General features: G+C 40.2%; 1 protein-coding gene across 1 annotated transcript; it reads right to left on the reverse strand.

Annotated features, from left to right (window-relative positions):
- Nucleotides 1-4,076: 4,076 nt before the first annotated feature.
- LOC134205774 (RNA-binding protein MEX3B) lies at nt 4,077-45,642 on the reverse strand. Its single transcript, XM_062681356.1, has 2 exons — nt 44,691-45,642; nt 4,077-19,799 (listed from the first exon to the last, which is right to left on the reverse strand). The coding sequence occupies exon 2, from the start codon at nt 19,564-19,566 to the stop codon at nt 18,091-18,093; it is 1,476 nt and encodes a 491-aa protein (XP_062537340.1). The 5' UTR covers nt 19,567-19,799; nt 44,691-45,642; the 3' UTR covers nt 4,077-18,090.
- Nucleotides 45,643-72,089: the final 26,447 nt, after the last annotated feature.

Here is a 72,089-nt window from a genome sequence, read left to right on the forward strand (position 1 = left end):
AGTCGTACCTTCGCATCATCTGCAAGTTGGGCTGCATCCTTCTCAAATAAATATGCATGCCGTGAGGACCAGGCATCAAACGAACAACCTTTTTCAAGGTCATATGCGAGTTCACTGATATTTGTTGCTAAGGAATCCAATATCAACTTATTCCGATTTGCATTCTGAACGTTTCCTTGGATGGCAGAAACTTGCTGCGACAGCTGTGTCATCAGCGCTTGCTGATTGCTGAGGATTTTCAATATCTTCTCTTTGAATGGCTGCTCTCCATTACTAGACTGCGATGATTGTAATAGCGACATATTCACACGAGGTGCCGCACTACAAGTGTTTAGCTGCTCTGGTCGAAGGGTACTAAAAGGCACGTGCAACGACACTTGAGGACAACAGATTTGGCGTAATCCAAGCTACGAAGACGGCGAAGGAAGCGTGGTCAGCGTTAGTAAAGTACTGTAGAAAGGTGTGGTCACCGTTGACCAAATACCGTAAAAAGACAAGACGCGGTGTACTAAGGTTTCAGTTGCTGGACGAAACCCGGTATTCAGTAGATGAGGATATGGACGACTATCACAAGAAAATGGAGGTTCTGTACACGAAGCTGTGTAACCTCGGGGATTGCAAACATCTTTCAATGCATTGGTACCGGCTCTGCAAACACGCGCTGACCACAAACTCACGTTAAGGTCGCTCCTGACAGAATCCCAGCTTCAAAGTGCTCGCGTTTTCGGGGGCACACCACTCGATTCGGAAGTAACGCACAACTGTTATTTTCATTTTTTTTCACGCATGCTGCGACGCACCAAAGTTGAATCAACAAAAATGACAGTTGTCCGCCGCCTCCGTATCGAGTGGTGTGCCCCCGAAAACGCGAGCTTTTTGAAACTTGGATTCTGTCAGGAGTGACCTTAAACATGGGGCCTCATTGCGCATCTCGAATCGAGATGCGTAATGCAGGGGCATTGCAAGCAGCTTAGGGTCTGTCTCATTTGGAGAATTAAACTTAAAAGTGACAGTTCGAAAATTAAAAAATCACCCCGTTATAAGAATGGCTGGTGCTACCCAGCAATTCCAATAGGACATCGATGGAAAGTGATTCGATATCTGTCAAAAGTAATCTTGCTCTGCGAGCAGGGTTATTCGATAATTATGGAAATGTCACTTCTAAGTTTAATTTCAGTTTAATTATCCAATTGAGACAGACCCTTAGAGAACCAAGAGGAGGATGGAAGAAATAGAATGCAAATGTTGTTGTACGTTCACGCACTGGTTATCAGAAACGGTAACACGATCGAGAATCGATAATTGAATCATCGATTCCGATACGAAAGAGCACAAGACATCAGACAAACATTCCTTCAGTCTGGCATCCAGGGTTGAAATATGCCAAAGCCAATGCAGTGAAAAACATGGATCTCAGTATATTGTACGGTCAATCGATTGAGATCTCATCGCCGCCGCCGTGAGTGGGACTGTGGCGTCAAGAAAAAATCATTGGCGGCACCAAATTTCAATTTACAATTCATCCACACAGTTTGGTTGGTGGTTTGTTCTGCAACAAGAGCCGTCAACAAGAGTCGTCAACAGATGTAGCGAACAGCATATCCTTTCCCTTACTAGGAAACAAAGTGAGCACTTCTGAATCCCGATGCTGTCGATTGGACTGAAGCAAACGCACGACGTGTTATCTGCTGGCAACACGTATTTTGCGATTAAGTCTGGACGACAAATCTGTGAATTTTCAAGCGGATTTGGTTGGTGATCATCGATTCCGAAAATCCAGCAGTGGCTTTCTCTTCACTCCTCTTCGTATTGTCGTCAACAGAACCCGAATTTATTACTACAGTAGAGGTCAAGAACTTTTATGAGCCTGGAAACTAATGATTTATTTATCAGACTAAGGCCTGAGTGGCCTGTACATGGCTGCACGTCGCTTCGCGCTTCAACCACGCAGTCTAGGGAAGGTCCGCAAATTGCCGGAAACTAATGATGGACGTGTGTGAATCAACGAGTGGAATCTTGCTCTACGCAGATAACCAGAATACGATCCGACAACTGAAGTCAGAGCGAATGGAACGACAAACTAAATACGTTTACACCAAGTTCCACACACTCAGTTTGTATTTCTGTAGCTCGGAAAAATCCGCACAGCCGTGTGCCCAGCAACATAAAAAACTGATATACCGTCAAAAATGAGGTTTGTTAGCTGGGTTTCGGCGAATTATTTGCTGATTTTAAGCAACTTTGACAGATATCTCGGCGAAAACATGTCTGCTGGGGCTCGGCTGTGCGAAACTCGGTAAAAGTTGAACAAATTGCTGAGATCCCGGTAAAAAAAAAGTGTGCAGGTCTTAAAGATCTCGTTCAACCGTAGTCTACTGCATCCGTCTGGACATAATCCTTGGGCGTTTCTAGGAGGAGCGATGAGATATCAAAACATATTGAAGAAATCAGCAAAGCATTCAAAGCAACGCCTAACAATATACGCTTTGTCATCAACAAGCTTGTTGTTTTATCAGAATCCGAGTAAAATATGACAAAAATCATTCAACGCGCATGCTCTGATATTTCCCCGAATACAATGTTATTTTGGTAATCAGAGTTAGATTCTCGAATATTTCCATGAAAGCAGAAATTACGATAGCATTAACCGTAATTTTCTGTAGAGATAATGCAAAATTACGGAATGAAAAGTTAACTAAAAAATTGTCTTCTATTTTGTTGCTGGCAAAATTTTTCGAAATTATTTGTTATTATTAATGCTGTCCAATGAGCAGCTCGAAATAGCTCAAAGTTGTTCCCGTCCTGCTCGTTCTTTTTTGTCAACAAATGGGCATGAGCAGGACAGGGCGAAACTTCGAGCTACTTCAAGCTCTCATTGGACAGCACTATTATCTCCGACAAAAACAAAGTTTTGTCGTTGGTTCACTTTTGTCGCTTGTGTTGCATGCACGTTGAAGAAAAATTGATTTCCTGGTTAAACCCCGTTGCACAAGTTGTTTGACTGTTCTCTCTGTTAAAAATGCTTTTATAGAAGGGAGATCTCATTAGCACAGATCACAGTTTTACAAGTATTCCATTCTTTGGGAATTAGTGATGCGGGTTTCATAACATTGTCGTTTGCGATTTTTTTTTTCTCTGAACATTAAAATAGACAAGAGTTAAAGATTCCGTAATGGCGCCCAACTTGTTCACACCACAAATCTTACTAAAGGGTTTTTTTAATGTTTGAAACATCCGATTGCTACACTGGTACCCAAAGTTTTACAGGTCCAATCGATTATGTTTTATATGATTCACGCACTACATTGGCGCCCAACGTATTCAAAAATTGTAGTTGAATTATTTGATTGATGCGAATCACACTTCTTAGAAGTTCTACCTTCGATTACTACTTTGGCGCCCAATGTTTCTTTTTCAATGCGTTCGTGCGTCATTAGATCGAGTTTTTTTTTTTGCTATCTGGTGTGCGAAAAACGCGACGATTTTTCTTTCTGATCGCCAGCGTTTTACATTGGCGCGCAATGCACATATGTCCACATTGGCGCCCCAATGTTTCTTCTCCGATGCATAGGAGCGCCATTAAACCGCGATTGATATTTGTCGGCTATCTATAGTAAGCACCTAACGCAGTTTTTTTTTCTTCTGATCGCCAGCGTTTAACCATCCTGAAAAATCGAAAAACAAGGCCAAACAAATCGAAAAGGAAAACTAAGCAAACGAAATCAGGTTTGTGCATGCATGCCGCATGCCAACCTTCACCGTCACGACTAGAGATGTCGCAAATCAATCGATTAATCGATTCAATAATCGACAAGAATCAAGAGTAATCGATTGGTTACTAATCGATTTATCGGGATTTTACGACATCTCTATTCACGACTCCGAACGGAACCAAATCGAACCAAAGATAAACGATAACAGAGTAGGAAATCAGCGGACAACTAACCGGCAGTGACCGGATAAGGGAACAAAAATGCCATTGTTGCGATTGTGTGATAATTGTTTTCGCTCTGACTTTGCCCTCTTTTGTTCTTTCTCTGGGTTGGTTTTTCGTGTGAATGTAATATAAAAATAAATAATTTTCATTTCAGTTTATTTCTCTTTGTATTTTCCATGTTTGTTCTTTTTAACTGTGAGTTGAGTTTCGTTTTCCTGTCATGGGATTTCCTCTTCACCTGCACACGTCTATCTTTTTCTGTCTTCTCGTCTCTTCAGTATTTTTAGAGCTTTCTGGGTTTTTTGTTTACCTTCTATTAAATATTTTTTGTTTAATGTAACATAATATCATAAAGTTTTGTTTACTGCCTACGTTTACTATATAATATTTTCACTCTTTTCTTTTCAATATTCATTATTTATTGGGCTTGTTGTCTAGGTTTTTTTTCTTTCATTTTTTTGTTTAAGTTTATATTTACTTTATGCTTAGTTTTGAGTCACTCACTGCAGCAGCGATTCGGGCTGCCTTGTTCGGTTTATTTCTTGTTTTTTTTTCTTACTCGCAAGCAAACAAATTTCCATTTCGCTATTTTATTGCTCGCTTGCGTTTTCGCTACTCTCCAATATAAATATTTAGATAAAAATAAACTATATAAAAATAAATTAAACTTTTAAACGGTAAAAATAAAAGCACTAACAAAAATATAATCAATCAGTTTGTTCAGTTTGTTTGAAGGGTCTTTTGTTTTGTTTGTTTACAATTATAATAGTTTACACTCAACGTAGGATTTATTCGTCTCTTACTCTCTTTCTCAGTGTTGATTTTTGCTTCCTTAAGTTAGAGTACCATTCAATAAGTATAATAGGTTAAATTTGCTCTTTCGCTTCACGCCATTTCGTTTGCTAATAATATGATATATTTAGGTAAAAAGGTAATAATAGTTAGCGTAATAATCGATCAATCAATCAATGGGGAAGCGATAATGCTATAGAAAAAACGTTTTAAATAGGTGTCGAATTGTCACGTTATAATTTGAAAAAAGAACTACTATATCTTTTGGCGGACTTTTGGGTGCCCGTTTAAAACACAACTAAATCGGGATCGGCTGCAGCCGGCCGCTAATCTCTGTAATGGGATATTTCCTTGCTTTAGCATTTCATTTTCTTTCTTTTTTTTTGTTAAATATATATAATATAATATATCTACTAATCGATTACAATATAATAGTGTGATAATAAAATCAATCTCATACAGTTTTAATAATGAACTTACACTTTCGCTTAAGTCAAAGTACCTCTTTATTTTGCTTATCGTTTTTTCCATGTTTTTTATTCCTCACTCCGTCTCTGTGTTTCTTTTACTTGTGATGGATGTGTGAGTGTGGTGTGTTTCACATATTTTTCTTTAGTCTCTTGCAGTTTTGTTCTTTTCTTTTGTTTATAATTTTCTTGTCACAGATTTACTCCATCGATAATAATTAAATATAATCATATAAATATATATACTTCCATATAAATAATTTTATATTCATATTAATAGTTCTGTTTTTTTTTACTGCATCTAATTCTTCCTCATTATTACTTTCTGTTCCATTTCTTGCCACCTGTTTTGCCTGTTCACCTCGATGCCAGTTTCGTTTCCGTTTATATAATCTGTTTCTTTAGTTTCCATCTTTGCAAAATCACTATTCATATTCGGTTACTTCAGCCATTCGTGGTTTCTTACTCTGTATTATACTTGTTTCTTCTTCTTCATCATCTTTGGGTGCTTCGGCGACACCCGGAAATGCGCTCGCACACATACACGCGCACATTGAGTATTCGTTTCGGGGTATCAATCTTCGATAGGTGTAAGAGAGACAGTCACCTTTTCAAATATGAGGGGGAATGTGAGAATGTGCCCCTGTTCCAAGGGGGGGCTACAAAGTGGGCGGGAGTGGTTTTGCTACACCAAAAAAATTGCTTCTGACGTTTCCGCACTTGATTATCGATATTTTATGTGTCATATATAAATAGGAATCTACTTCTTTTTTTCTCTTCTCTCCTTTCAGAATTGTCATAAACAAAAACACATAAATGTAACTACTACACGCTGTAACAAAATTTTCCGAGGAGGGAAATAAACTCGTGATCCGTTCTCTCTTTTAGGATATCTTTAAAATTTTCAGGGTCGATATTATATTTTTTTCCATTCCAATATAATCATAGTTAAGATAGAGTTGTGCCCCCCGAAAGGGGCACAGTTTAATAAATCTGTTTGATTTGTATTATAAATGTATCTGCTTCTATTTTTGGATATATTTATTATGCATTACTAAGTGGACAGTCAATGGGTTCTCTTAGAATATCGTATGAATAGGAAGTTAAGCATGGTTTTTACTGTTTTGGTTTTTTATTGTTGCGAAGCAGTCAGGGGAGTCATGTTTCAAGTCACGAATAAAAAGTTGCCATGCTGCTTGTAATCAATTGATGAACAATTTAAAAGGAATGCTTGAAATATGTTTCCGATGCTACAATAATGGCGCCTAACTGTTGTTAATTTAGTCTTAGCCGCCTTAGTAAAAAGCTTGGCCTAGTGAACGTCCTTGAAATCCTTCATCGCTCCTCATATGTGCATCTTATGAGCACTTATGGACATTCAAATAGCGTTGGTACGGGACTGATTTCGTGTTTCTTATTATCAAATGCAAGAGTCTACTATTTCAACAGAATAAATGTCAATCGGAAGCAATGACTGGTTTCTTAGGGTCTGTTTCATTTCCTGACTTAATCTCAAATTAATTTAAAAGTGACATTTATTACGAAAATTATCAAATAACCCTGCTCGCAGGACGACATAAAATATATTCAACCTTTCCCAAAGAACCCAGCATTTGTGGAACTATTCCACGGGTCTGAATGAAGCAAAATATTCTAGATCGTAAACCATTTTCTTTTGGTCTTCCGTACGTCCGTACGTTCCGTCTTCCAGACGCGTCTTGTGATTTTGCAAACCAGAAACCATTTTCCGACGGTCTTCCAGACGCGTATTGTGATTTTGTGAACCATTCTCCGCAATTTAGCCGCTTGAATTCAACTCACTAAAATGTGTGACCCTGAACGGCCGGAACGAAATGATATGACAGCGGCTCTCCGTGGCGTGTACACGCCACGGAGATCTGTCAAGAGGATGGAAGAGTCATGGCTTGCTACTCGCCGATGGACACGCTGAGGTATAATGAGTCTATGAACACACGCTGAAGGTATTTTATTCAAACTCTACAGTTTTGCTAACCACATGAAGATCTATGGACTATCTGGTCAAAAAGGAGGCTCGTTGGAATTGGTCGGAGGAGTGCCAAAAATCTTTCAACCGGTTCAAATTTATCCTTCTTTCAGATTTGCTGCTGACCCACTACGACCCTTCAAAGAGCATCATTGTTGTCGGCGTCGATTCCAAGTACGGAGTCAGAACCATGATAATGCATTGTTTTCCATCTTGAGAGGTCAAGGCATTTGCATCCCGCTCGTTGACGCCCGTAAAAGTGAATTACGGCAGCTGAAGCACAGAAGGAGGCCACGCTCAAGAAGATGACCGAGTTTCCTTGTCAATAATTTACCACCGAACGAAAAAAAAAATCTACGCTCGCCGTAATGGAATCCAGCTCAGATATAACTTTGTGATGTTGGGCGATCGAATTGTCGTTCCCCAAAGATACCGCAAGCAAATTCTCAGACAGCTACTCCGCGTCCATCCTGATATAGACCGTAAAAATCCTTTTCCTCAAAGTTACGTCTGCTGGTCGATGTAGGTACGACAGTGGAGTGCCTGTTCTGCTGCACCAAGAAAGACCACTCTCGAAACCTGGAACCGAATCCACATTTATTCTGCTGGACGGATTCGACTACCTGGCCATGGTGGTCATAAATTTCGATGTGGCGGACACGACCGATAATGCCACAATTAAATTACTTCGAGAGACATTCGTTCGTTACGGAAATCCTGCAACACTGGTGTTGGACAACAGCACCCAATTCTCCAGAGAGAATTTGCAGCAGTTCTGCTGAAGCCACGGAGGTACACAATCCTTTGATTTCGCCCACATCATACACAATCTAATTGGCAATCTGAGCTATTTGTCGATTCCTCGAAGCGCGGACTGAACAAGATGAAGCATTTCATTCCATGCACCGATCAACGCCCGATGCACAACATAAACTCATCCCCATAATGTCTACAGCAGAAACATTTTTTGTAGGCCAGCGAGTGACGTTAGATCTAGTGAAGAAACCAGATTGAGCTCCTATCGTTCCAAATAAAAAAACAAATCCAGAGGTTCAATCATCAACACGGCGCAATTCGTCGTGATTTCCAGTCTGATGATCTGATGTACGTCGACTATCAACACGGAAACCAGAAGTCATGGGAACCGGGCATGATCATCGAACGCAAAAGATCCATGAACTACAACGTGCCTTTGGACCTTGGCGGACGCAAAAGATTGATCCGTGCGCACAACATTTGCCAATTTCGTTCTGGTACAGTTGCAGGTGAACCGGTGACAGAAGTTCCTGATGCCCAATTGCCATGAGAGATCGTTATTGAAGAATTCGGAACGATAAAGATACTCCAGCCCGCAGGAAGCATTCCGAAGCTTCAGGGAATTCCTCCGTCAGTTATGAGCCTGTTGTACCATAATAATGAACGAAGAAGTCGAAGAAATTTTTCATCACCGTGAGCAAAAGATGAAAAAAAAATACTTTAAAAAATCATGATCAAGCAATTCCGGCCCGGATAACAGGAGCGGGAGGCCAGGTTGCAGATTTGAATGGAGGAGCACCGGTGGCGACCAATTCAAGAATCCTACCAGTAGGAGGAAGCGTATCGCTGCTTTTGGCGGAGTGAATACGAGGTCGAGAAAACTACAGTTCCTGGACCTCTGTAAGAAGGAGGGTGATTAATTGAGAAGAAACGTGGACGGCCATCAAGATGCAAAACCCAACGGATGAGCTTTTGGAGCGTCGCGCGTGCAACCATTTGTTTGAGCAACTTTCTGGCGATTTACTAAACAGTCTAATAAACAGCGTAATAAAAAAAACGCTCCAGTGTAAAGGGAGTTTGGCCTACTTCCATAGCTGACCGGAATGGAGTTAGAGAATTGTGCTACGGTGGAGGACTATGTCAACCAGCTGAGGCACAAACTAGCGTGAATTGGCTTCGAGCTGATCGATTGACGGACATCAAACATTCTGCTGATGGGCTTGCCGAACCAATGCGAGTCCATGATCATGGACCTGGAAGCAGCCGGGATCAAGACGTAAGCGGATCCGATCCGAGGGAAAATTCTGCCGGATTCGAAGTGGCCACGCAACTCCAGAACGAAAGTTCTGTTGCCAACCTGGAGTAAAGTCGAAGTTGTTTAAAGAGACTTCGCATAGGCAGTTAACAGAAACCAAAGAAGCATCGTCCTAACTGTACGGATGAGTGGATTTCCGATTCCGTTACATCTCCTCAAAAAGCAGTATCCATAACAAATCCCTGGATTTTGATAAAACATAGTTGAAAAAGTGAAAAGAAAAAGTGACTTTAGTGACTTGAGCTCGAAAAAAAGAGTCTTTTTAGTGACTGATTCAAAAAGTGACCCTGCAGTTGTTTCTAAGGGTAACGTGACAACCAGAACCGACTTGAGGGATGCAACCGAATTGTTTGATGTGCTATGCATTCCGGAACTAGCGAAAAATGAGGATAAAATCTGCAATCGCGTGGCATTTTAGAAAGATGTGTGTGAAGTGTTTGACCAAATATAGTTCGAGTTGTGGCTGTTGCAGATCAACAAGGCTGAAACGGCTTGTGCATGTCGAAGCACACTGTATCATGGGATCGTCGAATGGGACTCCTGAATGCCCCCTTTTTGAAGCAACTTCGCAGTATGGTTCGTGGTGTGAAATTCGGAAAATACGATCTTCCGACGTACATTCCGCGTTTCGAAGAGAAACACAGTCATTGATGCGAGCATATGAAAAACAACATCCTTATAGAAGGCAGTGAATACTGCCTTAGCTTTGGGCCTTTGGCGACGACTGCAGCAAGAAGTGTTTCATTTGACTGAAGCTACTGCAGGGCTGGCAGCGATCAATGCCGCTCAAAATAGTGACTCTAGTGACCAACACTGGCGAAAAAAGACCATATCTCGGGTACTTATTCAAAAGGACGTATGTGATTTTGTAAACAAAGATTCAAACGTCGTTTTGTCCCATCGGATGGCACTCCCACGCAAACCAACACCACCAATAGGTAGCCGAAGGCTTCCCCTACCTGTCTGTGGTGATGGTTTGCGTAGGAGTACCATCAGATTGGACAAATCGACGTTTGAATCTTTGTTTACAAAACTCATATACGTCCTTTTGAATAAGTACCCGAGATATAGCGACTTTGAATTGCAGAAAAAATGACTTCAAGTTCACGAGACAAAAGTTATATGGAAGCTTATCCCTGTTTATAAACATGTTTCCAAATTCGTGTTTTCCAAAATTCAGAGTCGTTTATTTACGCAGATTAAATTCTACATTAATTAGCGATTTGTTTATACGAGGCACACCAATTACAGCATTTCATCATCACATCATTTAATTCAAGTTATAGATCGTAACCTTAACAGGCTATAAGAATTCCATAACAACCGTAATATTTGCATCGGAATTGGATTTATACAAAATAAACCAAAGCATGATTCTTTCTTGCCTTCTTGAGATTTCAGATCAATAATTATTGAAAAACCTAAAGATTCGTTTTGGGTTCCAACATACCTTAATCGAAAGTTTCTTTGAAATAGTAATACCAAAAGTATTGGTGAGTCAAATCAGCAAAATATTTTAAAAACGATTCTTCTTATTGGGATCTCCAAAGTTTATAGAATTTTTAATGTACAAATTATCATCAGAAAATGTTTTGAAAAATTCTCAAGTATTGATCGGAGTGGATGTCGCTAAGTAAGTTGGGTCCATCTTTCATGTCTCACAATATACAAAATCATGAACAATGACACACAACCCCTCCAATTAATCACTGTTTAAAAGCTTAAAAGAAAATCGAATCTGAAAGCTGGCCAAGTTTCAGTTGAACTTTGAAGCCACGAAGACGTTAAGAGCAACTTTAAGGCTAACAAGTTCCAAGTTTTCATTTCCCCGAATTCGCTATTTGATTCGAGCAAAATAGGTATCATTCGATTGGTATGCATATTAAAGTTTCATATTTTTTGAAAATGTATTTTCCATTCTACGACGATATCCATAACAAATCCCTGGATTTTGATAAAACATAGTTCAAAATAGTGACTTTTTACGAGAAAAAGTGACTTTAGTGACTTGAGCTCGAAAAAAGAGACTTTTTAGTGACTGACTCAAAAAAGTGACCCTACTGAGATACGGGACAAATCGCAAATCGTGACATGAAGCAATACTTGAGGCATTTCGGAATTCAGCACAAAACCAGTGTTCCGCACAATACAGAACAAAATGGTTTGGCCGAACGGAACGTGGACGAGGTAGAAGTTACCGCTGCAGGACCGCTTCCACCAAATGAAACCGACAGCGACGACTTGCCAGAACCATTAAAAATTGCATTCCATTCACTACAAAAGGAGTCACGTTGTGTGGTAAGAATTAGTGCCAGGGAGCGAAAGTGCAATGATTTTCAGTTACACACTTAGAATAAATCGCCGAATTTGGTAAAATTTTACCGAAATCCCAACAGCAGAACTGTTCGGTAAATAATTTTACTGATTTTCGGTGATTTTGACAGTTGAACAATGGAAAAAATTACAAAAAAATCTGTTAAATAATTACCGAACAGATCTGCTGTTGAGATTTCGGTAAAATTTACCGAATACTGTAAAATGAGTTAAGTGTGTAAGCTTCAGTGTCGACCATCAAACCCTAAAATGGTGATAACGAGACATGGGAGCTGTGCAATCTGCCGACTGGGCGGCGGGTTTTAAAATCACGGAAAAACCTATTCGCCAGTAGCGTATGGAGCAAGAAACTCAACAAAATGCTGAGAGGAATCTGTCTACAGCAGTCAAGAAATGGACTCGTGTCACGTGTGTGTACTTCTTGATCGACGGTGGCCGTATATGCGGATGATTTGGACGAAGAAATGGTCAACGCGTTGAATAAACAGCTAATGACAAGGTTCCAGATTAGGAATGTGGGTTACACAGAACAGTTTCTCGGAAAGCGTGTCATACAAAGTGATTAAAGATGCAATCCCGAATCTACGCCGTTCGATGCATGCCATAAATCGAGCAACGAAGCTGGATGGACATTCCGCTTGGTGAGACCGTGGGCGGACGGTTGGTTGAATTGCGAGTATACATTGGGCGACAAAAAGATTTACTTAGATTTGTGTTAGGCCTTCTTTGAAAAACGCTCCGGATTTCGAAGGAAATTCGTCCGGGTTCCGAAGATAATCCGTTATGTGTTCTGAAGAAAATTCAGTAGGGATTCTGCAATGAATTCCCAAAGGAAATCCACCTCGGATTACGAAAGATATTCGCTCAGGATTCCGAAGAAAATTCACTCCGGATTCCGAAAAAAAATCACTCTGGATTCCAAAAGAAGATAGCTCCTGATTCCGAAGAAAATTCACTCTGGATTCCAAAGGAAGTTAGCTCCGGATTCCAAATGAAATTCACCCACGATACTGACGGAAATTCTGTATAGAAACCGAAGGAATTTCCAGATTCTGGAGGAAATCCGTGACGGACCGAAAAGGAATTTCGCTCCGGTCTACAAAGGAAAAGCGCTCCGAATCCCGAATCAGGTTCGCTCCGGATTCCGAAAGAAATTGAATGCGGTTTCCAGAGATAAGTAAATTCGCTCTGAACTTCTAGCTTCAGATTCGGAAGAAAATTGACTCCCGACTCCGAAGAAAATGCGCTTCGGATTCCAAACTCGCTCCGAAAGCCAAATAAAATACGCTCCGGAATCCGGAACAAATTCGCTTCAGATTCCGGAACAAATTCGCTTCGGTCTCCGAAAGAAGTTTGCTCCGATTTAAAAAAAAATCATTTCAAAATTCAAAAGGTTATCCTCCCCGAACTTCAGGTTGCGAGGGAAATTTTCTCCGGATTTTAAAGAAAGTTCGCTATGTATCCCAAAGGAAATCCACTTCGGATTAGGAAATAAATTTGCTCTGGGTTCCAAAGGAAGATAGCACCGGATTCCGAAGAAAATTCGCTCTCAATACCGAAGGAAATCCGATCCAGAATCCGCAGAAAATTCGCTTCGGATTTCGAAGAAAATTCTCCGGATTCCGAAAGAAATCCTGCCCGAATTCCGAAGGAATTCCGCTGCGTATTCCGGAGGAAATCAACTCCGGATTCCGAAGAAAATTCGCTCCGGATTCCAAAGGAAATTCTCTCCCGGCTCCGAAGGAAATCGACTCCGAGTTCCGAAGAAAATGTGCCTCTGACTCCAAACTCGCTCCGGAAGCCATACAAAATACGCTCCAGATTACGAAACAGCTTTGCTTCAGATTCCGAAACAAAGTCGCTTCGGTTTTCGAAAGAAGTTTGCTCCGGATTTCACAAGAAATCCTTCCCAAATTCAGAAGGAAATCCGCTCCGAACTTCGAAGGAAGTCCACCCCGGATTCCGAACGAAATCGATTCCGGATTGCGAGGGACATTTGCTCCGGATTTTTAAGGAAATCCGCTTCAAATTCCAAAGGATATTAGCTTCGAATTCCGAAAGAAATTCGCTCCGGATTCCGAAGAAAGTTCGCTTCAGATTCCAAATGAAATCCGCTCTGCATTGCGAAAAAAGCTCACTCCGGATTCTGAAGAAAATGCGCTCTGGATTCCGAAGAAAATTCTCTCCGGACTTCGAAGAAAATCAGTGTTTGCTTCCGAAGAAGAAAGATTTCTGAGTTCCAAAGGACATCGACTACGAATTCCAAAGAAAATCTGCTCTGGATTCCGAAAGGAAATTCGTTCCGGATTTCGAAGAAAATTTGCCCCGGATTAAAAAAATTGTTGTGAGATTCCGAAGGAAGTTTGCTCGTCTGCTTTCGAAGGGAATACTTTCCGAATTTAAAAAGAAATCCACTTCGAAATTGCGAATTTTGGACGAAATCTAATCCGGATGCACTTTGGGTTAAAGAAAAAAGATTCCAATGAAAATTTGCTTCCGATACCGAGGAAAATTCGATCCAGAATCCGCAGAAAATTCGCTTCAAATTTCGAAGAAAATCCTCCGGATTCCGAAAGAAATCCTGCCCGGATTCCGAAGGAATTCCGCTCTGTATTTCGGAGGAAATCAACCGGGATTCCGAAGAACTTCGCTCCGGGCTCTGAAGGAAATCGACTCACGATTTCGAAGAAAATGCGCTTCGGATTCCAAACTCGGAAGCCAAACAAAATACGCCCCGGATTCCGGAACAGATTTGCTTCAGATTCCGGAACAAATTCGCTTCGATTTCCGTAAGATATGCTGAAGATAGCTCCGGATTCCGAAGAAAATTCGATCCAGAATCCACAGAAAGTTCGCCTCGAATTTCGAAGAAAATCCTCTCCGGATTCCGAAGAAAATTCGCTCCGGATTGCAAAGAAAATCCGCTCCGAAGGCAATCAATTCCGGATTCTGAAGGAAAACCGCTCCGAATCCCAAAGCCAAACAAAATCCGCTCCGGATTCCGAAACAAATTTGCTTCAGATGCCGGACAAAATTCGCTTCGGATTCCGAAAGAAGTTTGCTCCAGATTTCAAAAAAACATTCTTTCAAAATTCAAAAGGAAATCCGCTCCGAGCTTCTAAGGAAGTCCGCTCCGGATTCCAAAGAAAAGCCGTTCCGGATTCCGAGATGATCCGCTTCAAATTCCAGAATAAATTCGGATTCCGAAGAAAGTTCGCTCCAGATTCCAAATGAAATTTGTTCTGCGTTCCGAAAAAAAAGCCTACTCCGGATTTCGAAGGAAATCCTTTCCGGGTTTCGCTTCGGATTCTGAAGAAAATGCGCTCCGGATTCCGAAGAAAGTTCTTTCCAGATTTCGAAGGAAATCAGCTTTTGATTCCGAAGAAGACCGACTCTGAATTCCAAAGGACATCGACTATGAATTCCGAAGGGAATCCCCTCTGGATTGCGAAGAATATAGTTCAGATTTCCGAAGGAAATTTGTTCCGGATTCCGAAGGAAGTTTGCTCCTGGTTTAGAAGGGAATACTTTCCGGATTTAAAAAGAAATCTGCTTCGAACTTCGAAGGAATTATACATTTTGGAGGAAATCAACTCCGGATTACAAAAATAATCAGCTCCGGATTCCGAAGGCAATCTACTCCGGATTCCAAAGAAAATCCGCTCCGCATTCTGGAGGAAATTCGCTCCAAATTTCAAAGAAAATCCGCTCCGGACTCCGAGGAAATCCGATCCAAATTCCGGAATGAATTCGTTACGAATTCCTAAGAAAATCCGCTTCAGATTCTGAAGGAAATTAGCTCCAGATGCCGAAGGTAATCGATTCCGGATTTCAAAGGTAATCCGCTCCGAATTCCGAAGGATATCCATTCCAGATTCCGAAAAAAGTTTGCTCCAGATTCCATAGAAAATCCGGTCTGCATTCCGAAAAAAAGCTCACTTCGGATTTCGAAGGAAATCTTCTCCGCATTTCGCTTTGGATTCTGAAGAAAATGCGCTCCGGATCTATCCGGACTTTGAAGGAAATCAGCTTTTGATTCCGAAGAAGACCGACTCTGAATTTCAAAGGACATCGAATACTAATTCCGAAGGAAATTCGTTCGGGATTTTGAAAGAAATTTCATTCCGAAGGAAGATTGCTCCTGGTTTCGAAGGAAATACTTCCCAGCCTACACTTAAAAGGAAATCCGCTTCGAACTTCGGAGGAATTGAGAATTTTAGAAGAAATCATCTTCGGATTACGGAGGAAATTCGCTCCAGATTGCGAAGGAAATTCGCCCCGAATTCCAAAGAAAATCAGTTCCAGGAATTTGAAGGAAATTCAAATGAAGTTCGCTCCAGATTCCAAAGGTAATCCGCTCCGGATTTCAGAAATAATCCGCTCCGAATTCCAAAAGAAATTCGTCCCGGATTCCGAAGAAAGTTCGCTCTAGATTCTAAATGAAATTCGCTCTGAATTCTGAAAAAAAGCTCACTCCGGATTTCGAACGAAATCCTCTCCGGATCAGCTTTGGATTCTGAAGAAAATGCACTCCGGATTCCGAAGAAAATTCTCTCCGGACCTCGAAGAAAACCAGTTTTTGCTTCTGAAGAAAACCGACTCTGAATTCCAAAGACTACGAATTCCGAAGGGAATCCGTTCTGGATTCCGAAGGTAAGTCGTTTGGGGTTTCGAATAAAATTTGCTCTTGGTTCTGTATTTAAAAAGAAATCCGCTCCGTACTTTGAAGGAATTGCGAATTTCGGAGGAAATCAACTCGTTCCGGATTCCGGATTTCAAAAGAGATCCGCTAAGGATTCCGAAGAAAATCCACTTTGCATTCCGAAGGAAATCAACTCTCGATTCCAATGGAAATCTGCTTCGGATTCCGAAGAAAACTCGTTCCGAATTCCAAAGAAATTGCGCTCCGAATTCCGGAATAAATTCGCTCCGAATCCTCCTATCCACATTCTGAAGGAAATCCACTCAGATTTCCAAATGAAGTTCGCTCAAGATTCCAAAAGTAATTCGCTTCGAATTCCGAAGGGCATCCTATTCCGGATTCCAAATTCCGGAATAAATTCGCTCCGGATTTTGAAGGTAATCCGCTTCGAATTCCGAAGGAAATCGACTCTGGATGCTCCAGTTCGCTCCAGTTTCCAAAGGTAATTCCGAAGGAAATCCGCTCTGAAGTTCAAACAAAATTCCGAAGGAAATCAACTCTGGATGCTCCAGTTCGCTCCAGTTTCCAAAGGTAATTCCGAATGAAATCCGCCCTGAAGTTCAAACAAAATTCACTCCAAATTTCTCAGGATGTTCGCTCCAATCGAAATCCATTCCGGATTTCTGAGGAACACTTCTCCGGATTCTGAAGGAAATCCGTTTCGAAGTTCGAAGGAATTCCGCTCTGGATTTCTAAAAAATCCGCCCCGGATTCCGAAGAAAATGCGCTTTTGAGGAAATCAACTCTGGATTCCGAAAGAAATCTTGTGGAACATGATGAAATGATGACGACTTGCCATGCTATTTAAGTAAACAAAACGCATGGTTCATTCAATTGATGGAAAAATTCCAATAAGCTGATCACAATACTATGCTCTCTGTTTGACCCTTCACAGCGCTTGCTGATAAGGAATTATTCTGTGACAAAGCTTCTGTCAATCATCAAAACAGATCTAAAAAGATTGTAACGTGCCATACAGAATGACTTCCAACTGTGACAATTCTTATTATTTGTAAAATGTTGGAATTTGTATTAAATTATTAATTAATTTCAAAAGATATCGCGTTTTAAAGTCAGGGGTCGCTATACGTTAAGTGGAGTCAATTGTCAAAACGTTCATCGGATTCAGCATGGAAACATTTCTTGTCATTGGTCAATTCTATGCATTCAACTTTTCCCTTGAACTAATTTCATAATTGAAACTGTTTCCAGTACTTTCCATTTGTCAAACAATTTCCAGTCATTTCCGCCAATTGTGCGTTATGGAGTCACAAAATATTTCTGTTCCTTAAATTCTTCGCAACAAAATAAAAAAAAATGCATTCACTTATTAAACTGTATCAGTTTTTCTTTTCCTTCCAAACATACGTACGTACATAGATGCATCTTTTGTTATGATTGTTAATAATATCTGTACATTATCTTCGACATTTCCTACCTTTTTCTTCCATTTTCGTGTTATTTTTCAATTCTTCTTCATTTTCGCGCTTACCTCAGAATCATCCGAGTAATGTTCCCCATCTTGCGTCTCACTTTGCATTCACATTACCTTAATCGAACCACGAAGAGATATATCGTATAAAAGTAGATAATAAATCGCCAAAAAATAACTAAATAATCAAAAATAAAAACACTTGCGTGTGTGTGAAGTTCACTACCGCGAATAGCCTATAAAAATAAATCCGATCAGTGTATCAGAGTAATAGCTTTTACGAATCAATAATAATAATAATAAAAATAATAAGATGCTCCCGGTGCCGCCCCGCCTTCGCCTCCGGTCTCTTATCGCTGAAAGATGAAATCGTCCGGCGAGTAGGACACGGAGTTGCGCGACGACGACGGCAGGGTCCAGATGAGCGACGAGTTGTCCGTGTCGGTGCCGGCACCGGAGCCCTGGCTTTCGCTCAGGTTCTCCCAGATGTTGCGGAAGTCCGGTACGGTTTCGATGCCGCCACCGTTACCGCCGAGACTGCCGCCAATGCCGTTCCCATTGCTGCTGCCGTTCGTTCCTCCCATACCGAGGCCACCGACGCCGCCGAGATCCGCACCGCCTCCGTTGGAGAGCCGGCCGCCGTCGCCACCCGTCAGATGGTGATGATGATTGACCAGCCCGTTCAGGGTGGGCGCTCCGCCGTTCGTTGGAGAGTTGTACGCCGTGCTCATGTTGTTGAAGTACTCCAACAGGTTGTCGATGATGAACTGGTTGGTGTCGAAGTCCTGGTGGCCTTGTAGTCCGTGCAGACCATGCAAACCGTTTACACCATTTCCGACGCCATGATGCAGCAGATCGTGGTGGCCGTTGGTCAGTGAGCTCTGTGGGGAGTTGTTGGCAGTGCTGCCCCCACTGCTGGAACTGCTACTGCTGGAACTACTTGAGCTGGAACTGCTCGAGCTGCTCGAACTGGCACTGGAGCTGGTGGCCGACGTTCCAGCCCGCGTAGCGATGTGTTCCTCGATCAGCTGTCGCGCCGTGTGTACGTTCGTTGGCAGTCCCGTGATTTCGAATACCGATTCCTGATTCCGTTTGGGCGTGATGATGTACGTGTTGGTCTTGAGCTGAATGTTTTTGATGGTCGCACCCTTGGGTCCCACTACCAATCCGACAACCTTCTGTGGTACCCGAATCTGGATTGTGATCTCGTCCGGTGTGCTGTAGCCGAGCATGTTTCTACTTTCGGCCAACAGAGCCATCGCCTGTTTCTTCGACGATCGGAGCGTACTGAAGTGATCTGCCGCTGACAAGATTTCCTGTTTGGCTCTCGTTACATCCTCCTTCGTGCCGGTAATTACGAAAATCGGTTCCTCGCCCCGTATCGGAGTCTTGATGAATGTGTTAGTTTTCGCTCTCAGTGCTTTGATCTTGCAACCCTGTCTGCCGACGATCTCCGCCACATGCTCCGACGACGGCACCGGCACACACTCCGTGTGAGACTTGTACTTGACTGGCCGTTCCTCGACCTTGGGCGCCAAACCGTTGATCATCGCTACGAACGTGTCGAATACCTTGGAATTTTGCTGAATCAGTTCATCGACGGCGTTACCACCGGAATGATTGTCACCGGCGGTTACGCTGGTCAGATTGAGCGGACCACCGCCGCCTCCTCCGCTGCCGGGACTGTTGAGCTGAAGATCCTCGAAGTGGGACGATAGCTGGGCCAGGGTTGTGGTACCCGGGGGGAGCAGTGTGGCCGCCGTCGTCGCACTCTGTCGGTTATCGTCGAACGTTAGTGAGAACTCATCCATACTGGCTGAGGACATGGGGTTTTCTAGTATGAGTGGAATTTTGAATGGATTTTGATTCTTCCTGTGCCCTGAGAAATGTAGTCTCTCGCTTTCTCTCTCCCAGTTCGTGCCGGGTAGTACGTGTTTTCGTTTTGGGTCAGTGGGGATGTTGTAACGAATTTTGATTATCCGATCGGGTTCCGATTAGTAGAATAACTTTTGTTTTGCTTGCGTACAGCAATTATAACGATATTTCACTAGAATTTACACTGAATAGAGAAAAAAGAGAAAAAGAAAGAGAAAAGGAAATTAAAATCGGTGCAGTTTGGTTCGGTATTGCGAATAGAAATTTTGAGGTCAATCTTGGGGGACAATCAATGCATGTGTGGTAAATCATAGGTGGTGCTACAATAAATATTAAATGTATATGTTGAGAATGTGAATTGGGGTCATTGGCATTCACGTAAATAGCTGTAAAAATGTGATAAAATGGAAAATATAGAAGACAATTGCGGCTTTTCAAAATCAATGTATGTGACGACAATTAATAATATAACACAGTGTAATCAGCAAAATTCGACGTCTCATTCCGTTTTTCCTTTTAAATGACGAGAATAGAATTAGGCACTCTTTTTTTTCTAATTGGGATAGGGCCTCTTTATTGTACTTACCATTTCACCATTACCATTTGAGACCCTTTGTCTTGTTCCGCCTCCGTTCACTATTACATGTCAATGATCCATTTTTTTTAAGTCTGCCGGTACGAACCATGTTCTTTGAATAAAGTTATCCAGTAGGAATGTGGCAGAGTTGGGGCCGGAAAAAGGGTGCTGTTCGAACAAATCTTCTCCCTGTGATGCGTTTGAGTGATCAGAGATTTTTATGGTCTTTTGTTGGACTATAGTTTAATGTGGTTTAACAGTGTGCAGTGTGCAGGGTTATTTTGAGAGAAAAAGGCACAATAGCGTTAAAATTAGCTCATTTTGCCCCGTCCTTGCCTACAACAGCTGTCAAATTTTGAAAAAATTGAAATTGTAAAAAATGGACAAGGAAACAATAATGCTTCTCAAGTAAGCACACACCGAGTTGCATGTTGAAAGCATCACACGGTAGATACTTTCACTATAATATGTGAGGTATAGTTTTGAATTTCTTCGGACAACAGTTGAGAATTTCATGGTCATACAGTTTTACGGTGTCATTCTCATGCAGATGCCTTGAATTGTGATTCTGTTGTCCTTCTGACACAGAGCCGAGGTCTACTACGAAAGGCCGAATCACAAAAGGCCGAATCACGAATGGCCGAATTACAAAAGGCCGAAAGCAAAAAAGGCCGAATGCACAAAAGGCCGAAACCACAAAAGGCCGAAATCACATAAGGCCGAATCACAAAAGGCCGAAACCACAAAAGGCCGAATCACAAAAGGCCGAATAAAATCGGCAGACCAACAAAGTGGACCGGAGCGCGCGCGCTCGCTCCGGTCCACTTTGTTGGTCTGCCGATTTTATTCAGACTTTTTTTTATTCAAATACTTAATATAATTTAGAATATGCAGATTATTTTGTGATTTCTCAGTGAAGTCTTGTGAAGTCAGTTTCTTTTAAATTGGGAGAAAATGATATGCATTGAGGAACACCGCGTTACTGCAAGTTATACAGCTTTTGGTCAAAAGCATAATAATTGAAAAAGTCTATTTTGTTTAGCTTCTGATGTCGCAATTAGATCATGAGTAGTGCGCATCATTAGCACAATGCTCAACTATGCATCATGAAGCGCACAACTCCTACATTGATGCAAATCGGTAATTCGATTCTGTGAGCCATGAATCCGGTGGAATTTAACTCGGGCTCTTGCATTAGATTTGGGAATTTAACTTTTCCCAATACTACTGATAATGATTACTACGTCAGCAAAGGAAGAAAAAAGAGAGCTTTTGGATTACTCCGTTACTTTAAAGTGATAATATTTATCCGTATGTTCATGCTTTCATTACTTCAATGAAGATTGATATATTATGCAATATATAAGGAATCAAATTGACTCTGTAAACACCGTCATACAACTTCTTTCAATTGAAAGATTGAGCTTCGACGTTGAACTGACGTTAAATACCTCAACTGAATAAGATTGATTAAGATCGCTGCTAGTAGTTGCAAAACACGTGGACAAGTTTTTCTTAATAGGGCAGCATAATATAAGTAAACGTAAATTTGTCAATATTCCAAGTTCTCTTAATTGAAAGATTGAAACTTTTGTAATGATTCGGCCTTTTGTGTTATTCGGCCTTTTGAGATTCGGCCTTTTGTATCATTCGGCCTTTCGTGGTTCGGCCTTCTGGGTTTTCGGCCTTTTGTGGTATGCTAGAACATTTTCGGCCTTTTGTGATTCGGCCTTCTGTGGTTCGGCCTTTTGTGATTCGGCCTTTTGTACTGATCCCGGCTAGAGTGAGAGGGTGCGTCCTGTAGGGTCTGCCTAGGATGTGGTGGGGTTAGACAACTTTTATAAAACGCTGCATGTAAAGCTCTGTCCAGTTAGAATCCGGAATCATTTATTGTATTGCAGCGGCACGGAAAGTGACTGCTGCAAGAATTATTTTACAGCGATATGTCTACCTAGGCGCCCACTTTCTGTGGTATAAATTTCATGGTGTTTCGTGCAGTTATTCCAGATGGAAGCCGAGAGGAGGAAAAAATCTGCACACCCCTGTTGATAATCCTGCTGATCGACGGTGGAACCTACGTCAAAATGGATTTAGGACAGCTTCCTGGCCAAAAATTCTGCATGGCAACGGCACGAGGAGTTGATCCTGCGAGATTAAATTTGCTTTTTTGGACAAATTTCCAAAAAAAACTGATGATTTGGCGAGGGATATGCAGCAGCAGAGCAAAGACCAAAGTGTTCGTGACGAATAAGACGATGGACTCTAAGCTGTACAAGGAAGAATATCTCAAAACCCGCGTACTAAGTTTCATGAAAGCCCATGAAGGTCCCGTGAAGTTTTGGCCAGATTTGGCGAGTTGCCACTACAGCCGGGAAGTCATCTAGTTGTACCGCGATAATAACGTTGATTTCAACATTGCGGGTTAGTCTCTGATTTGAAATTTCTGGAGGTCAACTGCACCCACCGCTCCGAGCATTCTGACCAATGTGGCATAAAAGAAGGTGCTGATTAAGTGAATTCAAGCCTTTTTATATACCACATTGATTAAAATGCTCGAACGGTGGGTGCAGTTGACCTCCAGAAAAGTCAAATCAGAGACTAACCCGCAGACAAGCTGGCGGCCATTACCGCTCGCGGAAAACTGGATAGCAACGATCCGATTTAAAACGATTTTAAACAACGGTCACGAATATGAACATGGAACGTTTTAACCATTGGCGTATATAAGGAGGTTAGGTCTAGAGCGGCTTAGCCCTTCCTAGAAACAAAATTGGCCCCTCCCCCTAGGATTTGAAAAGTTGGATAGCAGTGATAACAATTTTCAATATATAGCATAATGAATTACTGAAAAAGTTTGAAGACAAAAGACTTATGTCCTATGTTCACTCTATCCTAATGAAATGACTAAGAAAAAATGAGCTTGTTTCTCATTTCTGAGAAAAATTCCTGTGTGACAGTGAAATTGTACTTGGTGTTAATTATGAAAAGGATTTGAAAACATCAAAGTAAGCTTGATATGAACAACAACGGAGAGCCACCAAAATATCAATCAAAGCAATCGTGGTACTTCGCCAGCAGTCAAAGACATGTGGTCAACCATCATGGACTGGAGTGACAGTTTTCCAGCAGACTTCTGCTTGCCTAGCAGCATGATAATCTCCAAAATTCCCATCAGCAATCCGAGAAGAATTCTCATTGGAATCACTAAAGAATTCATTTCAGAATTATCGAAGTATTTCAACCGGCACTCAGAAGAATTCACACTGGATTCCTTTCGGTATCGTTGAGGGATACCCTTGGAAATCTGTGGGGGATACCCTTTATAATCCATGGAGGTTTTATTTCAGAATATCTCATTGATTTTTTTTTCGTTGTTCCGACGGACTCGTTCGAAGATTTGCTTTGGAATTCCTTGACGATTTGTTTCAGAATACTTTGACGATTTATTTCGGATTTTTTCCTCGGATTCCCTCAATGATCGGAATTTTAAGACGATTTGCTTCGTAATTCGTCGACAAAATGCTTCCGAATCATTCGACGATTCGCTTCGGAAAACACATCGACGGTTTTCTTCGGAATTCCTCGCAGATTTAGTTCGGAATCCCTCAACGAATTCATGGTGTCGGTTCAAATTTTAGAATGAAATTCCTTAACTTTGCCTGTCTTTCCAGAACATTTCTAAGAAAACAAGCCATGAAAAATGCTTTTTTTTTAATTCCTAGAAGCATATGAAAATTTCTGCAAGTTTGAATCCTTGAAGTCCATACCAGTTCCTAAGTTACTGGAAGCCTTATCGCTCCTTCATTGAGGATTTGTAGAAAATCATAGGTTATTATGGTTGTTCACAAATACTCAAGAATGTACGTAGAATTCCTGAAAGGTTATCATAATTCAGCAATACTCACAACTTTTCAGAATCTACAGGACGAGCCAGCCTAGGGCTGAAAGTCTCGCTAATTAAGACAAAAAAAACTTTTTAGAGTTGACGGACTCCCTGAAATCGTAATAGACCTCCAAGACTACTGACAGACTTCTTCAAATCGTTGACGTTTTCATGCTCTTGGCCGTGATCTTAAATATTTTGGTCAGGTAACGTCAATTGCATAGAAACGCGTCGGATATTATTAGTCAAAATATAGGAAATATAATTAAACACTTGATATATCGTATCTCTATGCAAATACGTAGAGGATGTGTCTCATGATCTAACAACATGACTTCGAAACAAAACCGCACAAACTAAATACTTTAAATTATGAAAGGGGACTTTTTATAAGAACTATTTGGATCAGGCCTCAACATTGACCATTTGAGCAACGCAGCTTAGTCTGTTATTGATTTAAAATAGAGACTAATGGAAGCAAACTTGAATACCGAAAGGGGGGGGGCATAATGGAATAGGTTCGAAGTAGAGCTTAAGTATGACCAACCCGGGCCATACACAAAAATAAGCTTTATTGCTTGAATTAAAAAAACGAGCAATGGGTAATGTTTTCAATATAACCGTGTGTAGACGTATGACTTGTATAAACGGAACGTATTTACTTTTAACTTCTAACTTTTGGATCAATGGGGTTTGATTGTAGGTACACCCGATTCTGTTTTAAAACGGATTTTTTTTTCACGGCCGTGTAAAAAAACGAGCAATGGGTAATGTTTTCAACATAACCGCGAGTAGACGTAGGACTTGTATAAACGTAACGTATTTACATTTAACTTCTAACTTTTGATCTATGGAGTTTGATTATAGGTATTGATATTGGAAACGACTACTTCCATGCTGTGTAGAATTATTTACAATTTGTTTATTCAAAACTTCTGGAAATAAAACTAATAATTTAATACATAATTAGAATTGCTTTGTTTCTAAAATTCTAACTATTAAGCCTTTATTTACTCAAGCAAATGTAGGGCATTTATAGACTTCTTATTGATGATACATAGTATTTGAAGTTTAAAAATTCTTTTTATAAAATTTTCAGACTTGGGCAAAATGTGCTATATCAAGGGAACTGTCCCGTTTTCCAAACAAAAAAATAAGCACCTATTTCGTTGCTTCTTTTTGCTAACATGCGTGCTTACTACTGAAAAAAATCACAACAATAAGAAACAAGTAACAGGGAACAGTAACCCTACTAAAATAGAGGAAGTACTGCTAATACGTCTACGAAAAATTATTTAATGTTCTGATTCCAAACTCCGAGTCAAAATTAATAATCTTATTTTTTTTAAATGAAAAACAAAGAATAAGATAAAGTTTATTTAAATATTCTTCTGGAAATTATTTTTTGCGGACTTTTTCAAAACATTTACATGTTATACAGCGAAATTTTGCTAATCTAAAATGGATATTAACACTATTGCTGATTGTGCATCTTTAATTGCTAATGCCTTCTGCAAATAAACGAAAGTAATTATTTTTATCAAATTTTTATTTTCATCGGTGTAGTTGTAGGAATCAGTACCATGTTTAAATGTACCAAGCACAACTTTACATATGGTCAGTCATATGACATGACTCGTACCCATTATGTGGATCATGTGGATTATGAAACCAATCACCATTTTTCTTCATCCACTACCTCAGCCTCAGCCATCATCGGCCTCCAGCCGTGAACTCCGAGCGATGTGATGGACGATTGCATCCATAGCAACCGACACCACTGCATTCGACCATCATCAAGCACAGAATGACAAAAATGCATATTCGCAGACCCACCGGCAGTTCTACCGCTGGTGACTGCATGCTGTCGCTGTGTAGGTAAAACCAGCGAACGAACGAACGAAACGAAAAATGCGCGAGCAAAAAGCACTTCAGTACGCGTTGCTGTCACAAATTGTAATGACTCGCACACGGCAGGCAGTGCTTCTTTTATACACAAAGAAAATCTTCCGGTAGACTCGAAGGCCCGTGACATATCGCATTCTGATATCCGTGTTAGGAATGCACGGGATTGGTTACATATGGAATTTTTACTGGCTTTGACAAGAATTGAAATTTTCAATAGCTTATCGTTAATAATCTTAGGTTTCAATGAAATAGGCAAAATGGTGGAGAGTTTCCGAGTCGATTGATATATAAATCTTAAAAATCCATCGAAAGATAAAGGCGCTGACAACGTTCAAAATCTTCCCTTCCAGCGTAACGCTCTCGATTTCCAAAAATCTAAATGACACCCAGTATAGTAAAGAAAGACGTAAGTCCTACGTCAAAAAATCCCATACAAAATTTTTGCAAAGTTGCTCTATGTTGCATGATTCGTCGAGAAATCATAAAGCTTTTTTTACATGGATTTTCAGATTTTGAAAATTTTGAACTGAAAACTTTTTTTACACGGAACGCATCCCCTGTGTATAAGACGAATCGGGTGTATTGATATTGGAAATGACAACTTTCATGCTGTGTAGAATTATTAGCAATTTGTTTATTCAAAACTTCTGGAAATAAAACTAATAATTAAATACATAATTAGAATTGCTTTGTTTCTAACTATTAAGCCCTTATTTACTCAAGCAAATGTAGGGCATTTATAGATTTCTTATTGATCCATCACCGCTGCCCTCGCTGCCTCAGCCATCATCGGCCTCTAGCCGTGAACTCTGAGCGATGCGATGGGCGATTGCATCCATCGCAACCGACACCACTGCATCCGACCGTCATCAAGCACAGAATGACAAAAAATGCGCCCACTTCTTTCATGCGCGAGCAAAAAGCACGTCAGTACGTGCTGCTGTTCCAAATTGTAATGACTCGCACACGGCAGGCACTGCTTCTTTTATACGCAAAGAAAATCTTCCAATAGCCCCGAAGGCATACCGGACCCGTGACATACCGCATTCTGATGTCCGTGTTAGGAATGCACGGGAATGGCTACATATGAAATTTTTACTGGCTTTGACATGAATTGAAATTTTCAATAGCTTATCGTTAATAATCTTTAGTTTCAATAAAATAGGCAAAATGCTGGAGAGTGTCCGAGTCGATTGATATATAAATCTTAAAAATCCATCGAAAGATAAAGGCGCTAGTAACGTTCAAAATCTTCCCTCCCAGCGTAACGCTCTCGATTTCCAAAAATCTAAATGACACCCAGTATAGTAAAGAAAGACGTAAGTCCTACGTCCAGGGTTGTTACGGAGATCCTGAAATATTTTCGCGCCAAATCCGCGCCGACTAAAATCAAATCCGCGCCATTTCCGCGCGACATGAAATCCATTCCGCGCCAAATCCGCGCGATTCAGATCTAAATTCTAAGCAAATACACGTTAAATGTAAATTTTTGTATAACAATTTATTGAACGTCTTCTCTAAATATTTTTTTTTACAATTATTACTGATTTTAAATATGATTTAAAACTGCAACATATGTTTGTATCTAAATGCTAATAGGACTAATAAATCGGCAGTAAGTATTACAACCCTTCTAAATGGCCTTATTCGCCACTAGAAGTACTGAATCTAAGGGAACAAGAACTAAACAGTCAAAACTATTTGCATAAGCACCGCTTTTTGGATTAGATGATGGCTTTGGCATGATTTGTTCCGTTATTATCAGTTTTTTTGTTGATAGAACTTTATAAAAATCTGCACAAGGTACGTTGATTACAAATGAATGTTAAGGCCAGATTTGATCATAATTGATTAAAGGTAAACGTGCCAAATATTAAAATATCTGGCAAAACCGCAATTTTCTTTAAAGTAATTAATTAGGCAGCTTTTTTGTTGTTATTGATCACAAGACAAACTTGCTTAGATATTAAGGAATTAGACAATGAAGCTCCGTTTTTAAACAAAACTTCTGTGAAACAAATATTTGAATTCATATCAAGAAACAAATAATACAAAATCTAACATAGTTGCTCAAGTTCCGTTGATTTTTAAGTCAGAATCAAGCATAAATTCCTTCAAAAATTCCAGAGGAATATTTTTAGCAATTTCAGAAGAAATTTCTTTGGGAAAAAGGCAGAATAATTTGCGTAAAGTCGAAAACCACTTTATATAATGTGGTCTTCGGTAAAGTCCAACAGAAATTAGTCCGTTATTTCTCCTTCAATTCTTGTAACAAGCTTTTCTAAAAATTCACGCAGATTTTTTTTACCATTCTTACTGGAATTTCATTTAAAAACTCCGAGAACTCCTGTAGAAATTCATTTTTTGTGCGCCGATTCATCCCAAAGATTTCTGCGGGTCATCTTCCGGAAATTCTCCCGAAAATTTTCATGGGAATGTTTGCAGAAATCCAACTGCCCTTGGATCTGCTGAAGTGCAGAAGTTGCTTCAAATTGTCAATGGAAATTCATCTGTGGGAATTTCTCCGAGTATTCTTACAAAAATTCCCCAGGGAAATTATTTTGTAATTCATTTGGGAATTTTGTCGTGAGTTCAAGTAAATTCTCCACAAATAACCTGCGGAATATCTTCAGAACTTACTTTCAGAAATCCCTTCATGAATTCCTACGGAAATCACTTTAGAAATTCTTGCAGAAATTGATTAGTGACTTCCTGCGGAAAAACTCCCGGTTCAATTGTTGAGCCCTTATTAAAGAAATATCTGTGATCATCGCTATAACTCTTTTGTAAATTCAAGGCGGCATTCTTTTCGATTTTCTATAGTCATTCCTGCGGTCACCGCTCCAGGAAACTCCTTCAAAAATGTCTTTATAATTTTTCGGGTTTTTAATGCTGCAGAAATCCTCTTTAAGCTGTGGAAATTCATTTGCAAGGAATTTATACAAGGATCATCATAGGGTCCTTGTGGAAATTTCTTTAGGAAGTTTCTTCGTTTTCTTTTGGTAATTCTGTAAAATACCACCGGAGTTAACCGAAAATATCATATAAAACCCACCAGAGCCCAGAAATAACTTTTGAGAATCATCTTCTAATTTTTGATCGACTTTCTGCGGAAGAAATTATTAACCCTTAAAGGCGCAAGGCGATTTTTTTCGAAATCGTCGGAAATATTTTTACCGTAAATAACCATGGAAATCATGAACAATAAACGTATTTTCGGTTTGTTGTTTTAAAACAACATTGCGCATTTAAGGGTTAAAATGAAGCATCTGCATTAAATCACAGAACATTTTTATGTTTTCCATTGTTGTATAAACCTTCATTCGTACTAGATGAATGTTATAAAGGAAATATAAAATGTTCCAATATTATGAAAGTATTCCTGACGACTTTTGAAAAATGATATGCTGAGTGGTTCATCGTAAAAGAAACAACCAATCAGAAACTGACTGAAACTGAAAAATCTTGGAATTACGAAGAAATTGACAAGATGAAAATGGGTGTTCATATGTCCTTCAATAGACATGGTTTATGTGCGTCGTGTTTTAGAATGGATTAAAATGACAACAAGTGGCGTATCTCTCCTCATAACATTTGTTTAAATGATGCTCGACAGTGTAATGCATGCCATTAAATAAGGACTTGGACATATCCAAAAAATAATGTTAATAAACTTGAAACGTAAATTTGTTCTCAATAACATTTGGTAATGAAAATAAAGCCCATCTAGATAGGCATAAAACCAGGCATTGCAATTTATCCCATCATTCGATCTTCTGAGCAAAGATACTGATGTTATGAAGGGATATCGATCTTAGTTAGGTATCTATCTGCTCAGTAAACAAAGTGCAATGTTCGACATGGAAAAATTTTTTCACTAATTTTGTTGTAGCAACGGCCTCGCAACGTGAACAAACCCCGAACCGCGCTGGCTATCAGGATCATCATCAATGAATTATTGGCAGTGGCTGATTTTCTACTCGCCGCAGCCACATCCAGGCGCTATAGTATATGCACAAAATAGCCAGCAAGAGTTAACCCCCAGAAATTTGTATGGCGAAAGACATCTAACGCTGCTTTTCTCAAAATTAGGAACTTTTCATGAAAAACTATTTGGTACCGGTTATGAGGGATGGTGTCCGCTACTACGCATACCAAATATTTTTTCGATTAAAGTGCTTAATTTTGAGAAATCGAACCTTAGATGCCTTTCGCCATACTGATTTCAGAAAGTTAACTCCTTGTGTGCCGCTGTAAGCACGCTCAAAGCAGTCGATTCATTGCTCAAGTGATAATATATTTCCAGAGTGTTCTTTGATTAGGGATAATATCTTTGCAGAAGCAAAGATAATATCCTGTGCTCAGATGATATTGCAATGCCTGCATAAAACTAATTTTCAAATAAACTCCCTTAGATTTTTTCGTAGAAATTTTCACCTAAAACTAAATCCGCGCCAAATCCGCGCGAAACCCTAAAATCGTTATGTAAATTCGCGCCAAATCCGCGAAAACCGCGAAATCCGCAAAAATCGCGAAATTCGCGTAGTCGTAACAACCCTGTACGTCAAAATCGCTAAAAATGTTCGATGTAGGGTCAAATTTTTCTTTACCTGACCTAAATCTAAATTCCATGACATTACAGGACCAAATTGAAATTCCTTGACTTTCCCTTACTTTCAGGGTTTTTACGTAGAATTACGTATTTCGGTAAGATATGTAGGGGAGTCATTCCAAAGTTTCAAATTTGGGACCGTCACGAAAAGAGGTCAGGAAATAAGAGCCAATAACTCAGTCGTTTTTAAAGGATTCCGGAGATTTTTGTATGATTCGAACAGTTAGCACTCTAAGATTTCATACAACTATTGTAAACAATTGTATCATTACATTTAACTTTTGAAAATCTAATTTTGCCAAGTAGTGTTCAAATTTCTCTTTTGCAGTAAATTGCCTACATTTCGGCTATATTCATCCGCAATGAACATCCACAAAATTGAATATCGATTCCACTATCAAACTATACGTAATTCTACGTTCAATTCGCGGTCGTGTCTTTAATACAGTGGTCCTCAGCATGCTTACTATCAAGGGCCGCATAGAAATTTCGAGCCATTGAAGCGGGCCGCAGTATATTTGCAACATTTGTTTTTCAGTTCATATTGCATATTACAAAATATTGTATATTTGAACTAAATATTTTATTCCTGTGAATCTTTTTCAAATAAAATATGTACTTGTAAGGACATTTCGTTCTACAGGCTTTATCGCCATAGCTGACTTTTAGACTAAGAACCCTTTTTTGCAGTAGCGGGCTTGACACGAAACAGCGCCAAAGCATCTTTTCGGCTCAGTTGGCAGACAATATTTCCAGCTGTTTTTCTAAAATAATGATGGTATGTCAATCAACTCTGTAATTTCGGTAATTTCGATCTGATGGTTTTTTATGGTTGACGTTTATTGTGCATTACATACCTATAACTTGTCGTAGCAAATAACGAATGGTTCTGAGAAAAATCCCATATGGGATTCTGAGCAGCATACGCTCGAGATTCTAAAAAGCATCCACCCACGATTCTGAACACAATTCGTTCGAGATTCTAAACAGAATCCGTTTGGAATTCAAAACAGAATCCGTTTGAGATTATGAAAATAATCTGTTCAGGACAGAATCCGTTCGGAATTTGAAACATAATCCGTTTGGAATTCTAAAGAGTATCCATTTGTGATTCTGAATAGATCGATCGAATTCGGATCGAGATTCAGAGCAGTACCCTTTTGAAATTCGTTTGAAATTTTGAATATAGTCCAATTAGGATTCTGTTTATGATTCTGAGCATAATCCGTTTGGGATTCCAGGACAGAACCGTTTGTAGGTTCTGATCATAATCTGCTTGTAATTCTGAAAAGAATTCGAATGGTGATTCGAACAGAATCCATATAATAGTTAATAGTTAACGTATTTTCTAGAAGTGAAATTCCAGCAAAATTGCAGTTCAATTTCGTTAACCTATTTTGAAAAATAAAAGCATTCTTACTACGGAGCAGTGCATGACAACAACAATAACATAACATCGAATTATACTTGCTGTCGACCTACATAACACCTTTGTATGAAGTTATGAATTTCATGAATCATAATGAATAATGATAAAACTGATTAACTTGACAGGTTACCGAGTACACAGAAATATTGGAAATGATAAAAAGCTTTTACTGTCATACTTGCTTATCAATGGGCCACATGTAGTGTAATCTCGGAAATCCTTCGCGGGCCGCAGGAAAAGGCTTAAAGGGCCACATGCGGCCCGCGGGCCGCACTTTACGAATAACTGCTTTAATATAACCTACTTTTTTCAGGTAGTCAACACCCTGGAATTGCTTCGGAATCATTCGACGATTTGCTTCGAAATTCTTTGGTAATATGCTTCGGAATCCCTCAAAGATTTGCTTCAGTATTCCTTGAGCAAAGAGTGAAGCCAAATCTACATATTTAACTGTCAAACCGTCTACCTATCGAGCAAAGTAAACAAATACTTGTTGGTGATGCGGAAGTATTGTTATCGCCTAATGATTATTATGGCGAATTAAAGCACATGAATTGAAATGTATTAGATTGGTTCTAGAAACAGCTTCAAAAAACTTCAATACACCCCTCAATAAAGTTGCAACAAGAAACTCATGTCTTTGCACTCTGTGGGTGACTTGGTTATCGAATCAGTGGCGTTTCCCTAACCTCAATTTACCTGTGCACTAGACTTAAATTTAAGGAATTAGTGTGCGGAATTGCATAGAATAACTAGATTATGATTACCTTGAACGACTCTGATCATTTTATTTTCCATTTGGACTGTCAAAATATCAAAATCTTCATTCTTTGGGTCAGTGCACACGTAAAAAGTGAGGTTACGCGACGCTACTGTATCGAATTAAAAAGCTTCAAAAGTGAACACTCCCGTAATGTCACTTGAAGGGTTGAGCAAATATGAAAGTTGCCAACATAATAACAAGAGCATCATTAAGAATAAGTGTAAGAAGATCCTCTACATAATAGACTCTGATGTGGACGTGTGCTATTCATATGTGGAAGTGTTGGTTTGACAAATGGATTGTGAGTGATTCGAATATAGGTCCAATTTGGGAATCTCGGGCTCTTTCAGTAGCCGCTGTTGCGGTAGTACCGAAACCGGTAATACCGGTATTACCGGCCAATTTTGAGTACCGAAAATACCGGTATACCAGACGGAAAATACCGGTATTTTCGGTATTTCAAATTTTGCTGTTAATATAAAAAATCTCGAATAGTTTTCACTGACATTCACGTCGATCAACATCGTTATTAGTCATACATGTTGCTTAATTCTTTTAGCATTCCTTAGAAATGATTTGGACATTTTCTTAAAGATATCCAGACGAGATCTTGAAGGTCTAATCCAAGATGAATACACAGTGGTGTATTCATCTTGGTCTAATCATTCCAGATGTGATTGTTAAAGAGACTGCAGCTCATGAAGAGACTGCAGCAGAGAAAAATACTTGCGTTGCCGGTGGCAACTACGTTGACACCAGAATTATTGTAAGCAATCTGTAAATAATTCTTCTAAAATGTATCATTCGTCCAACTTCCGTTGAACCAGATCATTTTCAATAGCTGCGAACATTTCCAACAAAAGGCGGATTGGGAGATGCATCACTCAGTATGTTATGTCCACGTTAGTTTCACTTTGCCCTCTTCAACAAGCAATGATTATAACATTTGAAGTTTGTCAATAAATATTGTTTATCATCCAAAAGTCCAAATCAAAAGTTTTTTTTTTTCATATAGGGGGCATGACGGCTTTGGCAGGTTTTGTTCTATTATTGTCAGGGGGTTTTTATGACTGTTTATGCTCAAATTTGGCCTAAACATTCTTTGCATATCAAAGAATATTGTGGCCAAATTTCATAAAATTTGGTCGACAAAAACGGTCGAAAATCAACACGGAATATATAGGAGATAAAATTTAAAATGCATTTTTGAAATTTAAAACAACATTTAATTAAAAACTATTTGGTATACTAAATTAGTTTTTTCATAAGCTTTACAATAAACATAATAATTTGAATTTTGTTTCCATGTGAAGGTGCTAATTTAGTAGCTTATCAAATTTCTACTACCAAAAGTTAATTAGTTTTTAATTAAAAAGTTTCACATTTGGAAGTATTTTAAATTTAATTTCCTATACTTCACCATGCCAAATTTCAGTGATGTCACTCATGTTTGTATGTATTAGAGTGGGGCGTCATGGTCATTTTTTCAAATCAATGGTTTTTCGAAGCCATTCTGGGTCCTGAACATCTGCGCAGAATTTGGGACCGATTGGTTGCTTCCTCGCTTTCCGCATTGCTTTTGAAGTTTGTATGGAAATTAGTATGGGAGAACGTATATTTTTGCATTTCTACTACTAGAGGTTTCAGTTCATCGTAAAATAAGTGGCACATTGCGTTAAAGTATAACCCAAAGGATGCCGAAAAACTTTGCTAAAGAAGGCACTTTGCTGGAACGTCCACGAAAAAAGTTATAACGCTTCGAAGATTGAGTGTTCAAACCATATGCAAAAAATCATTTATTCTGCCAGCACTGCCGAACTACGTGGAGCAATAATTTAACTGAGTGTTATTTCAAAATTATTGATTTTATAGGACTTTGGAGCTAATGGAAGATTTTCGGAATGATTTCACAAAGTAAAAATTCCGACTAGAAGGAAAATGGGTTTTGCCCTCTGACAATTACAGGTTGTCCGGTAGTGCTGGCAGAAACATTGATTTCTTGCATATGGTTTAAACAATCAATTTTCAAAACGAAATAACATTTTTTGTAGACCTTCCAGCTGCATACCTTCTTCGGCAAAGTCTTTCGGCATCTTCCAGGCTATATGCTAACGTATTGAGTCACGTGATTGATGATAAATTGAAGCCGCTAAGAGCAAAAATGTAAAAAAGTACATTTTCCCATACTTATCTCCATGTAAATTTAAAACGCGATGCGGCATGCGAGGTCGCAACCAATCGAGCCCATATTTTGCACAGTTGATAGGGGTCCCAAAACGATTCAGAAAAACCTTGATCTCACTTGATCGGACGAAGTTTGCGTTTTCCCATACAACTGCGCCCCACTCTAGTATGTATGCACTAAAGCATTGTTTACGATTAGCAAAATAAAAATCTTTGAGAGTATCGCACTTCCAGAGCAACATAACTGTCATGGTTTCAACTAGCAGGGAATCGCAAAATTATGCGGCAGCCAGATGCGCATCCACGCTCCGAGTCGTGGGTAGGACAAATAGGAAAAGTCAATTTTTCGAACAGTTCTGGTATTAGCATTAGCAATCGACTCGCATAAATTCGTGCGTGTTATAAGCCTAGACTTTAGTATGAAAGCAGCATCACTTCCATCCGTTTCTACAGAGAACTGCATCCGTTACCACTCTACGACTTGTCATAGGTGCCACTGGGGGTTTCTTTGCTGTTAGTGTGGCAAGTAGTAACAAAATAGGAAAGAAACGAGCCTGCGATCGAACCCACGACTTCCTGCTTATAGGCAGAAGCGGTGGCCACTAGATTACTGAGTTCGTTTCCGAAATCGATGCACATTTTACCAATATTGCCGCTAAAAGCAAAACAATTACTGTCCCATACCCATCCATATCAAAATGAGACAGATATGCTTGCGTCAGCAACTGGATCAATTTTAAAAATTATCAGGACTTGACAAGATCTTCACGGACAGAATACTTACATAATTTGAGAAATTTTCTTCGATTTTCAGGACAAATATTACTTTTCCAAGATTGTTTAAGAATTGCTAAAAAGCATGACATACATCTTCGAATTCTTACGATTGTCGAACTTTTTTACAAAAAGAAATTTGTATAAATATTCAAATGGGTTCAATCAACATTCAGAAATGGTTATGGATCTACCGCTTCAAAATGAACATCCAAGAAATCGTATGATTGGCTAAGAATCTTTATGGGAGCTCAGAATTCATGACGGACAGATCTGTTTGTGGTTCTTCAGCTTTCAATTAACCTTTTGAGGTTTTAAGTAAACTTTTTTTTTTCGTGGGCTTCTAATCATCTATTTAAACGTACTTTATTTATAATTTTTGACGTAGGACTTACGTCTCTCTTCACTATACCGGGTGTCATTTCAATATTTCTAAATCGACCGCGTTACGCTGTGTTGAAAGATTTTGAATGATAATAGCGTTTGTCCCAGTGAACGGATCTCTTCGGAAAACCCCTTAATCGACAGATCTCAAGTATGCCTTTCATATTCATACTTGATATGACCCGAAAAACTTGTTTCAATAGGCCTAAAACTGCTTTCGAAGCAAAACATTGACTGCACTGAAACCTATAAATATGGGTGCCGCTTGTTCCTCGCGTCATTTGTTCGCTTGATTCTGATGGGTGCAGACGCTAGCGGATAAGCTGCAACTGCGCACCAAAATAAGCCATAAAAGAGGGTGACGCAATTTTTCCTTCTCATTCTGTTATCATCATCAACGATGAATAAAACCTGGGTGCTACCCAGCACCATGAATCAGTTTTTTGACGAACATCAAGTGGAACACAGCAGCAGAAGAAGCAGCCCAGCCTAGACCACACACCGCAACAGTGCCGAGCAGAGACCTGCAGCAGAAACGAGCCGAGACCGGCCGGCATCAGTATTGAGCAGAGAAAGGTGAAGAGAGAAAAAGTTACAACGTTCTAGAATGGTTTTCTGCCAGAATCTCCCTTGGTCAACAAGTTTCCTCTGAAAAAGTTAATTTCCGGCCCTTATCAGGGCGAAAAGAGTTAGTGATAATTTTCGCAATATGTTGGAATTCGTCGCTTTTACGGCGGTGTTCTAGATGAAATCGTTTGTGTGTGTTTTGGTTTCGAGCAAGAAACTCCCACGGTCAACCAGTTGCTTTTGAAAGAGTTAATTTCCGGCCCTTATCAGGGCCAAGAGAGTTTTTTATAATTTTCGCAATTGGTTGGAATTCATCACTGGTTCGTCGGTCGCTGCATTACAGGTAGTTTGCATCCCGCTGGTTCCATTGGGGAACCAGCACACGTCGCAACACCCCAGAACACCCAGTTTCAGTTTAACAGTCCACTGCAACATGACGCAACAGATGGAGATAGAAAATGTATGCCATCAAAGCAAACGGTTCTTCTGAGAGCCACTGATACTGACTAAGGGTCTGTCTCAATTGGATAATTAAACTGAAATTAAACTTAAAAGTGACATTTCAATAATTATCGAAAAACCATGCTCGCAGAGCAGTATTACTTTTGACAGATATCGAATCATTTTCCATCGATGTCCTATTGGAATTGCTGGGTAGCACCAGATATTCTTATAACGGGGTGATTTTTTAATTTTCGAACTGTCACTTTTAAGTTTAATTCTCCAAATGAGACAGAACCTAAAGAGTTTAATATTTAAGCTTTCAATACTTTTCGCTTTAAAAATAGTACTTTTGTGCCAAATTCAATCTTCTAGAGATAAAATGTTATACGCAAGTAGCAGATGTTCAAGATTTTCGTGGCCAATTAACAATATCCCAAAGCGGAATGCTATGAATCGATTTTTTATCTATTGGATTTATTTGAATTTTGGATTTATTTGACATTTGATAAAAATATGTAGAAAATGACTCTTTGATACTTTCTAAAAGATTGCTGGAACATTTTGATTATTTTTGTTCGACGTAGTTTTCAGTGTTTGTTGAAGAATAGATGATGCTACAAATGGTAAATTACGCTGACAGACAGTCTGTAATTCACAACATGACATTTTCGTTTGGTCGGTCTAGGTGAAGGATGAGCCAACAAGCGGTTTACAATGGTCTTATTCATCAAAGGGGTGGAGCTTCGGCTAGAGTTGTTCTGATATAATGACAAAATCATGGCTCATGCGAGTTCAGTTCCGGCTTAAAGCCGGCAGGGAACCAACATCCGACGACAGGGAGAATAATGGTGTCATCTCTAGAAGTCAAAGAATTATCTTTTTTCATATTTTCATCAATGACAAAAATATTAACATTAAATAAAAAATCGATTGATAGCTTTCTGTTTTGAGATATTTTTCTAAATTGGTCACGAAAATGGTAATAATAATGCTATCGCCGTTTTCTTTCTTCCAATATGTGAGAGATTTGGGCATATTTTATAAAAATAGCCCTAAAAATATCTATGAAATTGATTCCTGAAATTTATATACATATTGAGTGTAAGTTGTTCGTGAACAATTTGGGAAAATGTTCTCGAAATATAGAGTTATCATGGGCATTTGGTCATGTTGGTTTCATTATTTACATAACTAAACAGCTAAATTATTTTGCGCTACTTCTAAAAGATTGGTAGAAAGTTGTTGATTATTCTTGTTCTAAGTGATTTACGATATCGGTCGATAAAAAGGTGATGCCAAAGAACGGCATACAACGCTAACAATACCAAAAAGGCGGTGCTTGAAATTCAAAACATTGATTACATGTGACAAATTATTTCCTCTTGATTGGTCAATGTAAAGGAGGAGCCAACAAGTGGTTTATAACGGTATTATCCATCGAAAAGGCGGAGCTTCGGCTCCGGCTTCTGAGTTCATATGCTATGCTGAAGAAATCATGTCAAAATATTTTCATTTCGAATCATTGCGAAATGTCTTGTCACTTGAGGAAACGATGGTCCCAATCTTGTAAAGAAAATCTCCGACGGCAAAATTACCAATCCAAACGAGACTTGCTTGGCCTCTGCTGCTCTCGACGACACAAGATGATCGCTACCGACACTGCCGCTGCCATTGATGCTCGTCCGCTCGATCGATTTACAATTGATTTACAATGGTATAGATGAATCCAAGTAAAGAAATAAGAACTAGATAACCAACGCTGTTAACTTTGACAGATCCTACAGCACAGCATAGGATAATTTGAACTTCTGAAGTACATATTTGAAGGTTAATTTTGACGTAGGACTTATGTCTTTCTTTACTATACCGGGTGTCATTTCAATATTTTGGCATCGAGAGCGTTACGCTGGAATGGAAGATTTTGAAGGTGAATAGCGTCCATCTGACTAAACAGATTTATACAACAAACCCCTTAATCAAAAGATTATAAGTACACGTTTCATATTCATCATTGATTAGACACGAAGAGCTTGTTTCAATAGGCCTAAAACTGTTTTCAATGCAAAGTATCCATTACCGCGTTCTGATTGGTGCAGATACCAGCGAATGAGCTGCAGCTGGGTCTGCTGAGAAGGCATAAAATAGCGCAAAACGATTTTTTTCTTTCATTCTAACCGGGACAAGCAAAGCCACAGCAGCATCGATTCGACAGCACTCGCAACTCTTCGCAAAACAGCATCGTCCGCATCATCCGCTTTTCGACCCGACAGCGCCGAGGCCACCATCAGCCAAAGCATGCCAGTACAGCCGCAGAAAATGTTCCAGAAGCAGCCCATACTACAGACCCGACACCGCAGCAATGCCGAGGAGATACCGGCAGCAGCAGCAGAGTCGAGCCGAAACTAGCCGGCATCAATGAAGAGCTGAGGCCGACCGACATCAGTGTTGAGCCAAGACCGGCCGGCATTGGTATCGAGCCGAAACAAGTTGAAGAAAATCAAGAGAAAGAACTGCAATGTTCTTGAAGAAATCGCGTGTGTGTGTTTTGGTTTCGAGTAAAGAAACCCCCTCGGTCAACCAGTTCCCCGAAAGGAGTTAATTTTCGGCCATTATCAGGGCCAAGAGAGTTAATAATAATTTTCGCAATTGGGTGGCATTCGTCACTGGTTCGTCGCATGCTGCATTAAGGTAATTCACATCCCGCTGGTTCCATTGAAAAAACAGCACACGTCAAGCAGATACGCTGCATGAAGACAGCTTTGGTTTTGCGCTCCACCCAGCATCAGCCTTACAGTCCGTGACGCAACATGACGCAACAGATGGACATAGAAAATGTTTATTTTCAAAGCATACGGTTCTTCTGAGATCCATTGATAGACTTACTAAAGAGTTCTTAAAAATTCTAAAATACTCTAGAGATAAAATGTTATACGCGAATAGCAGATTTTCAAGATTTTTTCAAAACCGTTACATAACAAGAACTGTGACATATAATGAAATAAATCACAAAAAATTCCACTATTAGATGAAAAATTGATTGAGAGCTTTTCTTTTTGAGATATTTTTTCCTATATTGCTCATGAAAATTGTTATAATAATGTTTGGGCTGTTATCGCCGATTTTTTATACAAATTAGGTGACGTGAGAGATTTGGATATATTATACATCTTCAAAGGCATGGTCAAGTCAAGTCCTACGTCCACTTCACGGTTATGTCACAGACATTACCCACTGTTCGTTTTTTTATTATTCTCTTTTGCTGATTTCAACAACTATTCTTCTACCTCTGGAAAACTTTGACGTGATGAACTTATAAATTTATATAAAAAATCACAATAATAAAGAATTAAAAAAAAAAATCTCCCCTTGGATATGTGATCTTGACGCGATGGGTGGGCTTACGCCATTAGCACTGATATGGCAACCAAAGACATATCCTGTCGTGGTGGTATCACATGTGGACTATTTTTGTTCAATGCCGCGTCACAATTTGGCATTGACGCACTGATTTTACGGATGTGCATGTGAACCAACGGACATCATCGTGTCTTGGAGCCTGGAATAGTGATGCAATGAGGTGGGCTTCTTTCCTCATTAATAATGAAGTGAGATCTCCTCCTTTTTTGCAATACTTTTCTGATGTGTTCCCTGAAGATGATGAGTCGTAGCTACGCCTAAATCTAGCTAGATAGGTATATATAGAGAAATTATAATCAACTTTATCGACATTAATAGGCAATTGACATTAATAGGATTCACTGAGTAGAAGTTTTTTCAAAACTAGGAGCGTGGCGCTTCTTTTATTTTGTTATGTCCAAATTAAAGAGCCATAATATAAAATACCACTCTTAATAACAATGGTATACAATCAATCTAATAATGGCTTCATTCTCGATAAATTTTATTAACAGATAGGAAATAGGCGTGATGAAGCTTTATTTTGCCACCGAAAAGTGAATCCTATAGCTGACCACGACTTAGATAATGATAGTTATTTTACTTGTAAGGATTTAAGACGATTAGATACGGAAGGGCAAATTTCATTATCTTCGCTCAACTTTAAAGCGATGCTCTTTCAAACTTTAAAACTAGGTTTTCCATCTATGCAGAAACGACCCTGGGAGATTAGTATTAGACAAATAAAATGAAGGAACGACGCAACATAATCTTAAACTGAACTTAAACTGAATTACGTAGAAATCAAAAAACTAAAAAAGACAATGTGATAGGTGAATTAAACAAGATAAAACAAATGACATCTTACGAAATACTTGACAAAATTAGAAGTAAACTTACTGTTTGACTATTAAAACTTGTAATACCAGACAGGGTTGGTCATTTCTCACACTTCGTCTTGAAATGTGTAGAGAATTTATAAATAAAGATAAGTGTATTGATTCACACTCGAGAGCGTTCACACGTACGTGTGATTGAAGCCAAGAGAAACATGATCGATAAAGAGTGAGAACATTTTCGGTCGCGTGTGTTTTGATATTGGGTACAAAATGGCCTATGTTTAGGCGCTCACAACAGCGTATTTACATGGAAGATTTAGAATATAGCCTAAATGTATGCATTTTGGTAAACAGCAAATTACCATTTTCCTGTACTCTTTACACTTGTGGACTTGTGCGACGAAGAGTGGATACTACGCACGCTCCTTCATACAAAGATAAAGTGTATTTCTGCACAATACACTCGGATAATAGATCAAGAAAAGAGAAGTTTTTACACCTTCTCTTGAATACTCCTCAGAGCGAACCAACCCTGATACCAGACATCACTGCAATTGGTAGAAAACATGAAGATAGGCACAATTCTCCAAACTACTTCTTTAACCGCATCAAAATGTGTGAGAAAATGTATGTATGTTTTTGTGAGTGTGTGTACATATCATCACCTGAAGAGTGTGTTTAATCTGTGAATCACACTATGAAGAACTGAATGTTTAATACGCTCATCAAGCTAGTTATCATTAATTAATTGTGTTTTCAAATATTTGGATCTGCTTCAAGAACAATAGCATAAAATTTGATTTAGGAAATGAGTGGAAAATTATGCTGTAGTGTCTTGGGTGATGACTGGAAAGAGCAAAATATAAATAATGTAAAAATTGATGAATCGATGTTAGATGGTGTTGGCAGTCATGGGTGTACATTAAGTGAATCAACTCATCATTAAACACACGACTGCAATATATGTTCAACAAAATAGTAAACAGGGACTTATATACTTATTAAGGAGTGACGTGAATTTGGAAATGTTGTACGGGATTTTGAACAAGGATGGTTCTGAAGATTTAGTAATTTGATTTTGACCGTTTGGTGATTTTTCGGTGACCCGTTTCTGGGGATGGTTTTCCTGCCTAAGAGAGTTATAATAGTGGAGAAGTTGTGAAAGTGAAGAAATAACGATACGGTGATAGTGACCGCAATATTGTTGGTGATCACGATGACTGTGCCAAGATTTACGTAATGATAGTAGGTGAATAGGATCCTCTATTATCAGTTACTCAACTAGCACTTTAACTTCGTTATTAGTGGAATTTAAAAAATGTCTTGTTAGGCGCAGTTGAAGATAAATCTTTACGTTGAAAGTCCAGCCTACAACACATTTTGGAATTTACCCTGAATGAGTGATTGACAAACTGCTAAATGGCCGAGCCCTGATTACTAAATGATCGAAAACATCCTTGCGCTTTTGGGATTATAAACTGCCTAAAGTCCTAAAGAACATTCAGTACTCTATTCCTTTAGGATCCCTGGAACGTCTATGATTATTCTAAAGAATTCGATTTATTTTAAAATCACCATTTGATAACACACATATACTTGCCAGTCAATGAGTTCATATGTGCTTACCGCAATCATGGGTAGGACAAAGCTTTGACTGTCCCATGAAGACAAATTTATGTGTAGGACATGTCTTACTTGTCCCACCCACTCCGTGCGCCACTGGCGACAGCCAATAATTAACATAGGGGTGGTGGGGGTAAATTGGACACCCTTACAGAACTGCTGTTGTTTATCGAGTGGCTATCAAGATATTGAGATTCTCACGTCCGAATGTGTGAGTGCTCTGGACCTCATATGAGTAGAAAATTTGAGAAGTTGATATCACTAGACTATTGGGAAAGCTCCATTCTGATGATTTCATTCAAGGTTTTAGTTCAGAAATATAATTTGCGACGTTTTTCATGAAAATAGTTTAGTGGGACAGTTATGCCGAGAAATACTTGCTTGCGGATTTCTATGCATATTAGTCAGGCTGAGTATTCGATTTCGTTAATAACTACTCTGCCGTACTATGATCGACACTTCTCGTCTCACGCTTAACATATGAAACTGTACTGCCCACGTGGTTGATATTGTTTGATCACAATGATATCACTTAGAATAAAGATCCTTTTAGCCGGCCTTATTCATCTCTAAAAGTTGCTAGACTTTCGAGAACTAAGTATTAAATACGTAATCGACAAATTAGTTTTGGAACGTGCTTAGTTCCTTCACTATTGGATCTTTTACCATAGTTTCAAAAACCTGGTTCAAAATCATGTTCTGACCGCATGAGAAATTCCGGATTATATGAGGGCATGTCAAAAACAGTAGTTTTCATGCGTCTTCATTATTTCCATGGGTGAAATACTGGCCCTTGTTATATTTTTAGACAGAAATAAGAGCGTCCATTGATAAAATCATATCACAGATTGGATGACAAACATGCTGCTCACTTTACCCCCAGGTGACATGACCAATTTACTCCCATAGCTACATGTTTTTCAAATCACACCTAAACTCAGAAAACAATTTAAAAACTACCTATCTTGTGAACGATATTTTGGTTAAGAACTACTAACTCAGAGTGTTCATGGCTTAAATGGAACAATGAGGAAATTACATTCAACTAGCATTTTGCGAAAGCGCGCAGAGTTATTTGGTTGAAATCTAGCTGGTAATAGTTATTTCATGATAAAAAATAGCTCGAAAAGCATGAAATGCCTAATTCCTGGTGTAGCATGGAAAATAATACGAAAAATCCATAAACATGTTTGGGAAATATGTTTCAATGTTATACTTTTGCCTAATTGGCTCCCACGAGTCAATTTTGGTGTTAACAAAGCTAGTTTTTAGACGAAAGCGGCAAAAAATATCTCCTCCACAAATAAACAAATTATATACAAAATTGCAACAGTAAGACCAGTGTGTTACAGCACAGCCTACCATATCAAAAATAAGAACACATTAGGGGTATTCACTTAACAGCGTAAGCAGCTGCGTATCTGATTATTGAAATGTTTCATACGCAATCACATGGGACATATTTCAAATCACCTGTGAAACATTTCTATAAACAGATACGCAGCAACCTACGCCGTCAAGTGAATCCCCCTATTATATATAAGCAATAACTCCCAGTCAGGATCCTCGGTAATGATCGAAAAGCACCTCCCAAGACATCAGTGTTCTATCCTAGCCAAAAACGGAACGGAAAACAAGTATCCGCGAGCAGGGACCTCACAAGTGGCAACGACCCTGAACCAGCACTCTTACCTGGGTCTTAAATCCTCTGCACAGATTCAGCAAGTTATCCAACCGATTTTGCCATCAACAACAATAACAAGAGAGGCAGATAGTTTGTAGTGGGTACTACTGCGGTTCGCCGATGAGTTTGCTTCTTCTCCGCCGAGCGCTGCGCTTCCTTGTGCGCTCTTTTTCTTAGGTTAGGTACTGTTGTGCGATCCGCCTTCCTCCGTCCCCGGACCAACGTGCAGATCCACCATGCAGAACACGATAATAATAGATATTCCTCTTTTGCTTTATCCTCTCCAGCAGCGTTTGCGACGACGTTCGACGGCAGAACAGAAAGTGCTGGATGGACACGCTAGAACGACGGAGTGTTTAATTCCTTCTTCTGGGCTCTTCTGCGGTATCTTCAAGGCACCACGCGACTATGACTAGACGATCATCCACCTTCTACTTTTCCCTTTTTAACATAAGCTTCGGAACAATACTATTTTTTTTATTGCTTGCGATTCTCACTATCAACGATTAAGATCTCCACTTTTTTATTTGTCGTGCGCACTTGTGGCGAGCGAACAAGAACGATATTTACAAAAACCAACTTTTTGCTAAACAAAAACTATGATCACCGGTTTCATTTCAACAACCGCAATTATTGCTCTCTTTCTCTTTTCTTGCCGGGCTTCGTATCCTTTTCCAACGGTATCCAGCGAATCCTTTGCGGTGCGATTCTTCTTATCTGTGACAGCACTTTTGCACTACTAATTTACGAGCTTTATCCAATGCACTTAGCCCTTTATTTGAGTAAGCTCCTTTTATCGGTATAACGAACTGGACGGCGGATCGATTGATATTCGAGAAAACCAAGAAAAATCTTTGACTACCAAACTAGTGTTGATTGAACTTCTTGGAGAAACTATGCACGTCCGTACGCGGTGAATCACATTTTACTTCTGATCTCCGGTTTCTTCGGCTCGACCCGCGACAGTTCTGTACGCTCCGTCTGCGCGCAGCAGAACCCGATCTTTTTCAAGAAAAGTGTAGAAAAACGAGAGGATCGATCACGCACACGCACGAGAGGATGTGTGCAATTTTACGGAAAGAGATGCAAAATTGGGCTGCGGTCTTCTATCTTCCGCGAAAGTAAGAGCAAGAGGGAACGAACAAAACAGCTGCTTGCCGGCCGGCAGCCGGAGAGCTTCCGCGAAGTTGAATATCCTCCCGAAACGAACGCAACGGTACGCGACGATGCAAAGTATATAAGGAGAAGGATACGAAGGAAAAGCAGCACGAGAGAGAGAACAAGGAAAACAAACCACTACTGATGCGCGTGACACGCTCAAATTGAACTACATTGGCTCACTGGAAAAAAAAACTAAAAACATTTTATTTTTTAAAAGTAAAATGATTTCAATCTCGAGCAACATATATCAAGCTCTATCTGGTAAAAGGGCGAATGTTGCAAGAGAGAATTCTCTTCGTCGACTTCCCCTCTTTTAAATAAAAGTGACAAGCAGAGGATTTCTTTGCAGTTTATCACATCAGAATGCAAGTTTGCATTGTTTTCTATCGTGCTGAGGTGATAAACCACAAAGGATCCCTCCACTATGAGCCAAGCCTTGTATCTTTCAATTTCGCCACCAGCTCTACGCTTCATTTTGAAAACCCCTTTGGAACGAATAGCTTTCCTTCCTGCCGGTTAGTCAGCCAGCTCCCAGGTCTCATTATCTTCCAGCGCTTTCATCTCTTCAATGATCGCTTCTTCTCAGAACGTGTGATCAGCTCGCTCTAACGCTTCAGTTACTGTTGTTGGGTCAACTAAATTCATCATTTATGTTGTGTTTAACTGTTGAGAAAAATTCAAGACAGCAGTTGGACTAAAACAAACGAAATAAGCGCTCCCGACAATTCTCAGCGATTTATCAACACTTGATGCCAATTTCAAATTGCTATTTCATAAATGAGACTTCCATCTGGAATTTCCGCCTATATCGAACGTGTCATTTGATACATATAAGCAGATATCGGTAGGCACTTCCACTGGGGGTCCAAAATGGAACATTTACCCTAACTTCTTTTTTGACATAAATTCCATCTACAATAATTGCGAGTTTATACATACTCGGTTAATTCAAATGGCATAGCCTTTTGTGCCAAATTCTTGCTTCCACCATCATAAAATATTTAAGAATTTTCTGATGATTCAGTCGATACAACCCATCACCAACGGTTCCAGAAGCGATTACATGTTCTCCTTTATCTAGCACTTCATACTTCTCTGCATTAAATATCACGGTCAAAACCTTCTTGTAATTTATTGTTGATCAATAATAAGTTAGTTGACAAATCTGGAACTTGCAAAACATCTTGCATTTCAGTTCAACTTCTTCAAGTTCGAGAGTTACCCTTTGGCAACGGATATGAATGACTGCTGTGTCGATTTACTGCTTCTGATCCTCTTCATTCTTCTAACTCCGGGTCACGTGGGAATTTGCCGCCGAGTTAAAATACCATGCGTCCTCTTTCCTGTTTTTGGCAGTCAACATAGCACATAAAGCACTTCTTTTGAACTTCGGCTTACTTTGCTTTTATGGACAATTAGCAGCAAAATGTCCGAGTTTGTTACACGTGAAGCACGCTTCAGGTTTCTTCTCGTCCTTTCGCTGCCTTTCCTTGTGCTCGGTATATAAAGCCCCTTCAGCACCAGCCCCAGGAAATTTCAATGTCCATTTGGCATCTTAAGGATTTTCGTCTCCACAATATATATCTACTGTCAATTCAATCCCTGAAGCTTGAAGTCCCATGATCATTGGATTGTAATATTCCGGAAGTCCTTTCATCAGTAGCGAAGCCAACCATTGGTCATTCACTTCAAAACCGATTTCGCTCAGACTATTCGTTGTTGTAACTAACTCGTCTAAATAATCCTCCACACATGTGCATTCTTCAAGCTTGACCGACGTTAATTTGTCTAATAAACCGAATCTTCGCAGTATTGCCCCATGCCTATTTCGCTGTCTTTGCTTGTTGAACCAGGCTGTATTTATTCTTCTCACAATTGCCAAGATCATTTTTTACCGGGGTCCAAAAATACTGTGTAACTATCCCAGTTCATACATTTCGATACGTTTCCCATCTTAACACGTGGATGATCTCTGCCATAGTACCAATGTGACTCCCAACTTCCATAATCCATCACTAAAATGCTTGACTTAACAACCTTCCTTTATTTTCTACAATCTATACCTACCAATATCCAGTGACAGTTGGTTCGATTGGGTCCTAAAGTCCTATCTCGTGTATAGTTGCAAACGATAGTGCATCGGTCAAGAATACATGAACCGATGTTATATAAATTCTGGTAATTTTCTAAGTCAGTAAAAATGAAATGTTAGGCCCATATATTATCTGTCAAAGATTGTGGCAAGTGCCTTGGGATGTTTTGCTAGTGTGTTTGAAATCATATTCTTCTTCTTATTGGCATTACATCCCCACACTGGGACAGAGCCGCCTCGCAGCTTAGTGTTCATTAAGCGCAAGCACATCCACAGTTATTAACTGTGAGGTTTCTAAGCCAAGTTACCATTTCTGCATTCGTATATCATGAGGCTAACACGATGATACTTTTATGCCCAGGGAAGTCCAATCCGAAAATTGCACCGGGAATCGAACCCAGCCACCCTCAGCGTGGTCTTGCTTTGTAGCCGCGCGTCTTACCGCACGGCTAAGGAGGGCCCCAATCATATTATACCACTTTATTCTGTACGTCAAACAAGACCGAAAATGTCGAGGAAGCATTTTCCATCTATTTTTAAATTTCAAATTAAACAACGCCCCTTCGACATCTGAGTCGGGAAAAAATCAGATGCGTTCAGGATAATTAGCTTCATCGTTCCTAAAAGAAAATCGAATATCAATCCTTCATTTTAGGACCCAACCTCAACAAAACCTAGAAGTGGTAGTCCTAGATGGACTACGATAGATCATTAATCACTAAACTAACTTACGTCTGCACGCGTTGAGTAGCAATGCAATCAAAAGGATTTTCACGTCATATACGAACGTCAAGCCCAAGTCCTGGTGTTAGGTGGGACGCTAAACAGCCCTGACATGACGGCCCTCCGACGAGACAGGAGGTTTGCGCAGGCCCAATAAGCCGTCTTTAAAAACAATTATTACGAACGACATAGAAGATAATACGACTCGATACAATCGGCAACGACCTAGGCGACGAATAAAGGATCACGATTGGAAGCTTGGAACATGGAACTGCAAGTCGCTAGGCTTCGCAGGTTGCGACAGGATAATCTACGATGAATTACATCCCCGTAACTTCGACGTCGTAGCGCTGCAGGAAATTTGCTGGACAGGACAGAAAGTGTGGAAAAGCGGGCATCGAGCGGCTACCTTCTACCAAAGCTGTGGCACCACCAACGAGCTGGGAACCGGCTTCATAGTGCTGGGAAAGATGCGCCAACGCGTGATTGGGAGGCAGTCAATCAACGCAAGGATGTACAAGCTGAGGATAAAAGGCCGTTTCTTCAACTATAGCACCATCATGCACTGCCCACACGAAGGGAGATCTGACGACGAGAAAGAAGCGTTCTATGTGCAGCTGGAGCAGACATACGATGGATGCCCACTGCGGGACGTCAAAATCGTCATCGGTGACATGAATGCTCAGGTAGGAAGGGAGGAAATGTATAGACCGGTCATCGGACCGGATAGTCTGCATACCGTATCAAACGACAACGGCCAACGATGCATAAACTTTGCAGCCTCCCGCGGAATGGTAGTCCGAAGCACTTTCTTCCCCCGCAAGAATATCCACAGGGCCTCATGGAAATCACCTAATCAAGGAACGGAAAACCAAATCGACCACGTTCTAATCGACGGTAAATTCTTCTCCGACATCACGAACGTACGCACTTACCGCAGTGCGAATATTGAATCCGACCACTACCTCATTACAGTATGTCTGCGCTCAAAACTCTGGACGGTGATCAACACGCGTCGGAGTCGTCTGCCGCGGCTAAACATTGGGCGGCTACAAGACGGTAGACTAGCTCAAGACTACGCGCAGCAGCTGGAAGTGGCACTCCCAACGGAAAAGCAGCTAGGCGCAGTATCTCTTGAAGATGGCTGGAGAAATATTCGATCCGCCATTGAAAGCACCGCAACCGCTACACTAGGCACGGTGCCCCCGGATCAGAGAAACGACTGGTATGACGGCGAATGTGAGCAGTTAGTTGAGGAGAAGAATGCAGCATGAGCGAGATTGCTGCAACACCGCACGAGGGCGAACGAGGCACGATACAAACGGGCGCGGAACAGACAAAACTCGATTTTCCGGAGGAAAAAGCGCCAGCGGGAAGATCGAGACCATGAAGAGACGGAGGAACTGTACCGCGCTAATAACGCACGAAAGTTCTAAGAGAAGTTGAACCGTTCACGTAAGGGCCACGTGCCACAGCCTGATATGTGTAGGGACATAAACGGGAACCTTCTTTTAAACGAGCGTGAGGTGATCCAAAGGTGGCGGCAGTACTACGAAGAGCACCTGAATGGCGATGTGGCAGACAACGGTGGCGGTATGGTAATGAACCTAGGAACACGCGCGCAGGACATGCGACTTCCAGCTCCGAATCTCAAAGCCCCTGGAGTTGACCAACTACCAGGAGAGCTGTTTAAACACGGTGGTGAGACACTGGCTAGAGCGCTGCACTGAGTGATTACCAAGGTTTGGGAGGATGAGATTCTGCCGCAGGAGTGGATGGAAGGTGTCGTGTGTACCATCTACAAAAAGGGCGATCAGCTGGATTGTAGCAACTACCGCGCAATCACATTGCTGAACGCAGCCTACAAGGTACTCTCCCAAATTTTATGCCGCCGACTAACACCAATTGCAAGAGAGTTCGTGGGGCAGTACCAGGCAGGATTTATGGGTGAAGGCTCTACCAGAGACCAGGTGTTCGCCATACGTCAGGTTTTGCAGAAATGCCGCGAATACAACGTGCCCACAAATCATCTATTTATCGACTTCAAAGCCGCATATAATACAATCGATCGGGACCAGCTATGGCAGCTAATGCACGAAAACGGATTTCCGGATAAACTGATACGGTTGATCAAGGCGACGATGGATCGGGTGATGTACGTAGTTCGAGTTTCAGGGGCATTCTCGAGTCCCTTCGAAACGCGTAGAGGGTAACGGCAAGGTGATGGTCTTTCGTGTCTGCTATTCAACATCGCTTTGGAGGGAGTAATACGAAGGGCAGGGATTGACACGAGTGGTATGATTTTCACGAAGTCCGTCCAGTTATTTGGTTTCGCCGACGACATTGATATCATGGCACGTAACTTTGAGAGGATGGAGGAAGCCTACATCAGACTGAAAAGCGAAGCTAAACGGATTGGACTAGTCATCAGCACGTCGAAGACGAAGTACATGATAGGAAGAGGCTCAAGAGAGGTCAATGTAAGCCACCCACCACGAGTTTCTATCGGTGGTGACGAAATCGAGGTGGTTGAAGAATTCGTGTACTTGGGCTCACTGGTGACCGCCGATAACGATACCAGCAGATACATTCGGAGGCGCATAGTGGCTGGAAATCGTACGTACGTACTCCGTAAGACGCTCCGATCGAATAGAGTTCGCCGCCGTACCAAACTGACTATCTACAAAACGCCTATAAGACCGGTAGTTCTCTACGGACACGTGACCTGGACGATGCTCGTGGAGGATCAACGCGCACTGGGAGTTTTTGAAAGGAAAGTGTTGCGTACCATCTATGGTGGGGTGCAGATGGCGGACGGTACGTGGAGGAGGCGAATGAACCACGAGTTGCATCAGCAGTTGGGAGAACCATCCATCGTTCACACCGCGAAAATCGGAAGACTGCGGTGGGCCGGGCACGTAGCCAGAATGTCGGACAGTAATCCGGTGAAAATGGTTCTCGACAACGAGCCGACGGGAACAAGAAGGCGTGGTGCACAGCGGGCATGGTGGATCGATCGGGTGGAGGACGATTTGCGGACCCTCCGCAGACTGCGTGGTTGACGAAGTGCAGCCATGGACCGAGTTGAATGGAGAAGACTTTTATGTGCGGCACAGGTCACTCCGGCCTTAGTCTGATAAAATAAATAATAATTTATTCTGTACGTCAAACAAGACCGAAAATGTCGAGGAAGCATTTTCCATCTATTTTTAAATTTCAAATTAAACAATGTCCCTTCGACTTCTGAGTCGGACAAAAATCTGATGCGTTCAGGATAATTAGCTTCATCGTTCCCTAAAAGAAAATCGAATATCGATTCATCATTTTAGGACCCAACCTTATCAAAACCTAGAAGTGGTAGTCCTAGGCGGACTACGGTACGATCATTGATCACTAAACTAACTTATGTCTGCACGCGTTGAGTAGCAATGCAATTAAAAGGATTTCCACGTCATATACGAACGTCATAAGTCGAACCCTATAGACGATAAGTCGAATTGTGTTGCTGCTATGCGATAAAATTGTGCAACTCTCAGAATCAAAATTGCTAATCGAACACTAGCAAATTTTTCCCTAGCAAAGGTGTTCAGGTTGCAGTATTGCATTGTAAAAATAAGAAAAGAATTAGATTTTTTGTCGAAAAACCGAGATAATAATTTGGTAAAAGTGAAGAGCTGCTACGTGTGACTGCAACAGAGTGCTCAACGAATCCATTCGCTCGTACGAGCTATTTGCTTGTAACGCCTGACGGAGCCTTTACACTTATTTCAGAAAATCATATTCCATTGAAAATCATCTTTAACATGTTTCATTACAATAATATTATATAGTTTTGGAATCGATATTATTACAACAAACTTAGGCTGCGAACCATTTCACTGACGCGTTTAACTTATATTTATTGAACGGCTATTGCAGTGTTGTCCTACACTCAGGGCAAAAAAATCTGCTCTTTGATTTTACTCCATCTAAACGATTTTTTAGTCCCAACTAAGTAAGTTCAACCAATAGAAGGATATTTGAATTTTCTAAATGTCATGGCAAACTGTCAAAAAAATGCACTCCAGAGCCACAGGAGCGCGCGCACTGAAAATACACTGGAGTGTTTTCACTGGAGTGTATTATCAGCGCGCGCGTTCCTGTGGCTCTGGAGTGCAGTTTTTTGACAGTTTGCCATGACATTTAGAAAATCCAAATGCCCTTCTATTAGTTGAACATACTTAGTTGAGACTATAAAATCGTTTAGATGGAGTCAAATCAAAGAGCAGAATTTTTTGCCTTGAGTGTAGGACAACACTGCTATTCAGTCTTACAATTTCACGACGAGTTTATTATCTACCAGACGTTTCGACACAATTCCCGTTTAGAAACGTCGGGTAGACAATAAACTCGTTTTGAAATAGTAAGACTGAGTAGCCGTTCAATAAATATAATTCAATCGCACAGTTGATCCATAATCAGTACGATTAACTTTTAGTTATGGTTCACAGCCTTAAACATTCGTGAAAGGCTAGACACGGTCTTCTTCTTCTTCGACGGCTCTACATTTCAACTGGAACATTTTCTCAGGTAATAATTGAAAGCTTTTCTATGTCCGACATTGCATGAGTACGTATCTTGTGTGGCAAGTAAAATGGATACACTATGCCCAGGGAGTCGAGAATGCTTCCAACCCGAACACATCCTAGACCGGACCGATAATCGAACTCACCATCTCCGGATTGGCAATCCTACGCCATTGCTAGCTTTTGCCTCCTTATTATACATAGCCAATGCAAATTAAGGTGATGGATGTATTTTGGATATCTGAGTACAGTCTGGAATCGCTGGTTGGGATTTTAATACTTGGGCCACTGCTGGTTGGGTAATGGCCCAACTAAAAAGCAACCTTACGTCAAGATACAATGTAAACACGGAAAACGGGATTGGGCGCCATTGGACATCATTTGTGTCGAAATACACGTGTTCAAAATATAGATAGTGGAATCTATAGATGAGCGAAAGCATGGCTGAGTCGATTTTTTTGCCCGTGCACACGCGTATATGACGTCACAGCCCTTAACGTTTGCATTGAAATCGTGACGTCATGCTCGTTTGGAGACACGTTTGACAGTTCGTTTGGAGACAGAGGATTTATCTTCGCTCATCTATATATTCCACTATCTATAGTTCAAAAGGCTGTCAGTTGACCCAACAGTTGGGTTATTAAAAAACCGAATTCGTTAGTTGGGCGACTGTATATTTTTACTTTCTTTAAGTAAATAGGAATCATGTGTCTATTTAACCTCTTTCATAATCACATTTCTGACAATATTTAGGTAACGAATTCGAGAACATATGTCCAAAATACCATCGTTACCCTTTTGGTTACCCTACTACAAACGATTCGAATATATTTAATGAACAAATTTGTGCATTCTGGTTAGCGTGTGTTGAATCATTTTAGCGTGAGTGATTTCGAGCGATAAAAAATCCTCTCTCGAGAGTCAAGTGTTGGTGAGAGATCCGAAACCCATATCGAATCCGATCGAACTTCGCAAAGCCGGCTATGTATGATGCGGCACATGAACTGGATATAGCGAATATGCGACGGCACAGATGAAAACGCGCGCGTTGTTGACAGAAAATGTGCGCATCGCAAACGCAAGAGCCTACATTCAAAATCCAGCGATCTGCATTTACAGTCGCTGTAGACGAGCAAATCCGAAATGAGTACAGCTGGGGTCACCTTTTCCTGATTTAAAGTCCATGCTCTATTCTAATCCTAATCCATAACGAAGCAATGGATAGTAAATAATTTGCACCTGGTTGTTGGTGGCAAAAGAAGCATAGCGCAAAACATGTGCGTTTAAGTGGTCCGACCAGACCAGGTCCTACAATGATTGCCAGATCGACGTCGACGTCCTTTGCGTGAAGCACATAATAAATCATTGGTTTGAACGCGGGGTGGTACAGAGGAAGAGAGGAGGGTGTCGAGAAACAGATCCACGCGAGACGCGACTACTGATGGCTATGTGAGGCAGCAGCACAGCACTCTATTTACTAACCGTGTACGGATGACGAAGAAGAAGCATTCGAGCCTATACTACTAATGAACATACGCGACGACGGCCGATACCCAGGGTCAAACCGCGTGTGAGTGCTTCTGAAGGTCCGCTGACTGTTTGAAGCACTTGCGACACCGATCGTGCTAATAGTAATGCGAATCACTTGACAGTCTGGTCTAGTTCATGATCTAATCAAATGCGAAGATAAGTAGCGAACTGGTGCGAAGCTTCGGAAAAGGCAAACTGGGTTGAAGGTTGAACATCCACGTTTAGGATTTCAAAAAGGTTAGATTTTAAATTCTAGCTTTCAGGAAAAAACGATTGCAAATACAACACTTCTACTTGTACTTTCTAGCTATTTGTAAATAGGGGAAAAGACGGCTTTGGCAGGTTTTGTTCTATTAATGTCAGGGGGGTTTTTGTCGACCAAATTTCATGAAATTTGGCCACAATATTCTTTGATATGCAAAGAATGTTTAGGGCAAATTTGAGCATAGTCAGTCATAAAAAAAACCCCTGCCAATAATAGAACAAAACCTGCCAAAGCCGTCATTCCCCCTAGTTAGTTTTTTTCAATACAAAACTATCACATTTGATGTTAAAGTAAATGATTTTGAAACGTGTTAAATATTACTAAGGTTATCTTTTCAAATAATTGGATACATCCGTTAAAAATAAAACCTTGTCTACTTGCTTTTATTTTAATTGTGCAAGATTTTGCATTATTTACCCAACAGCATTATACACTTTCGGCCATTTTGCTCCTTAAGAAGCATCCCAAACTTGCAACGCAGTGAAGATCGGCAAAAAAGGAAGTCACCGAACGAAATGTGTTCGCTCGAGGCAATCGAAGAACCAAACAGCCAAGCCAAGGTTCTTGCGCTTCAATAAGAATGAAACGAATAATGTTGCTTGCTGTCTGTCAAGGGCTACCTCCTGCTGCAGCCTACAGCCCAGCACCGACGTCGTCACCAGCGCGCTAGCACTGTGAAATCATGTGTGAGCTCAAGCTCGAATGTAAATAAAATCCGAATGAAGAGCAGCTGGTTCACCACGCTACGTAAGTAAACGCCGGCTGTCGCTTCGTATTAGCTAATCGAACGGTTTACTATAGAAGACTTGATAATTACCATTTCCAATAAGCATGTGCCACTTACCTTAGTGGAGGGATAACATTTATCAATAGTACTGCACTGAATAATATTTGAACGTCATGTGAGTGACGCTAAACCACAATAAACTATTAATGCAATAATTATTGATGAAAATCATAATTCACGAATGATTGATAATTGTTTCTCATACAGCAACGAAGTATGGGTTACCCGTTGAAAATATAATCACCTTACTATAGCCTGGCAGATATAAATCAATTAACTTAGCAATAAAGTCTTTAACCCTTATGTAACCGACAGGATACCCGGGTACCTTTTTCGATTTTAAGTGAAACATTTTTACGGTTTCAAACGACGCTGGAAATTTCAACTTAGCGACATCTTTAAACAAGGCAAAATTTAGGTTTGGGTGATATATGAATAAAAATTCAGCAAGGGGTGTTAACTTTCTATGGCGAAGAAAAGTGGTCTTTCGAGATTTACAATATCAGTGCATATTTGTTGAAATTTTGATATCCTGCATGGTGTTAAACAGCAGCACCATGGCATTATTGTTTGTGTTGAGGTACATCAATAACATATACTCACAATTAGTCAAACTTTGTCTTCTATATCCGTGCTATGTCCAAGTCCCTTACTGGAACTTTGAGGTCTGTTTAAAAGTTCTTGATAGGTATGGAAACTGCTCCGTTTTCTATCTTACTGTACATATATTAATATCATCGCAAAACAAGGAAATATGTCGCTTCTTTTTGCTAACATTAAAAAAATCACAAACATAAGAAACAAATCAAATACCTTCTCATTTCTTTGTTTTTCGTGGGATGAATATCGGAGCTATGAGATAAAATTCACATTTGCCGAGCTGGAGTATGCCCTCCAGAAGGTCAAAGGTAAGTCAGTCGGCCCCGACGACCTGCTTAAGCACCTGCCCACCAGTGGAAAAATAACCCTCCTCAATACCATCAATAAGGAATGGCAAGAACCCAAGTAACCAAAAGTTTCTTTAAGGGTATACGTTTTTCGCTGAAGCAGCTCAGTGAAGCTGATTAAGCGAAACACGTACTCTTAAAGAAACTTTTGGTTACTTGGGAAGGAACGCCTCCGACCAAATGGAAGTCCAGCTTCGTCGTACCCATCCCGAAAGGTCACGGCTCACCCAACGACGTCGATAACTACAGGCCCATCGCCCTCACCAGCGTCGTCTTCAAACAAATGGAGAGAATGGCCAATCGAAGGCTCTTCGAATTCCTGGAAAATGGTGGCCACCCGGATAACAGGCAGCATGCGTTCCGGTCAGGCAGAGAAACTAACATCTATTTCGCCGCGCTTAGTCAAATATTGAACGACGCACGAAGAAAAGGGCACCACATCGAAATGGCTGCCCTAGACCTCTCAAAGGCGTACAATCGTACATGGACACCCGATGTTCCTACAGTTCCTCAGGAATTTCATATCAGACCGAACCTTCAGGGTCCTGGTAGGAAACCAACATCAAGATCAATGAAGAAAGAAACCAGGGTCCCCCAAGGTTCCGTCATCGCCGTTACCCTCTTCCTCATTGCGATGGAAGGAGCTTTTGACCGGTTACCAAAAGAGATATATATCCCAATCTACGCCAACGACGTCCTGGTGCTGGCAACGGGAAGGCACCCCAAGGCCACACGTTAAAAACTTCAAGCGGCCGTCAATAACGTGGGCAAATGGGCCAATTCAACCGGCTACATAATGTCAGCGGGTAAGTGTTCCAGAACCCACATCTTCAACCTCAGCCATAGACCCCCAACCCAACCCAATCGATAAAGTCCCCATCCCCACCAAAAAACTTTTAAAATCCTAGGCGTCACAGTGGACAGGAACCTTCACTTCCGTGATCACTGCAACCGAGCCCGCGGTGATTGTGATTGAAAAGAAGATCCAGAAGCACCCGCCCAACGCAACTCCAAGTAGCAAACGCACTCATCGGCAACCGACTTCTTTATGATATCGAGCTGTGCAGCCTTAACGTCGACAACCTCATCGCCCTACTAGGACCAACCTACAACCTTTCCGGCTCCTAGCCACCGCCGCTCTTTGCAGCAGAGTTATTGGTTATTCCGAACACACAAAAGCCAGCCAAAACCCCGAACACCTCAACAACAACGCCAGTAAGGCCATGCACAACCTTTGTGGAAAACACATCCCCAAGATTGCCGGCCTCCGACGTCTTGGCCCGAGAAACTGGCAAACCACACCTCCCAAAGTAGACCTCAAGCTAAAAGGACACCTGAAAAGAAACCCGAACCCAACCGAAGCTTAGGAAAGCTGGCTCTTGACCACATACAGGAAGAGTATCCAAATCATGACATCCGGTTCACGGATGGCTCCAAGGCCGCCGGCAAAGTCGTCATTGGAATCTATTCCTCTACCATCGACGAATCCCATCGACTGTCGGACCGTTGCACGGTTTTTTTCAGTCGAAGCAGCCACCATCTTCAGGACCATGGTTATACCCAGCACCCTGCCAATCCTCATCGTATCGGAATCGGCTAATGTCTTAACGGCCCTGGCATCGCCAGCTAGCAGGCACCCATGGATTCAAGCGATCGAGTCCGTAGCCAACATCAACATCACGCTCCTCTGGATACCTGGCCATGCAGGAATACCAGGCAACGAATACGCAGACGCACTAGCTAATCTCGGAAGGAACGATGGTTTTTTGAGCAGAGAAGTCCAAACTATGAGTAAAGGCAGAGCTTGCCACAGCATGGGCAAACGACTGGCACTGGCAGAAAAATTTCCGATTCTATCTGTACCAGTGCACTGCGCTAGTCAATTGGTCGTTTGGTTTTGAGTACTTCGGTCAAATTTCGCTTGACGGATTGAATGAGCCGTTCCCAGCAACCAACCACCCATGTGCGGACTAGCCAGTGGGTTAAAGTACCAGGACATAGTAGGCGTCGTACATTCCTTTGCAATGAATCGCCTACTTTGAGCGACACACCAGGAGGCAAACTTTCAGAAATCAGTATGGCGAAAGGAATCTAAGGTTCAATATATCTCGAAAATAATCACCTTAATCGAAAAAATATTTGGTAGGCGTAGTAGCGGAGACGTTCCTACATAACTTGTACCAAATAGATTTTCGTGAAAAGTTCCTGTTGTTGAGAAAACCTTCGTTAGATGTCTTTCGCCATACAAACTTCAGGTGGTTAACTCATGCTGGCTATTTTTACATATACATTAACGCCGGGATACGGCAGCGGCGGGTAGGAAACCAATCACTGTCCACTGTCCATTAATCCCATAATCCTTTTTTGTTTTCATGCCTATTCAACGCGCGCAGAGCGTCGCGAAGTTCTTTAGATGCACCAACAAAATTAGTCCCTCTATCGCTGTAGAAGCAAACAAAACCCTCGGCGAGCTACACATTTTTTTAACGCCATCATGCACGAACTAGTGCTGAGGGAGTTGGCGACCTTAATAAATATGAAGAACCCGGACAGTAAGACACGTCATTAAGACCCTTCAAAGTTTATCGACTTTTCGCTCTACTATGACTTCGAAGAGTCCAAAATAATCCACCCCTTCATTAAAGAAACGTGCAGCTATTCTTGCCAATGGAAGCTCAGCCATTTCTGGAGGAGCAGGAGTTGCATCACGGTTACGACACCACTGACAGTTGTTTCTTATACTGCGACGTGTTCGACGAAGTCTAGGGATGCAATAACGTCGGCAGACCCTTCAACTCCTCGTTGTATACATTTTGCTGGGTTTGGCGAAAATGGAACAGCTGAGCCCACTGTAGATCCGCTACTACCAAATGTTTATGTTCCGAAGATTTCCGAAGCCCACTGTTGTTTCGCTCGCATGTTGTCCACAAACCGCTTCACATAAGCCGAAAAGAGCTGAGCAGAATATGATACGTTTTGACGAAACAAAACTTTCAGCAAACGTTTCCAATTCGAATATTTAGTTGCCATGACAACCGCTTCATCAGCTTTGATGTGGGTGTTGACGAGTGCGGTTGGTCGAAGTTCTTCGGTTATTTTTTCTTGGTTTTGATCTGAGAGTTTTGATGCATGATCCGGCTCCGGCTGCTTTGAAAATTTGGATCCTTTGCACTTGCGATCGCTACTTTCCAGCTGTATATGTTTCGTCCATTAAGTGCCGTCATTAGCTACATTCTGCTCCGATTTAATCCAGTTCTAATCGTTGACATCGGTAGTGTCTAAGATTTCACTCACCCTTGCAGCCACGTGTTGGCTGCACCGCCGGTGGTCGAAACGTAACCAACACAATACGTTCCGGAAGTCACACCAGAAAAGATGTAGAACATGGATGGATAATGATTTAATTGTGCTATCGGCCAGCCTGGCACCGATTACGGCACCGTGAAGCCGAGGTGTTGACAGATCTCCAGGGGAGCAACACGTGTTTTCGCCGCCACCAAAACCACAATTGCTTGCCCTCTATCATCCCACTTCAGTCATATGCGCACACATCTTGAGAGCGTGACCTTCAGAGCTATCAGCAAGTAGGAATTAAGTCCTAATGGGTCAAATATACTATACGTTTCGTATCTTAAACAGCTTTCGTTTTGTTGGAGGTCTGCTTCCATAAAACAGCATCGCGTCTAATCGAGTCCAGTAGATGTTATATGTGAAGCAATCGGTTGATGTATTCCACCACATCCCTAAAACCTTTTCAGTAGCGTACTCCGCCACTATGTGGAGAGCCATCTCATTCATTAGGTATTCACCCGAGTATGTCGTCGACATAATGTTTGTTCTCCAGCGCCTATACTGCTAACAGAAACTCTTCACGGAACCTCTGAGCGTTTTTGTTTTTAACGAACTGAGCAGTGGTCATTGCCGAGCATGCTCCGAAGATCATTACGGGAACTATGAATGTGCTTGGATCGCGAACGCTGCTACCTTCGTTCCAAAGAAATAGTTAGAAAAACTGATCCTCAGGCCGTATATCAATCTGGAAAAACATCTCGCGAATGTCTCCACAAATACCAACACGACATTCACGTAATATGTGCATGACAACAACCAACGTACTCAGCAAATCCGGACCATACAATACGAATCTTCCCTGGCTTATTGGGATTGACGACTGGAAACGTTGGTAGATACCAGACCTGTACCTTAGTAGCTGCTAGCTCTTCCGGCATCACTTTCCTGAAATACCTCTTTTGTTCATATTCGGCTAGTTTCGCATTTTATGCAAGTCCTAAATCGTTGTCTTTTGCTAATCGTCTTTGCAGGCATCTCGTCGTTGCAAAGCCATCGGTCGGCTGTCGGGTAAACAAATACTGTCGACATGACATAGAAGACCGGTCTCATATTTCAAGCTCTATCTGGAATAAGGGAAATGTCGCAAGAGATAATTTTCTTCATCGACTTCCCCTCTTTTAAATAAAAATGAGAAGCAGCTGATTTCTTTGAGGTTCATCACTTCAGAACGATAGAAAATAATGCGAACTTACATGCTGAGGTGATAAAATGCAAAGAAATCCTCTGCTTGTCTGCTTCCTTTTATTTAAAAGAGGGGAAGTCGACGAAGAGAGTTCTCTCTTGCGACAATCGCCCTTCTTCTAGATAGAGCTTAATTTGTTTCCGACGGTGCAGTTGACCTTCGTTTTGTAAACTACACTCGCAGATGTGATAGCTGTAATTCCCGTTAACTTTAACGACCGCCCTCCGAAGATCGTCCAACCATGTTGCAAGAATGCCGGACAGCAACCCTGCAAAGATGGTGTTCGCTTCCGATCCGGCAGGTACGAGACGGCGTGGAGCGCAGCGAGCGAGATGGGCAGACCAGGTGCAAAACGACTTGGCGAGCGTGGGGCGTATCCGAGGATGGAGAGATGCGGCCTCGAACCGTGCATTGTATGGCGTCAAATTGTTGATTCAGTGTTATCTGTTGATGTTAACTAAATAAATGAAATGATTGCTCTTGAAGACCATAATTTACTCTATGAGAGTGTTATAAAACCAGTATAAAACCAAAATGTTACCAGAGATGTACCCCAAGTTGAGAACCGTTGGCATAGAGCACAGATCGGTAGTATGCTATGCTTACGCCTGCTATGCAGGACAACGTCTGTTAGGACAACCAGTAAAATATAAATAAAGAAGTTTTCGAACCAAGAATACGGCCAATACGGGATCCTTTTGCTTATCTAAGGGAACCGGATTCGGCATGGAGCTGGTACAACTCGGTGGCTCTCAAAAAGTCGGTGACCGAGCTATTAAACTAAGAATTCAACAATCACGAACACAGGTATACGGGTGGCTCATTTCAGGCCGTGGAGTAGGCTTCAGGGTGACCGGGACCGGCTTTCATCGCAGCCACCTCTCCGCCCAGCAAGCCCTCCCTCGTTCCATCGGACCCCGCTAGTGTTATCTCCTCACTTCAGAGCGAAACGCTTGCTAGGATTTCGGGACAAAGCAACACCAAGGCCGATTACCTTGCCAGAGTCGGCGATAACCGTCCCTTTGGGAGACGTAAACACCTGGATGAGAAGACAGTGCGAGACAACTGGTAAATGTATTGGAAAGCTTCCACTATTGGACAGCTGCAGGACATCAAGGGGACCACGTCGGCGTGGACGGTCTTAAGCAGCCCAAAAAACCAGCAAAGAGTCTCTCGGATCCGAACCGGACACAAGCGGTTCTCTCATATCTTTTGTGGGAGCCCCTTCCAGATAATTTGCTACGTTTGCGGGGTCCACAATATTGTACAATACATAATATGCCGATGCCCCAAAATCCAGGTTCCCAGAGATACTTATCCCGAGTAGACGAAAATAGCTCAATAATATCAAATGTTGATGAGATAGCAAAAAGAGATATGGACATGATTGATATAAGAGATAAAAGATCAGACGATAATATCAAGATTTTGCACTAAAATATCACGAGAAGATTATGTTATGCTTTTTGTAATAAATGAACAATATCATGTGCCATTAGTTTGTTCTTATCCATAGCATATCTTGATATTTATATGATATTTCGGGGCAATTTTTTGATATTGTTGCCTGCTCTTTTATCTCTTAGGGGCCATCCAGAAACCACGTGGTCATATTTTTGAAGATTTTCAACCCCCCCTCCCCCCCTGTGGTCTATCGTGGTCATTTGGCAGACCCCCCCTCCCCCCCTTTGACCACGTGGTTTTTTTTAAGCACAAAAATTTAAAAAAAACCTGTGTAACTAAAACATATGGTTAATCCGATCAATTTTGAAGATGGACAATTTCAACTGATTCAAAATCAAACTAAAACCCAGCATGGGAATTATAAATTTTCATTATTTCGAAGATTTTTATGATGTTATCATGTTGTAATGTGTATCGGGTATTAGGTTATCTAGAACTCGCATACCTTCGATGCATCAGGAGGATACCAAAAAATTTTCCAAAATATCCCTATATTTTTTAATTTCTTTATTGGTGATTTTTTTAAATACATAATTGCAATTTTTGCTTTTACAAGTGCTAATTTATTATTGTTCTGTGGAAAATTTTCAACTGTTTATGGAAATTTTGCATTATTTGCAGTAATTCTATATTTATTTAATACCTATACCCTGATTTCTTTATTGGCAATTTCCAATTCTATTATGGAAAATTTCTATTTTTTCTCTGATAAATAATCTAGAGCTGGCTCATCTCTCAAAATTTCTAATTCTTCATTGAAATTTTATTTTGATATTGACTCGTGGAATCCAATGATGCCATACTAAACATATTTTCTCGGTCACTCTGATGTCTTTCGAATAATTTCCCAAGGAACTTCTATTCCATATCTCGATAATGCTTCAGTCAATGGTCTTTTCATAAGCGACTCATAGAAGAATGAATGTATTATAGATCAATTATCATTTTGGAGTTCGGATCATTCGATTTATCCAATTAACCAAATTATGAATGATGTATGATATAATATCCCATTAGGTCCATTGGGTTGATATGACAATTGTTATTTGTACAAGCTACTACAGACTTTTTAGTTAAAAAAATTATGTTGAGCTTTTTAATGGAATGTCTTTACTTGTCATAAGACGAGTTTGTACCTTCCCATTTAATTCCACCACTTGATCCACCACTTGATCCACCACTTGATTGACAGATACGTATTTCGACCTCAACAGTAAGGTCGTCTTCAGTGTTTCGTACTTGACTCGACTTAGGTTATACAAAACTTTTAGGTTTTAAAAAACGTCCTGGAAGTCGTAATGTTTGAACTACTTAATCATCCAAGTCCGTGAACCCAGTGCTTCTAAGGCCCTACAAAAAAGGCATAGTCATTGTGCAGCTTGATGTTGACTCAAGATAATTTTGGGTACCTTGTCTCTTAGATCTCATGTTAATGGAAATTAGGATCATATGCTTATTTTATCGGATTGGTACATACCGATGATGAGGACATTACAAATGTCATGATTGATCACCCGAGAAGTCGTGGGCTGAACTTGAGAGCAATCACTGGCTTAACGTTCAGGATGACCCATCTTATCTGAGTGTTCAGAATGATTCAAACATTTCAACTTCATTTGCATGCTCTTAGAATCGAAATCTTCCCAAAGTTTCGGATAACTGTGTTTTCAGGGTCAGTCAAATTTGAGCTCCCATATTTTTTTTCTGTAAAACCAATATCTAGATGAACAATTTTACTGAAGAAAATGGTGGTCTAGCTCTCTTTTGTGATTTAATAGACAATCTAAAACGCTGAGCATATATGACCCATCCGTCCCGAAAGGGTTGAGATTTGTTTTGGAATTCAATTTCAATCGTTATTATAACACTATTTATTACCTAGATTGTTTTAGGAATTGGAGTGTTTTTTCTGGAACACTGCCACTTTTTTTCATATCGCCGGACTCTTCTTAGTTCTAAGACCCTTTTATGAATTTAAAAAGCATTTTATTTAGAATTCCATGAAAACTCATACGTGAACATGTACGTTATGTGGAAGATATTGATTTGAAAAATGTATTGGAGGTAACCACTTTCCCTTCGATTCGCTCCTCTAATGTGGACGTGTACAATGCACATGTGGAAGTATTGGCTTGATAAATGGATTGCGAGTGATTTGACTATGCGTCCAATTTGGGAATCTCGAGCTCGTTCAGTAGCCGCTAGGTTGCGAAGGCCAACGGAGGTCCTTCGTAGCTTAGTTGGTTAAAGCACCAGTCTAGCGCAGGGATTGAACTTATCATTTTATTATCATTTAGTATTCAGCCAATAACTCATTCCAGACACGGAATTCCGAAATGTATTGTATGGCGGACTTCTAGCGCTGATTCCCCTCTACAACTTTGTCTAAGGGTACATTGTTCTATATCTAATATTCACCGCGGGAAACGCTAGTATCATTTGATATACTAAATGATAATAACACTGATTATCATTTAGTATGTTGAGTGATCCTAGCGTTTCACGCTGTTAATATTAGACATAGAACAATGTACCCTTTGACAAAGTTGTAGAGGGGAATCAGCGCTAGAAGTCCGCCATACAACACATTTCGGAATTCCGTGTCTGGAATGAGTTATTGGCTGAATACTAAATGATAATGAAATGATAAGTTCAATCCCTGGTCTAGCGTACTGTAGGGTCATGGGTTCGAGTCCCATCGAAGGGAAAGTGGTTACCTCCAATACATTTTTCAAATCAATATCTTCCACATAACGTACATATTCACATATGAGTTTTCATAACATTGTAAATTAACGTCCAAGTCGGGTGGTTTAATCCCCGAAATAGGCAATTACCTTTGATTGAACTAGAATTTCATGTTGATTTTTAAATGCAAACTTCTCTATGTCATAACCTTTTCATACGCACTACTAGAATTTTAGGTATTATTGATCAAAATTTAAAATGCACCTAAATGTTCTAATTAGGTGCATTATTAAATTTTTCGATCAATTAGCCTAATTATTCAATATCATAAGAACTAGGCTTCTTAATCCTAAATAATTGCCTACATGTATTGCTTGGATGAATTTTAAATTCCAAGATCTTCCTAATTTTCAAGAATAATTATTCTGGAGTTGCAAGGGAAACCCTTCAGAACAGTTAGAAGAAATTCTTTGGAGTCTCCACGGAAAAATCTTCAGTATTTCAACGATTTTTTTTTTTCGAAATTCTGTGGAAAAGTTCCTAAAAAAGGTTCTGTAGAAATTTTGAAGAACTAGAAGAATCCGTAGAAGGATCCTAAATGCATATTTACGATGAAAATTCCAATAAACATCAAATTCCGAAGAACTTCCGGTATAAATTAGAAAAAAAATCCAGCTTACTTTTTTACAGAATCTCTAAAGATTTTTTTCAAAATCCTGGGCAAATTTAATGAATCTTCAAAGGAAATTCTTCTAAATTTCCAATGGAAATTTTTTTCGTTTTTCAAAAAATAATCTTAGAAATTTTCAGCAGTTTTTTTAATTTCCAAAAGAAATTATTTGGAGTATACCAAAATATTTCGAGGATATTTCGATGTTTTTACAAGTGGAAATAACGAAAAAAAAATGCACTTTTGTAGTACTTGTGAAGTTTGTACTTTAGAAGCAATTCCAATAGGAATTCCTTAGAAAACTAAATCAAAATTTTAAAGATTTTCTGATGTGAAAATTCCTTAAAATTTTTAAATCATTTCTTGTGCTTCTTTGCATGGTAAAGATTTGAAGCAATGTTTAGCTGAACCTCCAAAGAAATCAAAATGACTTTCCGAAGAAGAATGAATTTCCCATGAAATTTTGGAAGAATTTATGGTGCAAATTAAAAAAAAACACGAACCTTGTGAATTCTAAAGATTTATTCTTTGAAAATCCAAAGTATTTGTTGAAGATAATCCATAGACTCTTCCGTGGAAATTCTAAATAATGCCTCGAATAAAAAAAATATTTGGAAAATTTAAAAAATGTGATGGAATTCACAAAGAGCGTAAAAAATTTCATTTCAAAATTCCAAATTTGAAAACAAAAATCCAAAAACAAAAAATCAACGGTAATATCAAAGTGTTTCATGTGGCATTGGCTATTTAATTTCTCATGAAAATTCAGAAGATTTTTTCTTGAAAAATTTAGAAGTCTTCTTCTTCTTCTATGGCTCCATATTCCAACTGGAAGTTGGTCTGCTTTTCAACTTAGTTTATTCTTTTAGCATTTCCTCAGTTATAAATTGAAAGTTTTAAATGCCAGCAATTGTACGATTATATATCTTGTGTAGCAAGTACGAAGGATACATTATACCTAGGATGTCGACAATGTTTGACACCCGAAAACATCCTAGACAGGAACGAGAATCGAACTCGTCATCTCCGGATTGGCAATCCTATGCCTTTGGTCGTAAGGCTAACTGGGGACTAAACATTTTGAAGTGCACTCCCCAAAATGTTCGAAAAACTTATTTTGGAAATGAAATAGAATTTCTAGTGAAGATTCGGAAGAACTTGTCGAAGAAATTCATTAGAATGTAAAAAAAATATGAAAATATGAACATTTTTTTCCACCGAAAATTATATGTATTTCCAACGAGACTGTTTTGAATTTTCAGACAGAATTCACATAGAATTTTTTTCGGCATTTACACTGGCGATATTTTGTTTTTTTTTCATGACCAATTTGTAGCAAAATTTTCCGGAGAGAATTGTTCAAAAAACATTCTGAATGCTAGCACTTTATCAGGATTGTATGAAGTAAGGTCAAAGTTTTACAGGAAATTTTTTACTGGATTTTTCCTGAATATCCACAAGACATTCTTTTGAAGATTTTTCTTGAATTATTGTAAAAACATGAACAGTTTTCAAAATTGTAGCTGTAGTCCGCTGATGCAAAAGTGTCGGCGGCGTGATGCCAAAAACCATCTGCGGCGGAATTTTAAAAAAATATTTTTTCATTTTTCTTTCCCAATTTTTTTTGGTGAAAATTGAGACTGAAACGCAACCTGCTTTTTCGTTTATTTTTTTTAATGGAAAAAGGATCTAAAGCTAAGTCGGCCAAATAACTCAGATATGCATCGGCGTTGCGACCGACGCTGCGTTACCGGGTTTTCTCGATGCTTAATGCTAAATTCTTTTTAACACTGAGTTGAAAAAACGCTACGTGGGCATCGGCCCTAAGATGCGCTTTGCGTTTAATGATTAAATCATTAAATTTTGATGATTTGTATTTTTTACACCGCTATTGTTATTTACCAAAAATTTTCGTGTTAAAAAAAAACCACGTGGTTCGAGAGCAACACCCTCCCTCCCCCCATGTGGCTTATCGTGGTCATTTTCCAAACGCTCCCCTTCCCCCCCTATATGACCACGTGGTTTCTGGACGGCCCCTTATATCAATCAAGTCCATACCATGTTTTGTTATTCTGTTCATGGCTTCTGTCCGGGATGGGATACTTCCAAGCGTCAGGGACGTGCTTTCGGATGATGCAGCCAGCATCACTGCCCTAATCTGTTTCCGATGAGGGCTTATTTAGGCAAACTGCTTCACGGCCACCTGAGGGTAATCTTGGTATAAGACCCACAACACGGCACGCTCGGGCGATTGTAAGTCCCGCCCTCAAAGATCGGGGAAAACCGGGCTCGAAGTCGCCTTCTAAGGTCAACTCGAGGGGCCTTACACCTCTCCAATTCCAACATTCTCGCCTAACCCGCCTTGTCTATCTCCTGATCGTTTCTTGTAGCACCGCAAGTTTGAAAATGCTACCATCGAAAACTTCGGTGAAGTTCTCCAGCTGAATTACAGTGTTCTGGTTTTATTTTGTTTTTGTTGGTTACCCGGCGTTCTGTTCAGTCTAGTTGACTGTCGGATGATCCTGCGGTCAATCTAGCACTAGTTTCAGAAGTCTCTTCATACTGAGCCATTCTAACGACTAGAGGGAATTAAAAGTTTGATTGGCGACTTTTGGAGTATGGTCTTCGCCTTAAGCTAATTTTAGCATCACTGGAGAGCAACTCAGTTGCCCAATAGTGGACCCCCAACCAATAGTGGACCCTCCAGCCATTTTTGCATTATTACAGCACAATGTAAACATTTTGCTATGAAATTTCATCGGGAGAACCTACCTTACATTCCTATGATTTGACTACATGCATTGGAAATGCTATGGAAAGTAAAATTAGATGATTTTTTACAATTCTATAAAAAATAAACACGAGAGTGTCCATTACAGGAATATTTTGGGGGGTCCATAACAGGAAAACATAAAAATCAAATGAAGTGGGAAGCAATTTTATGGTCTCCCAGAGGGTCTATTATAGGGCGAATTCAGTCAGACTTTAAAATGTTAATTTCAACAAATAACGTCGAGTATTTGAGTATTTTATGTTTGTATCGTAAAGAGGAGATGCAAGGCTTGATATTAGATATAACGCAAAATTAATATTTTGAAAATTTCCACTCCTTATGCCAGGAAGAGCAAAATTTCGCTACTAGGGGGTCCACTATTGGGCATTTTACCCTATCTATTTCAATTTCATTTAAATATTTCAAGTGTATCATCTTAGCATAGCCACACTGTAGGCAAATCCTTCCTCAATCTTCCTACTCACGGTTTCCTAGATATTTTTTTACATACAAGTACAGTAATACCTCGATATAACGTAACCTCGATATAACGTAACCTCGATATAACGTAACTCGATATAACGCAATTTTTACCTCGATATAACGTAACTTTTTTTCGCTCCTGTTTTAACAGTTTTCATTTCAAACGTGATTCATTGAGTATAAAAATATTTTTTTTAACTCTAGGCCATTATATGACCGACCATCCTCAACAGACATAGGGTGGAAAGAAGAATCCCACGCTCGCCAAGTCGTTCTGTACATGGTCAGCCTACCTAGCTTACTGCGCTCCACGCCTTCTTGTACTTGCCGGATCTGGGGTAACACTATCTTTGCAGGGTTGCTATCCGGCATTCTTGCAACATGTCCTGCCCATCGTACCCTTCCGGCTTTAGCTACCTTCTGGATACTGGATTCGTCGTAGAGCTGAGCATACTCAAGGTTCATCCTTCGCCGCCTCACACCGTCTTCTTGCACACCGCCAAAGATGGTCGTAAGCAGCCGTCTTTTGAATACTCTGAGTGCTTGCAAGTCCTCCTCGAGCATGGTCCAAGTTTCATGTCCGTAGAGGACTACCGGTCTTATGAGCGTTTTGTACATGATACATTTGGTGCGGTGTGAATTGTTACGGTTCATTTTATCTTACCTATAAGTGACAAATGTTTGAGTAGATTTGTGAATGTTTCATATCTGAATGTTCTGTGTTTGGGCCTGAAGATAGGCAATTAAAATTATAAATAGAGGAATTCCCAGATACAGACTTTATATTGCTGGTGCCACATGGCACAAAATTCTTCGAGGTGCCCAAATAGGATAAGAATCCTACACAAAGGCTCAGCTATGAATACAGCAAACTGATTGCTGTAGACAAAAAGCGCGATGCGCAATAAAAATATATCTGCGGGATTTGGCTGATGGACCAAAATCTCATATGAAACCTCGTCATTTCCCGTAGTGGGCACCACCTAGCCGTCTCTCTCTCAGGGCACCAGGAGAGAACGTGCATTATTTTAATTTGTTAATTGTTACATGTTGCTTGAGTATCTTTATGTTTGTATAAAATAATTGTAACGTGGGGCCTGTTACACTGGCGCCCAGCTAAAAACCCACAATGATACGAATGCAGATTTGAGATTACGACAAGTATCGATTTGATTGTTTAGTGTGGGATTCATTTGATTTTTCGCGAGAATCATTTGTAATCCAATTTAATTGTAGGATCAACAGAGTTAGTTAAGTGTAGTAAAGAATCTGATTATAGGACAATTTGCCAAGACTCGTTGGCGTTCAGGCAACTTTTGGTAGGATTTGCTACCGTTATTAAGATTTAGAATAGATTTAGTTTTTGAGATTTGTGGCTTAGGTTAAGTTTCCAGTCTGTTAGTCCTCTAGTCAGATTTTTCGTCACTAGCTGACTTAAGAATTTTTCATGAATCGGCTCTCCGATTCATGAAAAATTCTGTGCTGTTGGATAAGGTTGTGTTACGGTTGGTTTTATGTTGTTCGAATAGTTGTAAATATTCGATCGAGTCTGTATCATTTGTGCTATTTTGTGAATGTTTTATTTGTTGATTCAGTGTCTGGACTGAAGAGGAAAGCCTGAAAGTAGGCAATAAAATATTTAGTTGTGATTTGTCCCAAGTTTGTTAAAAAAAAAAAAAAAAAAAAAAGAAAAAAAAAAAATTTGTTACGGTTCATTTTATCTTACCTATAAGTGACAAATGTTTGAGTAGATTTGTGAATGTTTCATATCTGAATGTTCTGTGTTTGGGCCTGAAGATAGGCAATTAAAATTATAAATAGAGGAATTCCCAGACACAGACTTTATATACCTGTTGCCACTTGGCACAAATTAATTAAGGGTGCCCAAATAGGATCAGAATCCTAGAAAAAATAGAGCTATGTATTCAACGGCTGTTGTAGCAAAACGCAATGAAAACACATTTGCGGGATTTGACTGATGGACCAAAATCTTATAAGGAAACCTCGTCACATCACGCAGTGGGCAACACATTGGACGTTTCTCTCGGGGCACAGAGAGATCGTCAGATATCTCAATTTGTTGAAGTTGTTAAGTGTTTATTTTTGTATGTTTGTAAAACTTTTTATTGTAATATGGCTCCCCGACGAAAAGTTGTAACTCAGGTGTTGAGGACAAGATTCTTCACTTACCTAGATGTAAGTTAAGTAATTTTAAGTTCTGTCACCAAGTTTGGTGTTCTCTTCCTGTTTTCTGGCATCAATGTAAGTGATGCGTCAGGAACTAATTTTGTATTATCGTTACCATATCGTTTGCAATGCTCAGAGTTCCATCATTGCATGGATTGATCTGTTTGAGATTGCATAGATTAAGTTAGATTAGGAAGTAATCGTCCTCCTCAACACCTTTCCTCCAATCAAATTGACGAAATTTTTGTGGATGTTTCTAGACCATCCACAAAAATTTCGTTCCCGTTGGTTGAAGGTTTTGTTACGGTTCATTTTATCTTACCTATAAGTGACAAATGTTTGAGTAGATTTGTGAATGTTTCATATCTGAATGTTCTGTGTTTGGGCCTGAAGATAGGCAATTAAAATTATAAATAGAGGAATTCCCAGACACAGACTTTATATACCTGTTGCCACTTGGCACAAATTAATTAAGGGTGCCCAAATAGGATCAGAATCCTAGAAAAAATAGAGCTATGTATTCAACGGCTGTTGTAGA

The sequence above is a fragment of the Armigeres subalbatus genome, chromosome 1 (assembly GCF_024139115.2).
Source record: "Armigeres subalbatus isolate Guangzhou_Male chromosome 1, GZ_Asu_2, whole genome shotgun sequence".
Taxonomy (NCBI): domain Eukaryota; kingdom Metazoa; phylum Arthropoda; class Insecta; order Diptera; family Culicidae; genus Armigeres; species Armigeres subalbatus.

Coding starts and splice junctions, on each gene's coding strand:
- LOC134205774 (XM_062681356.1), bottom strand. CDS start 19,566: ATGTCCTCAGCCAGTATGGATGAGTTCTCACTAACGTTCGACGATAAC.